This window comes from Cupressus sempervirens, chromosome 5, assembly GCF_028749045.1.
Source record: "Cupressus sempervirens isolate cs-2001-9-10 chromosome 5, ASM2874904v1, whole genome shotgun sequence".
In the NCBI taxonomy this organism is placed as follows: Eukaryota; Viridiplantae; Streptophyta; class Pinopsida; order Cupressales; family Cupressaceae; genus Cupressus; species Cupressus sempervirens.
The window spans coordinates 370,819,098-370,891,186 of NC_143122.1; the positions used below are offsets into that span (position 1 = coordinate 370,819,098).

A 72,089-nucleotide genomic window follows, 5' to 3' on the forward strand; every position below is an offset into this window, starting at 1 on the left:
AGCTAGTTACTTGGTGGTTTTTCCCATATTGGGTCTTCACATTAAATCTTGTGTCTCATGTTCATGTTATTTTATGATACATGTTAATCACTGTGAATGTTTAAAAATCAGTAATAAGCTAACATACACTGCATCTACTGAGTTGCAACATTTTTCTATATGTTTACGAGTGATAGCAGTAACTAGTTTTATAAGACATCTAAGAGATTTGTGGATTTGTTTTTGTAGTAACTGATTCACCCCCCTTCTCAGTTACTCCATCTATATTTCCAACACAAACACTCGCACACATGTAGACCACAAACCCACCCACATGCATGCATGTGTAATCTTTCATGCAAACATGCACACACCCCACCCACACACATGTACACCATGCATTCACCCACATACATGCACATGTGTACGCACCCACATCCCACATGTATGTACACACCATGCACTCACCCACATACATGCAGATGCGTACACACCCACATCCCACATGTGTGTACACACCCATCCACACCCACAAATGTATAAACAAACTTGCCCACATACACATGGAAACACATGCCATAGGTAGACAAAACATACCCACACCATGAGTATGCACACTCACACATGACACAACAAACATACCATGCATCCACAACACACTCCGCACATACACACGTCCACAACACAATGGAAGGTAAATGCTAAATAACTAAGAATTCATTTTGTTAATGGTAGATTACTTTGTGTACTCAACATATCACGTTCATAAATATCATTTAACTATTTACAAAACACACACACACACACACACACACACACACACACACACACACACACACACACACACGAGCGCACACGCACACACACAATCTAAAGGAAAGTCAAAAAAATATATTCACACACAATCTACACAAATATGTACAAGTACACAAAACTACATCAAAAAAAAATTCACACACAATTTTAAACATACTTCACACTAAGTACAACCACACACAAATTGAAACTATTTCAAATAAATTACTTTGTGTACTCAACATATCACTTTCATATATATCATTTAACTATTAATAAAACACGTGTGTGCGCGCACACATAATCTAAAGGAAATTTTTAAAATATATTTGCACACACAATATACACAAATATGTATGAGTACACAAACCTACATCCACTACATTCTCTGTAAATTAAATTCAAGCACACAAAAATATATTCAAAACCAAAAATCATGTTTCTATACATAAATTGAATATCAAAAAAAAATTCACACAAAATTTTAAACATACTGCACACTAAGTACAACCAAACACAAATTGCAACTATTTCAAACATAATAATATGCAAACACACATAAAATGAATTTGTTGAAGCCAAAAAATGGTAAAGTACAAACATACTGCACATAAAGTCCATTCAAACATTGACAAATTTAAACACATGTGACCTGAAATGAACATCAAATTTGGTTCAAAAACACACCTCAAAGCTGGTTCAAACACACAACACCACAAAAATTTAACCTTCATATATAACTAATGAGCGCAATTACACATTTACTTTGATCCACACAAAGTGAAGTTCAAAGTAAATGCGTAATTGCATTCGTTAATTATATTTGAATCTTTTTTACACAAGTTTAATAGAAAGCTCAAATCAAAATTCTCTCATTTAGTCCACACATGATTGAATGAAATGCATGTTCTCCACACACATAAATTTAAACTTCACATACAATTAAAGAATGTAATTACACATTTGCTTTGGTCTACACAAAGTGAAGATTATTGAATCTTTCTTTTATACACAAGTTTAATAGAAAGCGAATATCAAAATTCTCTCATACAATCTACACAAAATTGAACAAAAAGCGCACACGCACGCACACACACACGCGCACACACACACACACACGTACACATGTGCTCATGCGTGCGTGCACGCGCACACACATACACAATGCCAATTTTGTGAAAAAAAACATCAAATACAACCACACTGTAACTCCCCGCTCGGGAACCCAAGAGAAATAAACCTAACATGTTACAATGTTTACTGAACTATTTTTTTTTTTGAAGTTTAAACAACATCAAGATAACATTAATGCGGAAGCAACATGAACATACACATCAAATACACATAATCAATTACAGATATAGTTTTAATTCCTCAAGAGTTCCTTTACGTTGAGTCACATTTAAAGATTTTAAATTAATTAGTTTAAGTTCCAAGTACAATGTCTCAAGATCATAAAGAAATAACTGATACAAGATCGCATAAACAGATGCATAAGTATAACTAATACAATGAAAGTACATCCAATTAATAACATCCACTGCACATGTCGCAGGGTATGTGAAAATAGACACAATACATCAGAATACATGATAACATATATACATCATCTGAAAAGAAGTCTCTAAGATAAGAAATAAGAATGATAAAGGTACATCTTCTGCAACGAACATCCAACAGCTGGCAATGTGAGGGGAACCCAAATGGTAAGAAGGCACTACCTCCCGACCGCGTGGTTACCTAGTCAGGCTTCCACTCCCACCGTGCAAGGAAGATAATGAATGATCCACATACGGCTAACAAACATAAAACATTCCTAGGCAAGGTACCCCTAATAGCCAAAACTACCTCAAAGGTAACACATACTACTCAAGAAGATAAAATAATCCAAAAGTAAGAACACTCAAACCAATACCAACACCACATAACCAAACATCATACACGAACCAAGTATAAACCAAATACCAAGATCATAAGATAAAAGTCAACGAAAGATAATCATCTTAAGTCAAAAGCCACACGTCAAAAGTACAACATCATGAATCACCAATCATCATCAATGAAAGTAAATAACCATAATAAACACATCCGACAATAGATACACCACCAACAATAAGTACACCACCAGAGATACACAAAATCTACAGAGGAGACTTAGGCTACATACTAGGGAGTGTCATCACATGGCTACTTGAGTTACCCTGGACTAATCTCTAAATAGACCCTGGACCCTCAAGCGTTGAGTTACCCTAGACTGGTTACTCTAAACCCCGGACCCTCAACATCACACATATGGAAACTAGAAAGCCCTCTCAAGAAGACGAGGCACTCATCTCATTCCCATCCTCAGTCTATACAAGCACTCAAGGCATGGGTGGAACAAATATCTCTAACTTATCTTTTTAATGTGTTTTCCCCCCAAACATTTCTCATTACTAGATTATCACTTATTACACAACTTGCATTAGGTTACCTTGGTACTTACCACTTTGGGTCCCGGACCCCTATGCAAGCCACTCCCAAGTCACGTACCTAGACAACCTCTACACACACACAATGCCAAATTTATGAAAGAAAACATCAAGTACAACCCCACACACACGCACACACAAAGCCAGATTTATGAAAACAAACATCAAGTACAACCACACACATAAACTAAATGTCAAAAATGTACGATTGCACAAACCCACATCAACTACACACTTTATAAATTAAATTCTAAAGTTTATTTAAACACAGAGAGTGCACACACACCTAAAAATGGCCACATGCATGATATCAAAGAATATTCAAAACCAAAAACCATGCTTCTATGCATAAATTAAATATCAAACATAATTCACACATAATTTCGAACATACTTCATGCTAAGTTCAACCACACACAAAATGAAACTATTTCAAATGTAATAATATACAAACACACATAAAATGAATTTGTTGAAGTCAAAAAATGCTAAACTACAAATATACTACACATGAAGTCCATTCAAACATTGACAAAGTTAAAGCACATGTGTGACCTGAAATTAATATCAAATTTTGTTCAAACACACACAACACAAAGTGAATGCTAAAAGCTGGTTCAAACTCACAGCACCACAAAAATTTAACCTTCATATACAATTAATGAATGCAATTACACATTTGCATTCATCCACACAAAGTGAAGATTCTTGAATCTTTTTTTATACACAAGTTTAATAGAAAGCACAAATCAAAATTCTCTCATACAGTCCATACATGATTGAAGGAAATGCTTATTTCAAATACATGGCTAGGCATGTGCACCACACACACACACACAATATGTTCCTAATAAACATAGTTTAAATATGAGAACTACAAAGTACAAATACAAAAGGTAAGAATACGAGTGAATTTTTTAAAACATAAGACAAACATGAGAATTTCAAACATGTTGAATTATGAACTCAAATAATTTGTTTGTTTTACATCTAATTTGTTCAAACACACTTCAAATAAATACAAAACAAATTGTTAATGTTTAAATATTGAAATAATTGAACATGAAAGCTCAAAGATATTTCAAACAATATTGTTTCCCTTCACACATATTTTATTCAAGCATACACTTTACATTCATCTGATTTAAAAATTTAAAAAAATGCAATAAAAAATATTTTTTTAAAAATACGTAAACACTACACTGATCATTCTCTCCAGCCTTAGAGGAGGGGGCAAATTCAACCCCTCCCAACTTTTCTAAATTAAACATATATATTCATGTATCCATTTACACATAAGTTGACTAAATTCAACAAATGATACAAAACTAGTTCAACAGTAATATTAAAATCTACTATATTGACTCCAATACCTAATAATTGATAAGCTCTTAACATTACTCTGCAGTCCAAACATCACTCCACGGACATGAGAAAGGTATACTATTTATGAACATTTTAACCAGAATGCTATCTACCTATAGCACACACTGAACGTTTTAACCAGATCTCCGATTTTGCACACTTGATCAAAGTGTGTCTCATTTCCTGAAATCATAGAGAAAGTTTATTGAGTTATGAATTATTATATAAAAATGACTTGCACCTAATTTTATTACAACTACAAATGGGTGTTTGGTAACCTTGCAAACACCAATAAGGTGAAATCTTGTGCTGGGAAAGTGTCATGTCCCCTATTCAAATAATTAAAAATAAATAAACTTTGTTAAGGCAGGCAAGCTCCAAAAAGGTGAAATTTCGGAAAAAGAGTCTAATCTTTGGAAACCAATGGACTAATAAATAAAAATTATTATTAAATTATATTTTATTAACCCCTCTTGGACGTGAGTTAGGGTTATGCCCTCTTTAAAAGGGGTTTGGAGGCATTTTGGGCTCATTCTACATCTTGATTCTTGCTAATTTTCTTGTTGTTCTTCAGAGGCTGCCAAACCTGTGGAGAAGGAGACCCAAGAACGAGAGTTTGCAAGTTTCCAGTAAGCCTAAGGACGGTATTTTGAATCCATTTCATGTGCATGCTCATACAGAGTTTGCCTTTGTGCTGAATAGTGCCGATTTGGATGTTTTCGGGGTTGTTTTTGGTTTGAGTTTGGGTTTTCAGCTGAGTGTTTCATATCAGTTTGGTTTGCTGCTGTATTTCAGACTTTATGATGTTAAAATAGAGCTGAATATATGTATTGGGTCGTGATTAAACTTCTGAGATAGTTTATGAGTGTTTTGTGGTGTTTCCGAGCATTTTTGTGTTAATTTCGAGAGCCCGGTTGAGCATAGTTTTGCCCTACATTTGTGAGTTGTTGTGTAAAGGCTATACAAATCTGGAAATGTCATTTTGTAGGCTATTATGCTGCTGAAATTTTGTAAAAATGTCTATTTTCAGATTTATTAATAATTTGTGAAGTTGTGAAGTTTTTGGCACTAATTTGGACATACCCGATTTGGGTTTTATTGAAAAATTGGCAGATCTTTGTAATATTGGTTGTTTGATTTTAAAAGTTCTGATTTGAGGCTGGAAATATCATTAAAAAATCAGTAAAGGGACATTACAGTGGTATCAGAGCCGTGATCTTGCCAGCCTGAGGGTTTGTAGAAGTTGCATGTCAGTTTTAACAACTACCCAGATCTTGCATGTCAAGTTTTGATAACTACCCAGATCTTGCATGTCATATTTTATGATTGCATGCAACTAAGTGAAAGAGAAAAAAGATATTTGCAGTGAGAAAAGAATAAATAAATTTTGATCAAACCCTCAGTTGAAAGCAAAAGTACAAAATCCAAGGAAGAAAAAGGTATGGCTGATCCAGATGAGATGGCAAAGAAATTCTTCCAAGACATCCAAAATACTCAGAAGCAAACAGTGGATGGTTTGGCAGAAACTAGAGAGGCTTTGCGAATATTGACGGAAAAATTACAAGGAATTGCATCTATTAATGAGAAAGGGAGCACTTCAGAGGAGCCAAAAAATGGGAGATTCACACCATCTAAATCAACCAAATCTATTTTCTTGCCTACAGATGAGCCACCAGTACCAAATCCAGCCATTAATCCAGTGGAAGAGGTTATAGGTAATTTGATTACATTAAGAGCTACTTACAATGGCTTAGATGATGACTTTCATAGTTCAGTTCCTTTTAGAGAATATGTGGATATGATGAACGCTTTGATGCCCAAGAAAGAGAACAGGAGGGAGCATGACACAAGGGGAAGAGAGCTCAAAAATAAAATAAGAAATTTTACAGCACCTACTTTTGATGGAACAAATAAAATTTCAGCTAGAGCATGGCTACAAAAATTACAAACTTTCTTCACACTTAACCCCATGAAAGAGAGTGATGCTATTCAATTTGCAAGTCTACACTTGGAAGATGCAGCCTATGATTGGTGGTATCATGGAATGACTACTAAAGGTCATGATCAGGTAACTACATTTGAAGATTTCAATCAAAGGGTGATAGATAGATTTGACCTCAAGGATGATGAAGAGTACTTTAAAGAATTGTCAAAGTTGAAGCAAACCAAATCAGTTAATGAGTATATAGAAGAATTTCAAAAAGTGGCTGTTATGGTACCTGATATGAGTGAAAAGAGGATCGTTTATCTTTTTCTTGATGGTTTAGAAGATTCTGCTAAGGGTTTGGTTAAGGCTTTCTCACCCTCAACCTTACAGGAAGCTATCAAAAGAAGCTTGCAACTTGAAACTTGCGTGCCTATGAAATCAATCACTAATCAAAAACCCCCAAATCTTTGGCAACATAAGGGAAATTTTCAGAAAAAGACTTTCCCAACACTACCACCAAAAGATGTGACAAATGTGGCAAAAAAGAAGGTAGATGAAGAGACTAGGAGTGAATTACGAATGAAAAAGCTTTGTTTTACTTGTAGAGAACCATGGGTTCCAGGACACAGATGTTTGGAGAAAGGTCAAGTGCACTATATTGAAGTTGCTTCAGAATCTGATTCAGATGAGCATGAGGAATTTCATGATACTAAGGAGGAGGTAGAAGAAGAGAAAGTAAAAGAAATCAGCAAGGATGGCACTTTAGCAGCATTATCAGTAGTCCCAAGATACCATCCCTTTCGAATTCGAGGGGTACTAGCAGGGCAAAGGCTGACTATTCTTCTTGATAGTGGGGCAACTCACAATTTTATTGATGAGGGATTTGTCATGAAAAGAGGGCTTAAAGCAGAAGATTTTGAGGGATTCAATGTTACTGTAGCTGACGGATTCACTATGCCTTGCACACGGGTGGTGAAACAACTCAAGATGACCTTAGGAGATTATGAGTTATGTGATGACTTCTATGCAGTTGGTATTGGGGAGACAAATCTTGTATTGGGTGTTAAATGGTTGCACTCTATCGGAGGCTATTTCATAAACCATCAAACTATGGAGTTTAAATTTCATTCCAATGGGAAAGAAGTCATATTGAGAGGGTTATCGAATGGAGCACCTAAGGCGGTCTCTGCAAAGAGGATGGAGAGGACTTTTCGAAGAGGACAAGTAACATGGGCAGCAGGAGTCATAATCCAACCAACAAGCTCTCCAAAGAATCAAGGTAATTTCCATTTTGAAATTCAAAATATTCTTGATAAGCATAGTATAGTTTTCAATGATTTGCCTCCAGGATTACCACCAGATAAAGGTTTTGAGCATGTTATAGAGTTAGAACAGGGTGCCAAACCAGTTATAACAACCCCATACCGCCATCCAAGAGGTTATAAGGAAGAAATTGAAAAAACTATTAAAGAACTCCTGGACATGGGATTCATAAGGCCTAGCTCTAGTCCATTTGCATCATCTGTGGTACTTGTCAAGAAAAAGGATGGTACAATGAGAATGTGTATAGACTACAGGGCTCTAAACAAGAAGACCATAAAAAATAGGTATCCCATACCACGCATAGATGAACTCATTGATGAGTTACATGGTGTTGTATACTTCTCAAAAATTGACTTAAGATCAGGCTACCATCAAATCCGAATGAGGAGTGAAGATGTGGAAAAGACTGCTTTCAGATGTCACTATGGGCACTTTGAATTTCTTGTTATGCCATTTGGACTCACTAATGCACCTGCAACATTCCAATCTTGTATGAATAAGGTATTCAGTCAGCATCTTCGAAAATTTGTTTTGGTATTTTTTGATGATATCTTGATATACAGTAAAACATGGGAAGAGCATCTAAAGCACATAGACACTGTTTTGGGAATCTTGAAGCAGAAATCCTTCTATGCTAAGCTATCTAAATGTGAGTTTGGTTTGATAGAGATCCTATATTTGGGACATATTATAAGCTCTAAAGGAGTACAGGTTAATCAACAAAAAATCCAGGCAATTTTGGATTGGCCTCCACCCACTAATCTTACACAATTGAGAGGTTTCTTCGGGTTGTGTAGCTACTATAGGAGATTTGCCAAGGGATTTTCTCAGCTTGCTGCCCCTTTGACTGATTTGACAAAGAAAGGAGCTTTTATTTGGATAGAAGAGGCACAAAAAATATTTGATAAGCTTAAAGAGGTAATGAGTTCATGCCCTGTGCTTGCAATTCCAGATTTCTCTTTACCTTTTGTTGTTGAATGTGATGCTTCGGGAGAAGGTATAGGGGCTGTCCTAACTCAAAGGGGACATCCAATAACATTTGAGAGTCGAAAATTAAATCAATCAGAGAAAGGGTACTCCATCTATGATAAGGAAATGTTGGCAATCATACATGCACTTCATAAGTTTAGACAATATTTGGTATGTGGGAGATTCATTGTAAAGACAGACCATAATAGCCTCAGGTTCTTCTTGAACCAAAGGGATTTGAATGATCGTCAACAAAAATGGGTAAGCAAATTGCAAGCTTATGATTTTGATATTGAATACATGAAAGGAAAGAATAATGTGGTTGTTGATGCTCTCTCAAGAAAGCCCACTTTGTGTTCCTTATCATCTATCTCTGCTGATTGGAAAGTCTCCATAATTTTAGAGTATGCTAAAGATTCATTTGCCACCAAGATTTTGGATAAGTTAGTGGATGATAACAGGTACAAGGTTGTTGATGAATTGATTTATTACAAGAATGGGATCTTATTAGTGCCAGGGTCAAAAACTAAAGAGAGGATATTGAGGGCCTTTCATGACACACCTTTGGCTGGTCACCAGGGATACTTCAAGACATACAGGCAAATTTGAGAGCGGTTTTCATGGAAGGGTATGAAGGAGGATGTCCTTAAACACATTAAGGAATGTATGGTATGCCAACAAAGCAAGAGTGAGCAAAATTTTCCTGCAGGGTTGTTGCAGCCACTTCCTATTCCCGAACAAAAATGGGAAAGTATTTCCATGGATTTCATCACTGGGTTGCCCAAGGTTCAAGGTAAGGATTGCATATATATGGTGGTAGATAGACTAACTAAGTATGCACATTTCTTTCCTATCACATCTGATTTCAAGGCATCACAAGTGGCCGAATTGTTCTTCAAGAAAATTTTTAGATTACATGGTTTGCCTAGAAACATTGTTAGTGACCGGGACAGTAGATTCCTCAGCTCTTTTTAGAAGGAGCTCTTTCATTTAGCAGGAACTGAACTCACTCCCAGTACTAGCTATCACCCTCAAATAGATGGACAAACATAGATAGTTAATAAATGGATAGAAGAATATTTGAGGAACTATGTTTCAAATCAACAACATGCTTGGGTGAAATGGTTACACCTAGGGGAGTATTGTTACAATACATCTCATCACATGTCTATTGGTATGCCTCATTTTCGTGCTCTTTATGGTTATGATGCCCTTTCTTTTGTTGATCTAATACTTTCTGATAGCAGAGTACCCGCAGCAAGTGATTTCATCAAGCAAAGCCAAGACATAATAAGGTCCCTCAAGGATAATCTACAACATGCACAAAACCAAAAAAAGATATATGCTGACAGGAAAAGGATTGAAAGATCTTTTGAGGTGGGAGATTTGGTATTTGTTAGGTTGCAGCCATATAAGCAAAGCACCTTGAAGAAAAGTGGGGCAGAGAAACTCAAGCCAAGGTTCTATGGGCCTTATAAAATCATCAAGAAGGTAGGAGAGGTAGCTTATGAATTGGAGCTCCCACCAAACAGCAAAATACATAATATTTTTCATGTATCTTGCTTAAAGAAGGTTCTAGGCCAGCAAACCATAGTATCTACAGAATTACCACCTCTTGATAATGAAGGGAAATTAGTTTTGATACCATAAGAGATTTTGGATACAAGAGAGAAAAGGTTGAGAAATAGGAGCATCATAGAGCACTTGGTCAAATGGAAAGGATTACCACTAGAGGATGCAACTTGGGAAGGAGCACATATTCTTGAGAATTCCAACCTTCATTGCTTGAGGACAAGCAATATTTGGGAGGGGAGGACTTGTCATGTCCCCTATTCAAATAATTGAAAAAAAATAAACTTTGTTAAGGCAGGTAGGCTCCAAAAAGGTGAAATTTCGAAAAAAGGGGCTAATCTTTGGAAACCAATGGACTAATAAATAAAAATTATTATTAAATTATATTTTATTAACCCCTCTTGGACGTGAGTTAGGGTTATGCCCTCTTTAAAAGGGGTTTGGAAGCATTTTGGGCTCATTCTACATCTTGATTCTTGCTAATTTTTTTGTTGTTCTTCAGAGGCTGTCAAACCTGTGGAGAAGGAGACCCAAGAACGGGAGTTTGTAGGTTTCCAATAAAGCTAAGGACGGGAGTTTGAAGTCATTCCATGTGCATGCTCATACAGAGTTTGTCTTTGTGCTGAATAGTGCCGATTTGGGTGTTTTCAGGGTTGTTTTTGGTTTGAGTTTGGGTTTTCAGCTGAGTGTTTCATATCAGTTTGGTTTGCTGTTGTATTTCAGACTTTATGATGTTAAAATAGAGCTGAATATATGTATTGGGTCGTGATTAAACTTCTGAGATAGTTTATGAGTGTTTTGTGGTGTTTCCGGGCATTTTTGTGTTAATTTCGGGAGCCCGGTTGAGCATAGTTTTGCCCTACATTTGTGAGCTGTTGTGTAAAGGCTATACAAATCTGGAAATGTCATTTTGTAGGCTGTTATGCTGCTGAAATTTCTGTAAAAATGTCCATTTTCAGATTTATTAATAATTTGTGAAGTTGTGAAGTTTTTGGCACTAATTTGGACATACCCGATTTGGGTTTTATTGGGAAATTGGCAGATCTTTGTAATATTGGTTGTTTGATTTTAAAAGTTCTGATTTGAGGCTGAAAATATCATAAAAAAATCAGTAAAGAGACATTACAGAAAGCCAAGGGAAATGCAGGTGATCAACAATGGCACAAACGCCGTAGACTGTATAGCACTACTTCTACGAGTCTCATTGAAGGTGGGGATTAACTCTTATAAATAAGACGCAAGAATTGAACATAAGAAACAATAAACATAACCTAGCTATGTGAAAACTATAAACAATGACCTAGCTATATGGAAACTATAAATATTACCCACAAGGAAATGACACTTGAAAGACATCAGATTCTGATTTATGTATACCTACCCAATTGGTTAACTGAAATAACAGAGCGTTTACTACTCCCATTAATTTTGAATTGTAGCTCGCAGCTGGTAAAAATTTGAGGAGCTAAAATACTGATTTGAACAGGAAATTGCTTAAGTGTCTTGTGTAAAGAATAACTAATTCATTGTAGAACAGCTCTATTTAAGACCACATTTTTTGTGAATGCAAAGAAGTTGGTTGGACTAAAAGTAGGGATTGATGAAAAAGTAAAGACTATAATTGTAGGAGATAAAGAGACCATTTAATCTGTAAAAAATAACCATGTTTGGTAGTCGTAGTTTTTCAGGTTACTGCCAAGTGAAACACCAATTTTTTGCTTTGCAGAACATTAGTAGTACCACAGAGGAATCGATTTTTCCATTACTATCCATCATTGGTTCCATACTAATAGACCACAAATGCTTTCACCATATGGAGTACATGTGCCTTTACCATCAGGCCTCCTCAAGAAGTACATAATTTGAAACTTCAGCATGAAGTTATTGAAAATAATCTCATATACATATTCTCAGTGCATTCTGAGTGATTTTAATTTGAAGAACTTGTAAAACATCTTCTTGAATAAGTACACAACTAAGTAGTAAAGAAGAGAGGTATAATCCTTTGCTTCCAATGTCAGATATACTTGAATGGCCTGGCCTTTGATTTCAGGCGGTAAAACTAAATATTAGCAACTAGGGAATGTAGTATACTACTTGTAATGTGCACCAAGCAGACAGAATCTTACAGTTATTTACTTTCTACTTGCATGGTATGTATTCTGAGATAAGTACAAATGTCTTCCTTTTAAATTTTCTTCTCCAATTTTGCAGTAACTTTGAAGAGGTGGTTTAACATGTGATATACAAGAAAACTTATCAAGTTCTTGAGCAAATAGAAAAGGGCACTTACTGTTTATTGGACTTCAGATTATCTTTGTCATTTTCCCATAATCATCCTTATCTTTAATACTGCAACAGTAAAAACAAAAGTATAAGATAAGATAAAAACTTCAGTAAAAAAAAATTAAAGATTGAATTCAAATCAAAATTTCTTGAAAAACATTGTATGCCGTTACACAGATTGCTTGGATATTGAAAAGTGGTAAGTAAAAAATTTGACATAAAACCAATATTGGGGATTTAAGTTTTCTAGTATATATGTACAAAAACAAATTGCAGTATTACAAATTGTAAAGATTGAACACAGGATTTACTAGTAAATGGTAAAAATAATACCAAAAAAGGTTGAGATATCAATACCCACGCTACAAGTTGTGTTGTTCGACCCTAAACAACTACCATCATAATATCACAAAAATCAATTGTATATTCTAAAGTCAAACAAACAAATGACTTGCTTTTGTTCCATTGATATTAAGTTATTACCTTAAATGTCTTCATCTATTTTTATGATGTGCTTTATCACCTCTCTCATATGCACGTTAGAACCAAAAGTCATGATCCCTGCACCTGGTACACAATTGCTAAAATATGTATGTCTTCCATAATGAGAAATCAATCATAAATTTAATGATTGCAATCATTCATAGAACTATCACTCCCGATTTGTCTACACCTTCAACTATACGGTTGGTCACTATTGAACGTACGTTTGTATGATTAAAGAGTCCTAGCTAATGAAAACTTCCTTCACAATAATTGGAGCCTCGTATACGTCAACAAGCCTCAATATGATCCCCATACTATGCATTACATGTGACAGTAGAAGCAATTTGTCTACTACTGTAATTTATAATGGGAATAGGAATATGAAATGGTTTCAAGTTTTTCAATATCCTGGGTAATAAATGACATCCAAACGTAAAAGGGGGCATGAAATTCCAAATAAGCAGAGTGAGTTTTGTTGGAAAAATTGAGCTGAAGAACTGGATTATATAAAACTTCTTTCATCTCAGTATTGTGAATGCACTTGCCATAGCTTGAAATATATAGCAAGGTCTAAAATATTCGAATGCGTGCAAAAGTCTTGTATTCATAATTTTATCATTCAACCTAGCTGTACAATGATTTATTGTAGATATCTCTTATCCAAAATATTACATTTTTCTCCCTCTAAGGATTGTCACTTACTGACCAAAAAAAAAAAAAATTAAAAAAAAAAAAAAAAGACTTCAACTCCTATATTCAAACTCAATGATTTTCTACTTTATCCATCCTGGTTCTCCACCTTGTTTCACATAATCTCCTATATTGGATGCCTTGCCAAGTAACTGGAGTCCTCCAATGAGGCCTATGGCAATTACGCATATAAAAGAGATTTTCCTCTTTCCATTCAATCAGATAAAATGATAAAGAAAATAATTCTGGTTTGGATCTTAAATATTTTTATTTCACAATTTCAACTATAATTCAACAAAAAATTGCCAATTTCTACATTCCAGGTACAGTTCTACTCTATGTTACCCTAGGTTTCCGGGATGGGGGGACGTGGGGACAGGGAAATGGGTTTTCGGGATGGATTTTTTTTTCTCGGAACAGGGGACGGCAGGGGACGGCAGTTGGAACAGCTATATAAAAAGTATAAAATATACAGGGAAATTTTAAATATTCATATAAAAACATGGATAACGCATGCTTATATAAATTATAGAACCTTAACATATAATGTTTGTGTTAAATAATTTAACTTTAGAGTTCACATGAGAGTGGAAATCAAACAAATTATCAAAACTGAAACATTAATTTTATAGGACAGCCAAGGGAAAGGTTTCCAGAAGTTTCCGAGTTTTCAGGACGGGGGGATGTGGGGACGCCGGAAACACATTGCTGGGTAACATAGGTTCTACTGCTGCCAACAATAAGGCATATTCTCCTATGCGTCAAACTATTTAAAATTTGAAACAATTTGCAGTTGTGGGTAATACTTAAAGGCATTTCTTTACAACTTAATCATGCCAAGAATGATTCTATCAACCAATCTATTTTTACATCAAGCTACTTCAAATTCATTGTTGTCATGCCCAAAATTTACTGACAAGAATAACACAACAATTTTTATTTTTTTATTTTTGCTTCCTAAGGAATACCTCAACGTTCAATATAACAATACCAATATCTTTCCAACAATTCTTCATGGACTTATACTTGATGGTGCTATATCCATAACATTACATAAGTATGAGAGGCTATCTCTACATAAGATAGTGATACGTCAAATTTTATAATATAATTAAATACCGGATATATCCTATGATATTCTTTTTCTTGCATACACATACCTACCTAAACAGTATTTTATCATTAATATACTCTAACCAAAATGTTAACTTAGTGATTATGCATTATTGACTAGCTTGCTAAAATTATTTATTAATTATAATAATCTTTTTAAAAATTTAATAACTAATCCAAATGACACTAACATATCACTCTTAAATAATATAATCCTACTTAAGATACACTTACTCACAAATCATCACCGCATAATCTTTTTAAGACATTAATATTGCCCCCCTATACATTAATAAAATTTACACTGAAAAAGACACACTTTGCCCAAATGATTAAATAATTTAAATAAATTAAAAGAACAACTATAACTACCTATCTAAAAACACACTCCCCTTCCAAGGTGACATCAACCAACTTGCCCTAGCGGTCTTACCGAGGTGGGACGACCTTCAATGCTATGGAAGATGCAGGCGCCAAGATGGGAAGGTTTAGTTTGGATCTGCACTTCTTCTTGACCCGAAAGCTCACTAATGATTTACTGGAAAGGAGATATCTTGTGTGGAGACCCTGACACATGATAGGGTGATGGGATGCTGAAAATGCGCCCACATCTCCTCCTCTAGCGAAAATTTTAGACAATAATAATCTATCTTTTCTCAAAACCAAGGCATATTCATAAGGGCAAGACAACTCTAATACCAAGGTGTCATGATGCTGACTTGGGTCATGTTTCAACACACAATTTACTCCTTCCCTCATTCCAAGCGGATTCTAACTTGCAAATCTCGAGTCATTACATCCTGCACTTTTCAAACCAAACTAAAACGGATCTTATCATTTCCCAAGAGATGGCATCTAAGAGGATAGTGGGGTCATCTTTTTGGCAAACATGTTTGACTTCCTTAGCCTCAAAGGATAATAGGTGCCAAACTTAGCCCTTGCAGCATGGTATAAAAGTTATGTTTTATTTTTCTTTCAAGGTAGGTAACGAATTTATGGGGGGTCTATCCTATGTCAGTGGGGACATCCTGCATCACGTGTCTTCCAAGGCTTAGAGATGGGTTGTTGACGCCAGGGTGGTGGTGGGGAACCCCACATCCTCCAAGTCTTATCATAGTTTCACTTTTAAACATTCTCTCATCTGTAGATAATCGCTAGGTAATGAGGGGTAGAGGTAGGGTAGGAGTCATGTGAGTTCCCTTATTTCAAGACCAAATCGCATGTATGAACCTATGCAATCTTAGTTTATAAATTTTATTTTATTAAAATGTCTCTCTTTCCAATACAGGAGTAAGTACGGACAGCTTTGGGCTAAGGGAAAAAAAAAAACATTATAATATATATTCTTTTGAAGATTTGTGCTTTATGGTATGGGGTCGATTTGGACAAGGGAGGAAAATATAACATTTAAAATTTTCTACTTCCCTTCTACTCGTGTGGTCTGATCCTTGCATGGGTCAGTGTGTTAGTTTCTTTTTAAGTACTTATAAATTCGTGACTTGTCTTCACAAGTTTGAGTCACGAAATGTTTATGAACTATATTTTCAAGCAGTTGATGCTAGCCTATTATCTTTTATAACCATTATTATTTTATTGTCTTATCTAAATGAAGAGATGCTAAGGAATATTCTACTGAATATTATATTAGTCTGTAATAGGCAGGGGTTTTATTTTTTTTTCATACTCATACAATTTCTAGAGAAGTAAAATGCACACTTCCAGATTTAACTTATTGTTCACCCATATTTGCATCTTAGTTATTATTATTATTATTATTTGTTTTGACTCTTACTCAAGGTTTGGTGACATGGAAACTAAGCATAGCATTGAGTATTAGTGCTAATACCAATAGATGATTAAGGCATTGAATATAATTCTCCATTGAATTATATCAATATCCATTGTGTTTTATAACTTGAGAGTCAAATCTACTATCTTTTGCATGATCTACCATAAGTGAATGCATCTTACAACTATTATTCAAAATATAATTATGATTGTTTCTAAACATGAAACTCTCTCATATATGACTGAGAAGATAATCAAGTATTCTCATTGAAACTAAGAACATAAAGATAGAGTCTTATAATGCAAATAGTTAGCAGAACCTTCAAATTACTTTCGTTTCTCCCATGAACTCATACCCCACAGTAGTATACACAAAATGGAGATTTTTTTTTATAGCCCAATACAAAACAAAACAAAAGAAACTATACTTTTACAAACACAATATATGATGCCAAAATAATATCTCCTACTAGCTCTTCCATAACTCATGAAGCTTCAACTGATCATTTCTTAACAAGTAAGATACATATACAACATTTTCAATTATTTTCTCTACATATACATTAGATAGTAATGATACAATCCCCTTTCATCACAAAGAGACAACATGAGACCTTTCGAAATCATATGAAACATGATCATTGAAAGACATGAACACTGATCATCATGATCATTGAGAACATGGACAAGCTAGTGAATCCTCCTTCACGATTGGGGGGCACAATATCAAGTTTTCTCATCCAAACATCAATCTGCAAGATCGTCAAGCCATTTCCATTGCTCCCTTGGGCACAAATCTGCAAATGCATCACAAGGAAAACAACAAGGACCATGGGTGCTTTCCACCCAACCATAGGCCTCCAAAGAGACCACCCCCGCGCTAGGGGAACAAGGCTCAAATCGGGTTCCAGACATACATCACAAAATTTTGCATGAAGACACAACACAAAACACAATCAACACCCTCCCATGGCTTGCACAATGATTCACCATTGGAATCATAAAACATTGGGTGAAGGTGGGCTCTTCAAGGAGGAGAAATTCATAAATATCATATTGCCAATACATTTTGCCTCTCAAGGCCACCACAACATAAACAACATATTACCACTGCATTGCCTCTCAACGCCTTCAAAACAACCATCTTCTCCTCATCCACCAAACCTCCTTGTACCTCCCAAACAACAAGATTCATGGCCATGAAGGAGCCCATGCTCCATAATAACAACCTCATCATGAGGTAAAAACTAAATTTTCTTTCTCACCTGCAATGTCAAGCCCAACTTATGCCCTTCACCCAAGGCTTCTCTGCCCTCCCAAGGGTGAGTGAAGCCTTCACACCCATAATCACAATCGACACTCACATTCAAACAAGAACAACAACAAAACAAATGATGAACAACAAAACAAAACCAAGAAAGGATCTCCAAAAGCACAAAACACATTCACTTTCCATTCCAACAAAAACAAAACCAAGAAGGTGAACCAAGAAATTTACAAGAACATCACACATTCTCACATTGTCACAATACATGATCAATGCTCATAATACAACAAGAACACCACACTTTCACACAATACCCAAAAATCCATATCACAAGATTTACAATGCAAATGCATACTCTATTAATGAACTCTCACACTTGCAAATTTGTTTAACCATGCTAAAAGCAAGAATGAGAAAGAAACAAGTTTTGAGACACCAACCTTGGTCCATGCTATGGTAAGGATAGTTGTAGTAGAGCTCCCTTAATCTCCCTCCAAAACCTAACAGTCTCTAAAATTAGAGAGTGGGTAGACACCCCACTAGTTTGGCCAAGACCCTCTAATAAAGCCTTCTCACTAACTTATTTTAGCAAAAACACTAAGCCACTACTTCTTACAAACTTGTCTCCTCCAACTTTTCTATTTTTGACTAAGTGGGAACATGGATATGACAACTCCAAATTCGAATTGATGGAAGAATGCATGGGTAAAGGGGCTCCCTAGGCTATCTAGGCACTCACATGATCAAAAATAGGTCCCTAACATGATGTACTATCATATGGGTAACTTATTTTCACCTAAAAGACACTTAGGGACCATCTAATGACCCCTAAAAACCCTAGCCAAGTCCAAATTCGAATTTCCTTTGATTGAAACTCCTCATGGCATTTTTTTTCTATGTGAGGTTAACTTGGGTACAACATTGGGGTTAGGTTTAGGTTAGGTTACTTCTTGTCAATCCTTGAATGACATGGCATCTCTACATGGACAACACAAGTGTCAAATGACACACACAAAACAACACATTACATTAAAAGTGACTTAACTCCAATAATGCATGAACTAAGCTATTATACACATATAAATTTACATATACAAAATAAAACACATTACAATGAGGTTTGAATCTTTTCCATTGATTCAACCTTGGCTATGTCATGTTTGTAGTAGTTTGAGCCTTAATTCCCCTTTAAACCCATGGTCAAATTCCTGCACACTAAATTCAAGCATCAGTAGTCCAAGAAAATCATGTAAACAATAAGTACCTAAGTGAAATAATCTTTATCTCATTCAACATTAGACTTGCATATATTTCATCATCTCAAATTAACTTTCCCTTTCTTAATCATTTCAAATATAACCTTCAAAATATTAAAATATCAAACTTACATATCACATTCGACATTTGAGTTCCATACTTCATTCTTTTTAATTAAATTACTTTTTCTAATAATTTCCATGTAAAATGCTCAAAATACTATAACATCAAACTTTACTTATCATAACATGGTCAATTTAATATTATGAATAGCTTCATAGTCTATTTTTATCATTGTGACAAGATGTTGAATCCACAACTATTGAATTCCTAGGTATGCGGGTTAGGTCTCAATGCATAACAAAATTTATTTATTTTTTAACTCTAATTTCCACTTAAACATTACATTCTTACATTACAAGCATTTCTACCATTCAATTTCTATTAAAGAAATGCCAATAGCTTAAAACATGAATAGAATCATTAAATGCATCCATTAGGTCATAATATGTAGAAGTAATTGCGGATCATCAAAATGCAGATAACATAACCCTACAGTCTTAGAAGTGTATCAATACATAGGATTAAAAATCACCGTAATACAATTATCTCATTGGTACTATGACGGATTGGGTGAGGCCTCACAATTGTCATACGTGATTCTATATGATCAAGTTGATTATAGATCTCGTCAATAACAATCTATGGAGGTCCTTGAAGTAACTTAAACAAAGGTTATTCATGTAAAAAACTTTTCAGACAAAGAATCAATGGATTTTTGGCATGGAAAGAAACTTTTCCAAGGTACAGAGCATTAGAATATTTTCTCACAAAAGAATGAATCTATAATATAATCCTATTGAAAATTCTGTTATGAGAACTGCACAGCATCTGTTATTTAAAGTTTGTCCCTAAGCTTGATTGTAAAGGACATTTAAACTTCATAATAAAATAGCTACAACAATCAAGGTTCTATATTTACAAATTGGTCTGTTGCCCACAGTAAAAAAAACTCTATAGAAGATTTGATAAAACTAATATATCCTGCCAGAGATTTTCAGATCTAGCACATGCAGTCTTTTCTTTGGCTATATTTTGAACACCCCCAAAATCAAAATAACAATTCAAACCACATAAATTGTGAAAATAAACCACCAAAATTTACTTCTAAATAATTCCTGTGACGTCAACCCCAAATCAAAATGGCAATAAGGTGTGGTGAAACTAAATAATGCCCATGAGATATATATACCCAAACCTTGAATCAAGATGGCTGAACAACGAAAAGCAAAAGTCAACTTGTTAAAAAAAGAATGAAAAGTTAAAAAATCTATGATGAATATTCCCCGACCCAAAGTAACATGGTTTAATAGGTCATAGACAATAATTAAAACTAAAGTAAGGTGTAGGGAATCTGAATAACCCTTGTGATGTATACAGTTGGATTGTATGTTCAGCTAACTGTTACCCAGATAAAATTGTTAGGATAAACCACGGACAGAAATAAAAAATACATGCAAATATAACCAATAACAGAAAAATAATAGAACACACAGAAATGAACACAAGGCACCAAGATTTAACGTGGTTCACCCAATCCCTAGGCTACGTCCACCAAACAGCAAGTTCGATCTTATTACAATCCAGTGATTACAACCTGATTACAATCCGTAATCCCTTACAGCTCAATACCGCCGCAAGAACTAATTTCGTATCACCACACATAAAAAATACCCAACCCTAAGCCCTTTTTATACAAGTATTAAACCGCTTTAGGGTTATAACATGTCGGCCATATGTCGGCCATAATATGTCGGCTACCATGTCGGCTACTTCCCCTCTTCAGCTTCAATTGGTCTTTTAGACTAAATGTGAATAAAAGAACAGCAGAGTCCAGGGTGGTTTGATCCAGTGGGAGCCCCATGCGGTAGTTGTATTGCTACAGGATCAGTCTCTAAGTGGGAGATTGTTGTTTAGTGTGGAGCCTGATCAGTCTCCAAGTGGGAGATTGTTAGATTGTGGTGACTGATCAGGAAAGTACTGTACATACTTCATAAATACTGTACATTTAGTCTAAAAGACCAATTGAAGCTGAAGAGGAGTTCAACTTCTCCCTTTTGACAACTTTTGTCAACATATCTGCTGGATTTTCATTGGTATGTATCTTCTCCAGCTTTAACTGTCCATCCTCCAAAACTGACCGAATGAAATGGTACCGCAACTGTATGTGTTTGGTCTTAGAATGCAGAGCTGAATTCTTAGCAAGATGAATGGCACTCTAACTATCTGTGAACAAATAATTATCTTTCTGAGGATGTCCCAATTCTTCCAAGAAGAACTGAAGCCATATCATCTCTTTGGCTGCCTCTATAGCAGCAACATACTCTGCCTCTGTAGTGGAGAGAGCATTAATCTTATGTAGCCTAGAAACCCAGCTCACGGCTGCCCCACCAACAGTAAAGACATAACCTGTAGTACTCTGCCTGGTATCAATATCCCCAGCCAAATCTGAGTCAACATAGCCCTGTAAATCAGTAGTAGAGCCCCCAAAGTGTAAACACTTATTGGATGTTCCTCTCAAATATCTGAGAATCCACTTGACAGCATTCCAATGCTCAAAATCTGGATGACTCATATACCTGCTAACGACTCCCACTGCATGTGCAATATCTGGCCTAGTGCATACCATAGCATACATCAAACTTCCTACAGCTGAAGCATAGGGTACCTTGGAGATCTTATCCTCCTCTTCCTATGTCTTGGGACACATCTCCTTAGTCAATTTCAAATGACCAGGTAAAGGTGTGCTGACAGCTTTAGCATTCTCCATAGAGAAACGTTGCAACACCTTCTCAACATAATCAGCTTGAGATAGCATCAATGTTCTATTTTTCCTATCTCTGCAAATCTTCATACCAAGGATTTGTTTTGCTGCCCCCAAATCCTTCATAGAAAATGCATGTGCTAACTGGCATTTTAGCCCCTTAATATGATGCATGTTAGACCCAGCTATAAGCATATCATCAACATATAGACATAAAATAATGTAGCTATCATCATCCAACCTCTTAAAATAAACACAGTAATCTGAATGACACCTGTTATATCCATGCTCATGCATAAAACTGTCAAATTTCAGATACCATTGCCGAGGTGCTTGCTTCAGGCCATATAAACTTTTCTTCAATTTGCACACTAAGTTCTCCTTACCTTTGACCTCAAAACCCTGTGGCTGAGCCATATATATTTCTTCATCCAAATCACCATGAAGAAAGGCTGTTTTAACATCCATCTGCTCTAAATGCAAATCTTCAGTAGCCACAAGACTTAAAACAGTACGAATAGAAGTCATTTTAACAACAGAAGAAAATATCTCATCAAAATCAATTCCCTTTTTCTGTGCAAATCCTTTTACAACTAACCTGGCCTTAAATCTTTTCTTACCTCCTTCCTCTTCTTTCAACCTGTAAACCCATTTATTCTGTAAAGCCTTTTTACCTGCAGGCAACTTGCACAAATCTCATGTCTTATTTTTCAGCAAAGAGTCCATTTCATCATTCATTGCAGACTCCCACTGAATCTTAGTATCCACCTGCACAGCTTCATCATAACTTTCAGGTTCACCAGCATCAGTAAGTAAAATAGAATACAAAGAGGGAGAAAACCTTTGTGGAGGTCTAATTGGCCTTGTTGACCGTCTAACATTCACTGGTGTGTGTGGTATTTGTTGTTGCAGTTGTTGCACATCATGAGGAATGGCTGGAACATCAGCTTTTGGAGTATCATCCAGCACTACATAATCATCTTCTTTCTTCTCATGTTGCTGCAACAAATCTTTGTACAACACTTTTTCATTGAATATGACATCCCGGCTTCTTATAATTTTATGATTTTCAAAATCCCAAAGCCTATAGCCAAATTCATTAATGTCATATCCAACAAAGACACATTTCTTTGATTTCGCGTCTAGCTTGGTTCTATTTTCAAAGTCTATATGAGCAAAAGCTTCACAACCGAAGGTCTTGAGAAAAGAATAACTCACCTTCTTACCAGTCCATGCTTCCTCTGGAATACCACAACCCAAAGGAGTAGAGGGACCTCTATTAATCAAATATACTGCAGTATTGATAGCCTCCGCCCACATGTGTAAGGGCAACCCAGCATGCAACCTCATGCTCCTTGCGCGCTCCATTATAGTCCTGTTCATGCGTTCAGCCACTCCATTTTTCTGTGGAGTCCTTGGAACAGTTTTTTGTCTATGAATACCATTAGTGGAGCAATAATCTTCAAATTCATGACTGCAATACTCACCACCATTATCAGATCTGAGACATTTTAATTTCTTACCAGTCTCATTTTCAACCAAGCATTTCCATTTTTTAAAAGTTTGAAATACATCAGATTTCTATCTAAGGAAATAAACCCATACTTTTCTAGTTGCGTCATCAATAAATGTAACATAATAATGAGAGCCACCAAGGGAAGATACCTGAGTCGGTCCCCATACATCTGTATGCACAAGCTCTAATTTCTCCTTTTTGTTTTCCTTCCCTGTCTTTACAAAACTCACTCTCTTTTGTTTTCCATACACACAACTTTCATAGAAATCCATATTCACACATTTTAGACCTGGTAAAACTTTCCTTGAATGAAGTACTTTCATACCTTTCTCACTCATGTGCCCAAGTCTATTGTGCCACAGCGCTGTATCAGAATCTACAGCAGCTATTTGTTCTCCCTGCTCAACTGCAGTAATTGTTCCTGAATATTCATTTTTCTCTGAAACAATCAAAGTAGAAGGAACAATATGACATATACAAAGATATAAGGTGCCTACTTTCACACCTTTTGCTACTACAAGGGAACCTTTTGAAACTTTCCAATTTTTATCATTAAAAGTAATTACACAACCCTCATCATCGAGTTGCCCTACTGAAATTAAATTCCTACTCAGCTTTGGAACATGTCTTACCTCATGTAGTAGCCAATGATTCCCATTCTGCAACTTAATCTTAATTTTTCCCTTTCCAACAATCTGACAGGGTTCATTATCCCCCAAATAAACAAGCCCAAAATCCCCTTGGACATAATCAATGAAATAACCTCTATAAGGTGTAGCATGAAAAGAAGCACCAGAATCTAAAACCCATGAATCATCAACACTCTCTAAAGACAGAAGCAAAGCATCCTCTTCGGATTTATTACTTACCACATTTGCCTCTTTGTCTCCATCTGATTTATCTCCTTCATTTTTCTTTCGAGTCCAACAATCTTTCTTTTTGTGCCCTGGTTTCCCACAGTACCAGCAATCATTTGGTCCTCTCGATTGAGACCTCCTCCCCTTTGACTTTCCTCTTGATTTCCCACGATTTCCAGAGTTACTTCCTCTTTCAGTCGTTCTGCCCCTGCTTTGTGCATTTAAAGCACTTCTTGATGTAGATCCACCTGAGAATTTTCTACGAGTTTCCTCACTTAAAATAACACCGATCACATCATCATATTTTAGGGTACTAGATCCAGGAACAGAATTACTCACCGCCATTACCAAGCCATTCCAGCTTTCAGGCAAAGAACACAAAATCAAGAGAGCCCTAATTTCTTCATCAAAATTGATACCCACAAAAGATAATTGACTAGTAATAGTATTAAACTCATTTAAATGATCTACAACAGATCCACCTTCTGTCATTTTCATATTAAATAAACGCTTCATGAGAAATACCTTATTTGAAGCGGAGGGCTTTTCATACAGTGTCGCTAGGGTTTTCATCAAATCTTCTGTCGTCTTTGCTTTTGTAATATTAAATGCCACCGATGGTGCCAAGCATAACCGAATGCTTCCGAGTGCCTTTCTGTCCAAAAGATCCCATTCAGCCTCTGACATAGTTCCCTGATTCTTGGCTTTTCCTTCCAACGGCTTCCATAAATCCTTCTGATATAAATAGTCTTCCATTTGCATCTTCCATAACTGGAAGTTCTGCCCATTAAACCTATCAACCCTCAGCTTACCATCATCTGCCATTGCTCCCACTCAACCGTGAGACTCCCACTTAACCGTGAGACTTTCCTGCAGAGGATAACTGAGAAACAACTAGGCTCTGATACCACTTGTTAGGATAAACCACAGACAGAAATAAAAAATACATGCAAATATAACCAATAACAGAAAAATAATAGAACACACAGAAATGAACACAAGGCACCAAGATTTAACGTGGTTCACCCAATCCCTGGGCTACGTCCACCAAACAGCAAGTCCGATCTTATTACAATCCAGTGATTACAACTTGATTACAATCCGTAATCCCTTACAGCTCAATACCGCCGCAAGAACTAATTTCGTATCACCACACATAAAAAATACCCAACCCTAAGCCCTTTTTATACAAGTATTAAACCGCTTTAGGGTTATAACATGTCGGCCATATGTCGGCCATAATATGTCGGCTACCATGTCGGCTACTTCCAAAAAAAAAAATTTGCCTCGAACCCCACTATTTATGAAGTATGTACAGTACTTTCCTGATCAGTCACCACAATCTAACAAAAATGTGGACACTTCAAGCCAAAATTCAACTAACTATTATTGACTTGAGTTTTGCAATCCATCAAAATTGACATCCTAGTTGAGATTTGAAAAGACTTTACATATCATATGCAGACATGGAAAGCTAAAGCTAAGTTGTATATGGTAGTGAGAGGTTTAAAATCCAAATTCACACAAAAATCATTTAATTTAAAGTGAATTTAAAACATTCGGTGAAGAAAGATTCATATGGACTTTTGGGTGTGAGAATGATACAGGTTCTGTAGACATGAGATTGTGAGTTATATTTAAATGCAATCTCAAGTCTTAATTTTTCTTAATATTAAATTATAAGACTACAGATTGATCTATATGCACTGTTAGACTGTATAAAGTGACTAATTTCTAATAAATTTAAATACGGTGACCAGATTAACCACTGTATTATACAGTTTTATGGGTAGAAGAATTAATTTGATTAAGGTAAATAAAACATTAGATTTTAGTCTTTTAGATTTTTCAAATTCTAATCTGAGAGCATAATTAAATAAATGAAAGGCTGACAACATAAACATTAATAATCAGTTTAAAATTCAAATCAGTTTAAAATTCAAGTGTGTGTACCTGCTATATTTGTTGGTGCTTGTGTAGTTCTGCTTCCATCCTCCTCCTCCTTGTCGTCACTGCTACCATAAAATTCATCATCCAGAAATAAAGACATTCAAAATAGAAATAAAACTTTTTCAAAACAATCCACACATTAAAAAACAAGAACAGAAAAATATCAAGCATATTAACATAAAAAACACAAACAAAACAGAAAAAGAGGAGGCATGGCCATGCCCAAAAAAATCAATAAAACAACATCGAGAAAAGATAACCAGAAAAGCCATAGAGTGATGAAGAAAAGACCAAAAAAATAAAATGTGATGTAAACAGAACTTTCTAAACATGCCATCAAAAAATTAAGGACATGAAAATTCAGCAATATGATCAGGAGATAAGGTGTCCTCTCTCCACACCAACCCAACTCCGTTATCTAAATCCCTCTCTAAGAAGGCTGCCCTTTGCTTTCCCTTAACAAACCACTCCATCCTCCTTCAATGTCTTTGCTAATGGCTCTAATGAGGCAGGATACGTAAAAATCTTTCCCCAGTTGCATCCCTTTTGAACCCCAAAATCCCTATAAATTCCCCCCTCTCATCCAAAGAGGCAGGGGAGGGGATTCCTCCACACGCATTCTCTTCCCCTTCCACAAACCCCTTCAAACACTTCCTCTCCATTCTGATCAGTGACATGGGTTCTGAATTTAATCAACCAACCATCTCTACAACTTTGAATACAGAGCTCCAAAACTGTTTTGGGCTATTCTCAATCGTGAGACAAACTACTAGGGTTTCCTCAATGCTAAGAAAAACTCTGAAAATGTTCACTGTGTGAATTCGAGGGTGATTTGCGCATATTTATAATAGATGATTTAATGGTACTCTACTTTTTTCCTATCAACGGTACCCTATCTGCTTTTTTACAGCTACGAGAGAGTTTGTTATGTGGTCCTCTTGCCTGCTGGATTTGAACCCTAGACGTCTTGACGATAATCAAATATTCGTTGAATATAATGCTCAATATTGCAGATTTGATTTTGGGTTATCTTTTAAAGTGAACATGCAAACATATTTTTATGGGAAGAATTGACAAGTAAACTAAGTTTAATTTAGAAACATATAATTGTTCATGTATTTAGTTAAACTATTTGTGTATGCTTTTAAGTTTAGGATGTTTTTTTAAGTTTAGCAAGTGTGATGAGAGGAAAATTTGGATTTTTAAATTGAGTTATGATATATTAGTTTAATTAAATAATTAAAAGTATTTAATTAATTCAAAAGAAAGTAAGGTAAATATTTCTTGTAAGTCGTCGATAGCTTTCAATTTCTACATTTTGCCTCTCTTTGAGACAATAGAATTTGATTGTTGTTTCAAAGCAAAATTTAAGTCACATCCTACTCAGTAAGGGATATGGTGTCTCCCGAAAGAATTTAATGAAATTTTTGAAATTTGAGCTTGATTTGTTCACAATGTGATTCTATATGCTTGACTATAAAATCAATGACCATTTATCAAATCTATGGGGTTTAGAAGATAAAACGTACAACAAGCAGTTTAAAAAGGTGCATGGAGAATCCCCCTTAGGTCAAATTTCAAATATAAATACCACTTTTAGGGATTCAAATTCTCATTTTTGTTTGTTTTAGTTTTGATTAATTCAAGAGGAGGCAACACTAGGAGCAAAGTAGTGAACATATGGTTATGGTTGGCATTCTAGAGAGCATGATCATTGAGCTTATCATGTGTAGATCTACATATGACATGTAGATGCAGATCCCTCATTAAGTAGGCCTTTCCTTATTTTTGGTATTTTAATATTTTTAGGTGGATTTAGTGCTCAAAGATGAGTGCAATAGTTGTGCATAATGTTGCAACACAATTGCTATCAAATTATCACAACTACAGGGGAATTAATATAGTCGATTGTATTTCAACATGATTACTAAGTTTGGTGACACATTTTCCTTAAAATGATGAAGTTGCATAAATGTGAAATGCAATTGCAAATTGATTGTAGGTGCATCAACTAGGTGTGCAAAACAATTATTATTGCACATCATTTGCCATATAAGCAATTATTGTTGCACATTAGTTACCATATTAGCATTATAACTAACAAATGACATAGAATATTGACTTTTGGAACAAATTTCATGTGATTTAGTAAGTTAATCTTTAAGGGAACATAATCATTAATCATATGCTTTGTGTAATATAGCTTAGCTTGCATCAATTTTACAATCAAGAGAGTGATGCACCTTGTTTAGCATTATCACATCTTTTGAATATTAAGATATGAGACATATTGCATACATTATTAGGGTTATACTCTTATGTTAATGTCCTAAAGTTGGGAGAATATATATATATATATATATATATATATATATATATATATATATATATGATTATTACATAAACCCTAATGGATGTATGCAGAAATCTATCATAACCATGAAGATGCTTCAACGTACTTGAAATCAAGGAAGTTGATGCTGGAATAGAGTCAAGGATTCCTCACAAATGCATAGATCTATGAATCTCACTCCTACTAGATCTAGAATGTTGACATGTTAGATAATTATTTGACATGAAGGAGAGAGAATATAAATGAATGGAAGGATGTTCTTGCTTGATCAAGGAATTTGTCAACTTCACCATAGAGAGAGAGAGAGAGAGAGAGAGAGAGAGAGAGAGAGAGAGAGAGAGAGAGAGAGAGAGAGAGAGAGAGAGATCCATAACAAATATAAGATAGCCATCATAACCTAGTAAATTGTTGCCTTACTATGGATAATGAAAAGAGAAAGCACCACAAAAGATGCATTTAAAGTCTACCAAGTTGTGTTATGCTAGTCAACCCATTAAAGATAAACCATCCTTAAGGAAAATATTGTATTTGTTAAGGGACCCAAAATGGATGATCATGCCTAAGAAAATAATTGGACCTCCAAAGAGATCGAGTAAAGGAAGATCATCCCTTAAGGAAAGCATCATCTTTATTAAGGGATATAGAAAATAAAGATCAATCATTAAGGAAATAATTTCCTCCATTAAGGTTTCTAATAAAAACAATAAACATGGAGAAAGCATTGTATCCTTGACCATCTACAAGAGAGATATTTTATTTGAACTGCTTTGTATGTTTGTGTGAAATGTGGAAAAAAGATCAAACTATGTATGGTCCCACATTAAAGTGATTGAAAATGCCTTATTGGGGATGAATATAGATTTAATAGATCATACATGCATCTAGAAGAAATGTTTCCACTGTGAGATGCCCCCACAAAAGAAAATAACAAGAGAAATTAACACATGAGGAAGGAAAAATAAGGGATTGACTATATCAAGAATCAACATGATCACAAAGATGATACTATTGTCATCTCCTCGAGGAAGTACAGTTATAGAAAATAATGTGTAAGAGTCACATAAAAGAGTCTATTTTGTTTGTAATCACGAAGACCAAAAAGAATAGGTATCTGCCATTTTGCACCATACCCAATCAGACAATAAAAATCCATATTTACAAATAATGACACATGCATGACATAACATGTGTATAGGTTAAATTAGATAAAATAGAGGAATGTCATGACAGATTGATTGGTTTATCACCATGTTCCAATAGACCAATAAGGATCATCTAAATGAATTTAAATAAAACATTTAACAAGAATCACATAAGAAGGGAATCACATTACAATAGGAAAACACAAAGAATCCACCATAGCAGAGGAGATAGTCCAACATATTGCACGTCTCCCCATCTTAGGTTATAGTGTTTGATGTAGGTGGGGAATGTACAAGAGAAACAAAATCCAACATGGTAGATGGATCAAAAATATCTAATTCAAAATAAGGACCATGTTGTGAAGTTGGGTTACTTTGTTCATCACGAGGACTAAGAGATAATTTTCTAGAAACATAACTAGTAAATTATGATCAACATCAATAAGCTCATACATGTCACTAGAATCTCTAGAATTAATATCTTTGTTAATTACATTAGGAACATCATAACATCATCATCAATAGTATATTATTTATCCAAATTAATTAAACAGAATCCAAAATATGAATTGAGTTATCGTATTTGTTCAATTTTATCTTTCTCAATTTGATTTCCTCCTTTGGGTCAAGTATAGGATATCAAAGTGAATCAAAGTTTTTGTAAAGGTTGTATGTGAAGAAAGGTTTTGGAAGCATATTTATAGGCTCTAGCATGATGTTTATGGTACAAATCATGAGTGAAATGGTTATGTTTGGTTTTTATAGAGATTTGGTTTGGTTTAAGATCAATCAACATTAGGGTCTTTTCTTATTTAAGAGGAAGAGTGGAAAAAAACATGCTACATTGAGAGATGACATCAACAAAACATTTGTAATATATGAGAGGCATAATAGAAGCATATATAGGAGGTCCAAAAGGTGTAGGGTCCAATTCTAGCATAAGGGGATGATACATCCTTGAGATTGATAAGTTTACAAATCTAATAGATTTTATATTTCTAATATGATCAAAATAGATTGACTTTGTGATATTTAGTTGGTTGATGCATAGAAGGCCAAAATAATTCAAGGTTAAAAGACTCTTGAGGTACTGAAGGATCATAGAGATAATGATTAATAATGATGATTTCTCATTTATGGGGAAACTTCAAACACTTATAAATAGGAGATACCATGATTTTTATGGAAATAATTCAAGGAAGACCAAATATAACTTGAAACTAATTGGAATTTGGGATGGCATAAAATGTGACATTTAAAGTTTTACCACCAAATTTCATAGGAAATGTAATATAGAGAAATGGGTAGGGTAAACAATTTAGAATTATGACATAAAATTTATCATAGAAATTACATTGTCATTGCCTAGTGTAAGTTTTTGTTCATGTGTCACCTTCACCATACAATTAGGGTAGATAAAGACACCACAACAAAATAGATCATCAAAATTTACACCAATGTAAAAGGACCAACAAGTTATTTAATTGTCTTACTTGATCAAATTTCATGCAAAAATCAAGTTTAATTTTGGGCCCAGGGTTAGATTCATATTGATTAATTAATTTCCCAACATTGGTGGCTTAAAAACACTTATTATAATATTCAATAACATGGTAGAAGAAGTTTTTGATTAAGTAAAATAGGCTTAAAAAGGGCCCTAAAACCCCAAACATAGATAAAATAGTCAACAGTAAAATGTTAAACATTATCGAGAGCCAGAAAGCAAAAGAAAAGACATCTCCCTAAAAAAGAAATACATAGGAAAAAGCTAGGGAGAGACACTAAAAAGCCAAGGCAGCCCACAAAAGGCCAGGGGGCTTTAGACAATGTCTCTAAGCATCTCGACAGCATTGATCTCGAGCTCAGACAACTTGCTAGCTGCCTCTTTCATCTCTGAAGGCTCCTGATTAGGGGTCGAAGTATCTTTTTTCCTGGTGCTAGATTTGGTTTGTTTCCTAGGTCCTTCATCCTATCCTTAAGGCTAATATCTAGATCCTACTTCCTGCATATATTTTGGTCATCCACATAGTGAATGAACTTCTTGATATTCTCATTGTCCTTAAGAATGTTAATGTTCTGCTCAACTATGCCTTGCATAGTCTTGTCCATCTCAAGGGTTTTGGTATTCACTACATCCACTCTTTTATCCATACTCTGCTCATCCTCACTGACCCTATTCTTAAGGCTATATGTCTCTCTTTCTAGAGTGCTCAGTTTGTGTTTGAGGTCAAGGATTTCATGGTATATCCACTTAGTGGTTCGGTAGCTATCCATTACACTATTTTACTATTGTTCAGAACATCCATATCTAGATTCCCCCTGGCTATGTCACTAAGGATAACCAAGGCTAGATCAATAAGCTCCTCCACCTAGATTTTTCCCTCTTCATTTTCTCTAACCTGGGTTCTAATAATTTCCCTTTTGATACCCAAATTGGCTGAGGCATGGTTAAAGTTCCTCCATACCACCTTCTTGTCCTTTTTTGTAACCGAGCATCTATAGGTGGTAGTGCCCACTTCATCGTAGCCATGTTCTGGTTCCAACTCTGGCCTGTCAATGGGATCCTCCTCCACCTTCTCACTTTCCTCCCCCTATCTATCCTTGTTGTCATCCGAACTTTTCCTTTTGTGCTTTCCAATCCCCGTAGCCTCCTTCTCTCTATTGGATGACACTTTGATAGTTATTTTTCTTTTGCCCTTCCTTTGCTCCTTGCCTTCCACCTCCGTAATATTCTCCTCGGCCTTTGTGCTTTCACCTCCCATATCCATCCCTTCATCCTATTCATTGTAACCCCTATCCAAAGAGGTGTCATTATCCTTTGTGGGCTTAGGGAGCACTTTCTTCTCCTTGCTATTAGTAGTGAGAGTTTTTTCCCTAAACTCTTCTATGGGATCTCAGAGTCCTCAGAGTTTATGTACATTTCAAGACTTTCCTCCATTTCCAAAGGTGAGTAAATCTCCTTAGACTCCTTAGAGTCCCCTTTAATTTTCTTGCCCTCTCTCCTATCTTTCACATGTTTACTTGTAGTCCTAGCTTTGAAATATTCATAGATTAATAGTAGCAACCCCTCATGGACTATTGGGTTCCTTGTTTTCTTTTCTTGATACTCATTTATATTCTCATTCATGGAAGAATAGAGGTAAAAGGGAATAGATATTTTTACCCCGTACCTGAAATGGTTGAGCAACACAAAATGGTATGTGCAAATGTGATCGAACTTGGTGTTGAGGGTGATGTATTTGATGATGGCCTGAGGCACAAATCTCCACAGAGGCTTGATTGATCTCGGGAGGTAGTGGGTGCCTTTCTTGACCAGCTCCTACTTCTCCTCTTGATTTTTTGTGAACTCTATGACTGCCTACCCAAAAAAAATTTGGTCTTTGTAGAATTTCTTGCCAATATAAGGGATGTTGATGACATGGGAGATGATTTCTTCTATGACCGAGAACTCCACCTCATCAATTTCAACTATGCCCTCGTTTTAGTTTTTGACCATGCTTTTGGTAACCAAGGGCTTCCATTCGTGAAGGTGCTCAATATAGCTTGTGATTTCACCTTTCTTCAGGATGTTCCAAACCTTAGTTCTTATCTTCCACTTCTGTTCCTCATCCTCTAGCTCCCTTCTATGACATTCCCCCACCATGATGTTCTCCTTACCTTTGTCTCTATAACCAAAAGCCTTCTAAACCAGCAAGTTTTTGGCTTTCCTCATTTTCTTGCCACTTTTATCCTCCTTAAGAATTTTTTTCCCTTTCATAGTACTTGACATAGGTTGATAGATTTTGTAGATATGGAAAGTATGAGAGATATTGTACTTCCACACCTTAACTCTATGTATTCCCCATAAAATATTGATTACCATATTAAGTTCACACATGTTAGTACTGGTCTCAGCCTGTAGACAACTTACTTTCATTATGGTATTTAATTATTCTCAATATGCCCAGGATAAGACCCCTCTCAATGAATTCATTAACTTATGATGGGATGTCATTTCCATCCATCCACTTGGGCACCTCATTATGCTTAACACCCCAATTTTCCAACCTATCTGCTATAGTGTTGGCCTCATGGTACTCGTGTGCCACATAGGTTTTTTCAAAAGTCTAGAGGTCTTGGATGCATTCCCCAATGATATTGGCCATCATCCACATTGGCTTATTTCTACCATTGAGGTAATCAATAATATTTTTAGAGTCTCCTTCCCGCAAAAGAAAATTAACTCCCATTTCCTTAACTAACTTAATAGTCTGATGAGCCACAATGGCCTCAACATAGTGATTTGTTTGGCTCACAATGGGGTCTATGAAGGCCACAATACCATTTCCATGCTCATTTTTTATGATGCCTCCCACCCCAGCTCTTCCTAGGTTTCCTTCAGTAGCCCCATCAAAATTGACCTTGAACCAACCCTAAGGTGAGAGAGACCAATTGCATCCCTCTCTTTTATCTCGGACCTTAAATTAAGAGTGGGGATGGGACCCTTAAAATTAGTGAAATTTTCCAATAGAGCATTAAAACATTTGTGGAAAACCACCTTTACATTCAACTCCTTGTCCTTGAAGATATAGTTATTCCTCTCCTTCCACACTCCCCAACAAACATGGGGTAAGGCCCAAAGCCATAAAGTCTTGGAGTCCTTAACATCCAACCTAGATTTCCATTGAACAAAGAGCTCTAGTATTTTGGAGGAGAAACACCAGGAAAATTTGAAAAAAGATAGGAGAAGAGACTAGATAGATAAAATGAAAGGGCAATGTAAGAACAAATGATCAACACTCTCATTGTTATTTTTACATAAAATACACCTATTAGGCATCATGTTACCTCTTTTGGTGAGGTTTTCCATAGTGAGGATGCGGTTTTGGAGAAGGGTCCAACAAAAGAAGAAGTTGATCTTTGAAATAAGGCTAGGGAGCCGGGCTTTAGCCCAGACTAGGGTCTAGTCCTATAAATGTAGAGACCCATAACTAGAAGCCACAGAATAAAGATGATTCAATGTTCCCCCCAAACAATCGCATCTTGATTGTGAGATAAAGGAATATGTTTGACCAAGTCCATCAGTGACTTCAATTCCTCGGAAACCTCAGATAGGTCAATCCACCTATTGTGGAATCTATAGTCACTCACCCTACTCCCATATCTTTCAATGCAAACATTGGCCCATCTATTGAAATCCTCATTATAAAAGAGAGGATGAGAGCTAAGCCAATCATCTAGCCAAAAGTTGATATCTTCACTATTGTCCATAGACCACTTGGCTTTGCTAAAAGCTAAGTTCTTAGATCACATCAAATCATTCTAGATAAAGGAGCCATGGGGGTGAATCCCTCTATTAATGAACTGTTTAAGATTAAGATTGTTAGCATATTTAGATGATAAAATATCTCTCCATTCACTAATGTTGTTGAACATTCTCCAAATCTATTTAGCTTGAAGGACAATTTTAAACTATTTCAACTTGTGGATCCTCAAACCACCATGCTTCTTAGATTTGCAAATAGAGTCCCAAGCCACCAACAGGTATTTATTGTTGTAATCAAGCCCTTACCACATGAAGTTCTTTTGAATTGCTTCAAGGTGGATAGCCACCTTAGAAGGAATAGAAAAAAGGCTAAGGGCATAAGTGGGTAAGTTCTGAAGAATAGATTTAATCAAAATAACTTTGCCCGCTGGGCTCAAAGTAATGCCTTTCCATCTAGCAAGCTTCCTTTTGAATCTATCCACAAGATTGTCCCAGAAGGATTCAGGAGGCTTAAGCCCCAAGGGAAGCCCTAAATAAGTAGATGGGAGCTTACCAGCCTCACACCCCAAAATATCAGCAATCTTCTTCTCCCTTCTAGCTGGGGTATTGAAGAAAAAGACCAAGCTTTTGTCCCAATTAATAAGTTGGCCAGAGGCCCTAGAATAAGTGTCTAGGATTTTTTTTATAGATCTAGCTTCCTTCACAAAGGATTCACCCCCCATAATAGTATCATCAACAAACTGTTGGTGAGTAAAAATAGAAGGGCCAAAGGAAGGTTTTAGACCCACCAGATCCCCTCTCCTCCTGCTATAGTGAATGAGCCTATCAAGGCCTTTAGCCAGAATGATGAAGAGGATGGGGGATAAAGGATCTCCCTGGCAGAGACTCTTGGAGGGTTTTAAAAAATTAGAGGGGGCACCATTCACAAGGACAAAAAATGTAGTAGAAACCAGTTGGGAGAACAACTTCCTCACTTTAGAGTTGAAACCAAATGCATCAAGAATACTATCCAGAAACCCCTAGTCCACCCTATCATAAGCCTTAGAGAGATCCATCTTGAGAAGAAAACCCTCCTATTTCCCCGCTTCCAAAGTATGGATAACCTCATGGACTTCCATAATGGAATCCAAAATTTGTCTACTAGGAACAAAGCCTAACTGTTGAGGAGAAATAATAGTCAGCAAGAAGTTGATAAGCCTATTGGCAAGAACTTTCGCAAAATCTTATAAACGGAATTGCATAAAATGATGGGCCTTAAAGAACCAAAGTTATCCATCTCAACAAGCTTAGGAATGAGAACCAGAAAGGTGGCATTAACTTCTTTCAAAAGGTCTCTAGCACTGAAGAATTCTTGGATAGCTCAAACAATATCATCATGAATGAAGTCCTAGTACTATTGAAAGAAGAAGGTGGGGAAGCCATTAGGGCTAGAGGCCTTCTTAACCAAGAGATCAACAACAACATTTTTTATTTCCTCATACTTGGGGATGGCCAATAGGTCCCAATTCTGATCATTACCAATGATTTTAGGGATGGAGTTGATAACCTCATTTTGATCCTCCATAACCAAGTTGAGGTCTTTAGAGAGCATCATAAAGAAATACCTAATGACCTCCTCAACAATCAAATTATCATCTTTAAAAGTCTCATTCCCCTTTTTAATCTCACTAATTCTGTTGGCTGCCTGGTGTTTCATAGTTGACAAGTGGAAGAATCTTGAGTTTTTGTCACCTTCCTTAAGCCAGACAACTCTAGACCTTTGCCTCCAAAACATCTCCTCTTTCCCAACAATGTTGTGAAGCTTAGTTAGGATTTATTTCTTAGCATTGAGAGAGGTATCATCATATCCCCAGGTTTGGATACCATTCTAAACCTCTGCCAAGTTTGCCAAAATCTTTTCTTTGTCCTAGAATATGTTTCCAAAGTCAGATTTGTTCCACTTATGAATCTCAGATTTAATATATCTAAGCTTCTTAGCAACCTTATACATCGCAATCCCATCCACCTCAATATCCCACCAATGTTTAATTTTGTTTTGTAAACTAGGATGTGATGTCCACATTTTCTCAAATCTGAAGGGAAATGCCTTCTTCCTATTGATTTTTTCTAGGGTAAGGGAGATTGGGGAATGGTCTAAACCAAGCTGCACAAGAGCAAAAATCTTACATGGAAGTTTCCTAGCCAATCCAAAGAAATGAGAGCTTTGTCTAATCTAACTTGAATGAAAGCCTAACCAATTCTCTTGTTGGACTAAGTGAACTTGCAACCTCCAAGGTCCACATCAAGAAGAGCTAAATCTCTAATCAAATGAGCAAAGTGTTGTTTTCTTTCAACATCAATCAGAAGCCCTCCTAACTTATCCAAAGCTAGGAGAGGAGTATTAAAATCTTCCATAACAGTACATTTGGTATCACCTAAGTTAAAAGCCAAATCCCAAATTTTTCCCCAAAAAATCCTTCTACTATTTTGGGTGTTGGGAGCATAAAGATTCAACAAAACCCACCTAGTCTGATCTAGAGGGTTCAAAAAGTTCATAAGAAAAATGTTACCTTAATTATAGAGGATGGTAGCTTCCAACAAGTCCTTCTAAATAGTGAGAAGAGCTCCCAAAGCACTGTTTGAGTCCGTGGCATAATTTCTCATTCTTTTACCAAAAGAAATAATCTCTATCTTATCCTTTTTCATTTTGGTTTCCTGGATTAAAAAAACATCTGGCCTATGGTCCCTTACCATATTCCTAACTATCTCCTATTTGTGGATTCCATTGAGTCCATGAATGTTCCAGGAAATGATCTTCATGCTTTGATTGAGGAGCATGATTCCTAGATGGTTCTTTGCATCCCATCCATAATATTCCTTCTTGTTTCTTCCTTTTTGAGTTGGTTCTTGTTCTTCCTTCCTAAGTTGTTGGATTTGTTTCCAATATCATCTTTCACCTTGCTCTTAGTGGTAGCTGGAGAGGCTTGTGAAGGATCACGACTATTCTTCTTTCTATGCTTGACTATAGTCTTGGGAGCCTCATATTCCTCCTTGTAGTTATCAAAGAGAGCTTCCAATCTGGCAAGGTGCCCCGAGGTCATGGCCAAAAGTCTTTCAAGGATTTAGTTCGTAGTCTTATGGGATACCCTATTGATTGGGTTGGTGTTGGATTCTTGGGAAAGAGGAGGATCTGGCAGCTCTCCACCAGATCCTACCAAGGAATCTGAGACAAAAGATAAATCTTGCTCCATCTTTTTTGTATTCAAAGCCTCATTCAGAACATGGCAGAAGAAGTTAAATACTAGGTAGAGTTAATGATATTGCTCAAATGAGACAACAAAGGATTGGTACATAGTTTTTATTTTTAATTAGGAAGTGGTATAGATTTATTTCATTGATCATTAATACGCTAAATAGATAGAATATCAGAGTTAACAAGGTCTTGAAATATAGATTTCAAATAGAAACATTTCTTAGTATCACAAATAGGTTCATTATGGAACTGATAAAAATATTTGTGGTCAAGGGATTTGGGAAAAGGTTTGTATGTTTCAATAGACTTAACAAGATGAAGATTCAACTCTTCAACATTAATCAACATCAACATCACTTTATAAATTGATTCAGAATGCTATATAAAATTGTGAGCATGTCTAAAAACATATAACAAAGGAGCCAAAGCTTTGGATAATTTTACCACATTATTGTCAACATTGTCGTTTGGTTTATTTATCTTTGATGAAATTATTAGGTGGTGAAGGGTGCTCCCCTTAATACCATAAACACATAACATAAACAAAGAAACAACTCCAACTTGAAAGAATAAAATATGGCCTTCTTATTATTGCTGCAAATGTGAAATTATAGAATTCAGGATTACAATATGCTAACCTTCATGGGCATCTTCATTATAGTAATTTGCACAAGACAAAGTTGTGAACTATCACCTAGAGTTGTCCTAGACAATGTTTGAGAATTTCTTAAATATGCAATTTTATGTCATCCAAGAAGGTTCTAGATACTCAAACTTGATACCTAGGGCCAACATATCCAAATAATACATATAGAGTAGGCCAAATACATTTTTGACATTTATTTTGGAAGTTTTGGTTAACCCAACTTTGGAAGGTCATAACTCTCAAGTTGTTGCTCTAATTGGCTATTATAACCACTTTTTGGAAACCTCAGCTTCTGATCTACAAGATTGAATCAATGAAAGTGCCCATCTATCGAGTTTTAGGGACTCATTCAAGCACATTTATGCCTCCAACGGTGAGCTTAAAGTTTATATACCAAAATTGCAAACCAAAAATCCATAATAAATCCATGAATACACATGACATGGCGCTAAGCCTCAACTAGTAGGTTGATATATAAAAGATGAATATCCACCTCTGAAATTATAATATTCTAAACTTGCATGACTGACTTACTAAGTAGCAAACCTCTATTGACAACAACCCTGCATTAAGACAATCCTTAGTCAAACAACTAAATTGAAATCTTTTTGGTTGATTCAAGGATGCTCTTACACCCAGGATGCTCCTATATCATTAGGTTTTTGAAACTTGTAGTAATAGGAGGAAACATCACTTTTATCAACTGGAGCTATTTGAGTGGTGCTCTCAAATTAACTCTTTTAAAACTTATAATTATGAAGCATTACATGCAATTGAGTAAAGTAAAAATTCAAAAGGTAGAATCTTATCTCTAATGTCTTTTTATAAATTAGAAATGAAAATGTGATGCAGGGTGCTCCCGTTAATACCACAAATACATAAGAGAACTAGAGAAACAACAATGAATTAAAGGAATAATATATAGTCTTCTTATTATCTCCATAAGTGTGGAATTATAGAAATTAGAAATATAGTATGCACACCCACATGGGCACCTTCCTTACAATATTATACTAGAAAAATTTGTGAATTGCCACCTATAACTACCCTAGACAACCTACATACCTTCTTTATATAGGATTTTCCATTGTGTTGTCTAGTGTGGAGTCTAATTAGTCCCCAAGTGGGAGATTGTTAGTTTGTAGTGATTGATCAAGGAAGTATTGTACGTACTTCATAAACTCTTTGGGGCTTCGAGCATCACCCCAAAAAAAAATTTGGGCCCTATTTTATTGGGATTTTGGGCCAACATGTAATTATTAATTATAACCCTAAAGTGGTAAAAATACTTGTATAAAAGGGCTTAGGTTTAGGGATTGTTTCAATGTGGTGATGTGAAAATTAGTTCTTGTAGTGGTATTGAGCTGTAAGGGATTACGGATTGTAATCAGGTTGTAATCACTAGATCATAATAATGTTGGACTTGCTATTTGGTGGACGTAGCCCAGGGTTTGGGAGAACCATGTTAAATCTTGGTGTCTTGTGATCTTTTATGTGTGATCTATTATTTTCTAATATTGTTTATATTTGCATGAAATTGTTATTTCTATTTGAGGTTTAATCCGAACACATTGCCTGATGAGGTTCTAGATACTTAACACTAAATCTTGAGGTAGACCAACCTCAAATTATATTATTTTATTACACTTTATTACATATAATCAACTCAAGACATCATAAATTAAATTTTTATATAGGCCAAATTTTGGAGACCACAACTTAAAAACTGTTGACATGTTTGACTATTATAACCCCTTTCTAGAAATGACACTTATTGTTCTATAATAGTTAATCATGCAAGTGACCATCAAGGAAGGTTTGACATAATTTTGGAGTCATTTAGGCATTTATCACCGAGCATAAAGTTTTTATACAAAAATATTATATTGAAAATATGTAATAACTTCACTAATACATATGATATGGAAATGAAACTCATCTGACATGCTGAAATATATAAGATGAACCTCCACTTATGAAATCAGAACATTCTAAGCTCACACAACCAACTTACTAAAAATAAAAAGCTTTCACAAATAACAACTCTCCACTAAAATAAACCCTATAGAAACACAAAAATCAAAATAGAAATATTTTTTAGTGATGCAAGATTTCCCTTACACCTAGGATGTTTTTGCGTCAAATACCTAGGGTAATTTGAGAAGTGACCCTATTACATCTCAAGTGTTCAAAGGAAAACCATGATGACCAACCTCCTCCCTTGCCAACTATTGGTTTCTGATTTAACAAATTGAAAATACGAAGAAACTACAAATAAAATAACACCTAAGGTTTAGCTATTTCCCATATTGAGTACATTCTATTTGAGCTTGGACCAACTAATAAGCACTTATGCTTTCTACACTTTAGGCTCTACTAAACCAAGGTGGGTCAAACTAAGAGTTTAGTAATTTTTTTAATCTTATTTTTCTTTCAAAATCTTTACAAAAGATTTGGTTTATAGTCTTTTAACAATTGCAACCTACTTACAAATTTAAGTTAGCCAACAATAAATTTAACAAACTATTGCAACAAGTGATGACCAACTTTACATTACATTTAACTCATAACTTTAACAATTTTACTTTTGAAATTTTGAATCAATACAAAATTGAAATTGATTTGCTTGGTTTCTTAATTAATGACTAGTGCCTTAGACATTGTCACATAGTCATATCCGACATTACTAATATATCTATTTAATTTCCTTACAACTAAATGCATCAAGTGTGGACCTCCAAATATTCTACTCACAATATCCCTCCTATAACTTAAATGAACTTGTCATTTCAATGAAGCATTTATTTAATTCTTTGAATTAACAAACAACAATGAGATGAAATAAAATTCATATAAACTACATTCAAATAAATGAAACTTTCTCATTTACCATCAAAATCAAAAAAGCATAATGATGGAGACAAAATTTTGAGACACAAACACTCTAAAAATTCCTTTGTATTAAACTCTTTGAGAATCATACATATGTATGATCAAAGAACTTATGACAATAATAACAGGTATTTTATTTACTTGAGAATTCTAAAGAAAAAAAGCTTTAAAAGTTTAAAACTAAACCAAAGTACTAGATCAACTCAGAATGATAATACTCATCACATAAACATAATTTAGAACCTTCTTCCCAATCTTGGAAATCCTTTTATAGAATAAGGATTGCAACAAGCTTCAGATTAGGAATACATGTGTCATTTGATGACTCAAAAATAAATTATAGAGAAGTCAACTACTAATTTTACAAATATTCTTTGTAGCTGAAAGATATGGAAAGTAGCTCAAAATTTGATAGATGGCATCTTAATTTTTAGGCACATTCTTAGTTTGTAGCATAGGTGTATCCATAGCAAGCCAATGCAAAAGTAAGATGCCCTGGTGTGATTCCCATTCTTCCTCTATTTATCCTTCATATGTTCTTTTCAATTGTCCTCTAACTACTTCCTCTGGACAGAGCCTTGATCTCCCTGATTGCCTCCCACACATAAATCTCTCTCTTTTTTGGCTAGTTAGTTCCTCTATTTTTTGATTGTGTTGTAAATTTATCCATATCCACTTAAATTTTGAACAAAGAATCAATCAAATCATAGAAAAAATTATCATCAACATCCCCATCAAATATGGTTGTGACCCTTTCCAATGTTAGAATGTGATCAAATGAGGTTGATCACTCTTTCCAATCCTTTAACTTATTTCGATCATCAATAGTGGGCAGAATAAAAATACCAATGCCTTCATTAATTATCTTCACTTTAACTTGAATCACTGGTGACTTGGCCATAAAGAAACCAATCAATTCTCTCACTATTTCTAAGGATTCTTCTATTGTGAAGATTTTGTTAGGAAATTTTGGCTTCTTAGCCATCAAAATAATTAATCTATCAAAGAAAGGAATATATGTGCCCAATTGATTAAAGATAGGGGAGAGCCATGTCAGAGCTTCTTTACACACATATTCTACACTTTGCAAGGAGATAAAAATACTGTGAACATGATGGGATACTCTCTTCAACACCTCTATCCTATGACATAACATCCCTTTCAGAGAATCCACCTTCAACTAATTGTTTTGATTTGGAGCTTCAATCTCCACCATGACAACTGCTTGTTTAGTTCTAACAACTTTTTCTTTTGTTATGGTAGCAATTTTTTCACTGGCTCTTCTTGACTCATTATTCCTCATCTTACTTCTATTCTCTTCCATTTCCTTGATTTTTTATTTCAAAGTGGCATTTTCATTTTCTAATCCTTGTATTGTTTCCTCTAGCTCTTTCACTCTCTGTTCCAACACATAACTCTTCTTGAGCTTCTCCTCATATAATTTCCTGGTATCAATATAATCTCTAAAAGTTTGGGCAAGTTGGTCTTCAATTTGTCTCACTTTAGCTTCATTAATGAAAGAAAATTTCTTCAAAGCACTTGAGATCTCACTACCAATGGTGGAATCCAATGTCCATATGATGGCACTATCCTAAGTTCTATCTTGCACATCCATTAATCTAGGCCTATTTGTTTCAGGAGAAAAGCTCCATATAGCTAAGGTCTTTCTATCTATGTTGAAACATGATCCTCTTTGCAAACCTTGTGCTCCAAAGGCCTCATAAGAGATTTCCTTATCCTGCCTTCTAATTTGGTTAACTACAAAGGATGTTCACAAATCCCTCCACGTCAATAGTTGTTCAATTTTAGTGCCCAAACTTGAAGTGTGATCGATTTAATCTAGAGTTTTGGTCATTTAAATTTTTTGATAAAGTTAAAGCAAATGTTCAAAGACCAAGTGAGTGAGTTAGATTGTGGAACATTTAACATCTTTTTCAAGTAGACCCATCCCCATAAATGGCGTTGAGATTGCAACCAATGGTTGAATTGATGGGTGATTAGAAAAGAGGCGAGTCCAAGGAAATACTCAAATTGATTTTTGAAAATTTGTATTTAACTTTAAAAAGTTTCTTAAATGTCCAAAAATCAAACTTTGCCTAAATTGCATGTGGAAAAGAGATTTGTTTTGTTCAATTTTAAAAGCTCCAAATGAAGTGTTTGATATTGCAATGGTTAATTGATCCTTGGCATTCAAGATTAGATTTTTTGTTTTAATCATGCATTCAAGGAAATTTTGGTTTTAATCCATGGCATTCAAGAGTGTGTTTAGCAACATGCTTTCAAAGACAAATGATTAAACATTCAAGTTTTTTCCTTTGAGCATTCAAGATTGAAATTTTGTGTGTTGTTTTAAGAACTTTGAAGTGCTTTGTTTTAACCTTAGATCATTCAAGATTGTTTTGGACTCAAAAGTGAAAATGACTCTTTGGACTTTGGTTTTCATTCAAGAGTTTGTGTTCTAGTTTGCATATTTTAAGCCCAAAAATGATATTCCTAGATTGTTTTGATGCATGAAAAACCTAAGAAACATTCAAGATTTTTCAACAAGACATTTGTTTGGAACAAATAACAAAGCTTTTAGGACAATTTTTGGCAACCATTTAGGACTCTTAGTTTTCATGAGATTTTTAAAAGAACTTTAAAATATTTGCAAATGAGGTTCATTTTATCCTTGATTGATGCTTTGAGTTTGATTTAGATTTTAGTGTGCACTTAGTGTTGATTTTGAACCTTTTGAAATGGAAACTTGAAGTTCTTTTTAAATTCTCAAAAATGAAGTGTTCCTAACTTTGCATGAATGCATCTAAAATCTTGATGTTGCAAGGATGCAAATGATTGAATTGGTTTAGTTTCACTTGTTAAAAGGCTATTTTTTTTTTGCAAATTTTTAGTTTTTAATGGATTTAAGTATGATTTAGGGGTTCATTTTAAGCACTAAAAAGAAATGTGTATGATTTTGCTTCCTTCAAAAAAAATGGCCAAGATCTCCCACAAGAAGAAGAAGAAGAAGTAGATGGAATATGAAGAATATGGACAAGAAGAGGAAGAAGAATTTCAAGTGTTTTGTCCACCTATAAGCTTGAAAAATCTGCAAACACTATGAGATAGATTATGAGTTCCTTTGTCTTTTTCATGCTCATGTGGACCTACAAAACCAATTTATAAAATCCTACCAATCACAAAAACAAACAAAATTAGCCAAAATTAGCAAATGACATACAAAACTTGACTAAAAAAGCTAATGAAGATGACCGATGCAGGGTCCCACCGGGCATGCCAAAATGTATATGAGCAATGTTAGTATGCTAATAGAAACCAAATTTAAATAAAGCTTCTACAAACTAAACAAAATTCATAAACTTCAAGATAGACTAAGATGAACTCTCAATTGAGAATATGAGCCATTAATGGACTCTCTCAATGAGAAGCTCTCTTGTTGAGTGGCTTTATCTAAATAGATAGGATGTATGCTCAAGCTTATGCTTCAAAAAGGGCTTCAAATGGAGTTGGAATTTGGGTGTGAGTGTATGGTTTTGATGTAAAATGGCTTCTTAAAATGGCATTATGACTTTACTTCATGGATTGTGTTGTTTTGCAAAGGGGAAGGATCCAATTTATAGGCAAGAGGCTTGAGGGATTGAGGGCTAAGATGCAAGGATGGGAAAAAGCTCATGGAGGGCTCAGATTGAATGAGAAGAGAGCACATGGATTGTGCTTCCTTACAGCCAATCAGGGAGTGACACGTGTCAAAGGGTGAGAGGATGGAGGAAAGGGGAAGGATGAGTCAACAAAGGAGGCTCAAGGGATAAAATCTTCATAAAGACCCTCATAATGGCTTGTAAGAGCAATAAAAGGGCTTGGAAGAGTCATTTATGGCCTAGTGGGCTTCATAAAGTTTTATGGTTGAGATATTTTGAGGGAGATGAGAGCAATTTTGACTTGGGCTTGATTAGGAGGGTTCTAAGCTTGCTTAGGCTTGTGCAAATGATTAGAGGATGGATTAGGATGGTTTAGGATTAGCTTAGGGATAGGCAAGTGGATGGCATTTAACGAGGGTGGGTGAAGGAGGAGATATTTGTTAACTTTGGCTTGGGTTAGTAAGTCTTAACCCAATTTTAGGGAATGTGACAAGGTTAGGAGGGGATTAGGATTGGGTTTAAAGACATCTTCTAGAAGAGTCTAGAGTTTGGATGAGGATAAAGACTTTCTAGAATAGTCTAGAATTTCCTAGGATGAGGATGAAGACTTTCTAGAAGAGTCTAGAACTTCTCAAGATGAGGATAAATTAGATTTTTAGGAAATAAATAAAGTTTTATTTATTTCAAGGGTTTGGGTTGAGGAGATATTTATTAAAACTTTTTTAATAAACATGAGGATTAATATTTAATTTTAATTAAATATTTTGAGTTGGGATTAGGGGTAGGAAATGATGGGATTAGCCTATAATCAAAATTAAAGAAGGATTAGAAGATTTTGGAAGAGGTTAGTGGTCTTAAGGAAATTGGCCAAGTTTTGGGCAAAAAAAAAATTTTAATTTTTTTTTGGGTTTTTTGGTCAATTTATTAATTAAATAATTAATAAAGAAGGAAATAATGTTTAAATAAGATTTAAACATTTTTGGGAGGGATTCCTTAATTAAATATTTTTAATTAAGATAAAGAGATTTAATGGCATAAAAATAAATAAATAAATTAAATAATTAATTAATTAATAAATGATGATGTCATCAGGAATTTTTCAGAAAATAAAAATACTTTATTTTCTAAAGGTTTTTAGGTGTCTACATTTTGCCCCTCTTTGATGTGATGCCGCAAGTGGCATGGCATCAAAGATAAGAAAATAAGATGCCCAAGGCTAGAGCAGAAGAGGAGAGAATGGACTGTGAGATGCCCCCTCAAGAAGGTGGCAGGGAGAGAAAGCGAGGCTCGATGGCTTCTTGAAAAGTACAAGAATCTCAGATGAGCAAGGAAACTCAGATTGGCAAAGAGAAGGGGCTGAATTAGCTCAAACTCTCACTATGAGAGAATGATAAAGGAGAATCAGATGCACAAGAGGAAGCAAGCTTAAGACTTTAGGGAAGGTGGAGGATGAAGGAGCAGAGCACTATAAAAAGGAATCCAGGATAGGGAGATGGATGAGGGGATTATAAAGCTGATGCAATAGGATTTCAAAGAGTCAAATTGGCGAAAGATGAGTTTCGGAGATCCCTAGGACTAGGATTGTGGATCTCAAAAGATGAGGCTTGGTGGATTGATTTGGATTGGTAGATCCCTAAGACTAGGATTGTGGATCCCTAAAGCTAAAGGTGAGGAGTGATTCAAAGAGATACTGATGCATAAGCTGGGGTAGGAGAGACGAATGCTGGATATGGATGGGGGATAATGGAGATGAAGGAAAACCATTGAAGCTTTTTGAGCGGGGGGATACTTCAAAGAGAAGTACCACCATGTAGTTGAGCGCTAGATTTGCTATAGGATTGTTGGTTAATTGCCAAGGTTACCAAGAACATCAAGGCCTTTTCACCAACTGTCTAGAGGACTGACGGACTGACTCAAAACAAACACGCAAGGATTGCCCCAGCATCACACATGAATCTCGAAAGAATCAAAGTGGAACCGACACTGGGTAACCCACAAGCAGAAAAGAAAAACAAACAAAAGACTTGATCAAGACCTTATGCCCAGATTGCCCCATTTGCAGTATACCATGATATGGAAGATCGTGGCAACTTTGAGGAGGGAACAAAAAGATTGTTTGGAAAAGATACTTCAAGACCCAAAAGGGAAGATTCCAAATCAAAAGAAAGTGAAAATCCAAAAGAGAAACATTTTCCAACGAGATGCATAGGACGAGGTACTAACAGACCAAGATCATACATGAGGAAAGCTATATCCTACAAGGATCTATCAGAGAGCACCTAAGCTGGTGGATTTGGATGAGTGATGCATCTGGCAAGCTGAACTAAGAAAGATAACACTTTGGTGACAAGAAATCTAGCTAAAGGATGCATTGGAATAGCTAACCAAGATGTGCGATGGGTGCAAGATGCTGATCAAGGATGAACTGACACGAACGTTGGATAGATACAATGGTACTAAGCTAAAGAGGATGTACAAGCTGATGGACCAAGATATGTTACAAATGTACAAGTTTGTTCATGTTTTGGTTTTTGTGAGATGGAAATGTTTGTGAAGGATGGGATGTCTATAATAGGTGATAGGTGGATACGTAGATGGTTTACGAAAAGCTTAAGTGAAAATGGGATTTTGTGTGTGCACGTGATAGTATACAAGCTAGGATACAAGATTATTTACAGGCTGGAATATGGTACAAACTTTGGACAAGATTCAGATATACAAGGTATGGTACAAGATTTACAAGGTATAATACAAGCTTTGGTACAAGATTTTACAAGCTGAGGTACAAGATTTTACAAGCTGTACTGGAGGTATTTACAAGCTCCATTAGATTTTGAATATTTGGTTGGAACACCAAAGGAACAAGTAGGTGTTTTATGGGATGGTGGGTGAATGGATGAGGTATAGGATAGTGATAGATAATGGATTAGTCTTAGTACACAAGGCGCCTGAATTACCAGGTTTTCACCAAGGTACCTATCCAAGGCGCTTGAATTGCCAAGTTTTCACCATTGGACGCTTATTTCTCTTTACTATTTTTTTTTTGTATTTTTCAAAAGCTGGGTATACCAAGGATCTTCAAGCATAGAACTTCTTGAGATGAATGATGTTAGTAGGATCATTCAAGAGTTCTCCTTCCAGTGTAGATAGCTGATAGGCTCCGGAGCCAAAGGAAGTAGTGACAACATAAGGACCAAGCCATGTAGGTTCAAACTTGCCTTTTTTTTCTCGATCTTCTTGGACTTTCATGTTTTCTTTGAGGACCATGTCACCTGGCTGAAAGTGTTGTGGAAGAACCTTCTTGTTGAAATTCCTTTTGAGACGAGTTTGATAGACTGTGAGATGATCATAGGCTTGTTGTCACTTCTCGTCTAAGAGATCTAGCTGGGTGAGCCAAGCTACTCTGTATTCTTCATTTGATATTTGCCCTTGCAAAGATATGCGCAAGGAGGGAAGTTCAACCTCTATAGGTAGTACCGCTTCGGCACCATAGACTAGGGAGTATGGAGTTGTGCCTATGGATGTATGGAAGGAAGTTCGATAGGCCCATAGGGCTGGATTTATTTGTAGGTGCCAATCACGGTCGGAATCATTGACAACTTTCTTTAAGATTTTGAGGAGGGTTTTGTTAGTTGCCTCTGCCTAGCCATTACCTTATGAGAAATATGGGCTAGAAAAGTGGTGATGGATGCGGAGGGAAGTGCATAATTCTTCCATGTTGAGATTTTCAAAGTTACCTCTGTGGTCGGTGAAGATGGTGGATGGGATGCCGAAGTGGCAAACAATGTGGTACAAGATGAACTTGGAGACCTGAACTCCTATAGCTGAGACTAGGGGGATTGCTTCCATCCATTTAGTGAAATAGTCTGTAGCTGTTATTATCCATTTATGTCTATCAGATGAGAGGGGTGTGATAGTTTCAACTAGATCAAGGCCCCAACAAGCGAAAGGCCAAGGTGGTGCAATAGGCTGTAGATCCTGTGCTGGAGTGTGCACAAGATTTGCATGCTGCTGACATGGGAGACACTTTCTGACAAAGTCACATGAGTCTTCTTCAATGGTAGGCCAATAGTAGCCTTCTCTAAGGATTTGTCATGCTAGGACAATACCACTCATGTGGGCACCGCAAAGTCCAAAGTGTACTTCCTTTAACACCATCGCAACCTCATTTTGGTCTAAACATCAAGAGAGAGTATCATGATAACCCGACGATATAGGGTATTGGCTATGATAACATAGCGAGATGATTTTTGGATGAGGTTCTGGCGTTGGGTACGTGTGAGGTGAGGGGATATGATACCATCGTTAAGGTAAGCATGAATCTCATGGTACCAAGGGGATTGGGGACCAACCAAGATACAAACACGGTTTGAATCCTCATTCGTATAGGCGGGTGTGAGGAGCTGCTCCACTAAAAATTCATACTGTGTAGCTGCTTGGGGAATTTCCAAGAGCGAGCCTATAGTAGCCATAGCATCTGCTGCTTTGTTCTGTATTCGAGGCACTTGTGTAAACTAAAGCCTTGTAAAATGCTAAGTTAGCTGATCAACTAGCTCTTTGTAGGGTAATAGCTTTTCATCTTTGGTTTGATATTCATTTAGGGCTTGCTTGATGATGAGCTGAGAATTGCCAAAGATTTGTAGCTCAGCAATGTTCCATTCTGTAGCTATCTTTAATCCTGCTATGAGGGCCTCATATTCAGCTATATTGTTGGTGCTAGGGAATTGTAGCTTGAAGGCTTTTGGAATGTAATCTCCTTGAGGTGTGACTAACAATATTCCTACCCCTGATCCATGAGATGTGTATGAGCCATCAAAATAAAGTTTCCATGGGGGTTGTTCTTCAATTAGACAGATATGCTCATCTGGAAATTCTGTGATCAACGGATAAGCATCTATTAGAGGTGCATCAGCTAGGTGATTTGCTATAGCTTGCCAATTGATTTCCTTTCTGTCCACATACTGGATGTCAAATTCGCTAAGGAGCATAACCCATTTGGCCAAATGGCCTGTAAGTGCTGTTCTGGAGAGCATATACTTGAGAGGGTCAATCTTGGAGACTAGTTGGATGGTATGACTTAGCATGTAATGGCAAAGCTTTTGAGTTGAGAAAATAACTGCCAAACAAGCTTTTTCCATAGGAGTGTAATTGAGTTCATAACCAACTAGGGTTCTACTGATGTAGTAGATGGCTCTTTCTCTACTGTAGTCATCGAGCTGTGCTAGAAGTGCCCCTAGAGCACTAGGTGTTGCTGATATGTACAAAATTAGGGGACGACCAGGAACTGGTGGAACCAAGATAGAGGGATTGATGAGATACTGCTTGAGATGGTTGAAGCTGCGCTAACATAAAGGATCCCACTTGAAGTTCTCATCCTTCTTTAGTAAATGTGAAAATGGTGTACACTTATCTGCAAGCTGGGAGATGAAGCGCCGAACAGATTGAAGCTTTTCTTGAAGAGAACGAAGCTGTTGTAGTGTCTAGGGAGGAGGCATGTCTAAGATAGCCTTGACCTTCTTGGGGTCAATCTCTATACCTCGTTTAGAAACTATAAAGCCTAGAAGCTTGCCAGATGTGACCCCAAAGACAAATTTCTTGGGATTCAACATGAGATGATATTTGGCTAACCTATCAAAGACTTTCTCTAGGTCAACAAGATGATCCATGAAGGTATGAGACTTGACCAAGATATCATCCACATAATCCTCCAAAATGCTATGGATGAGATCATGAAAAATGGCTGTCATAGCTCTTTGATAGGTAGCCTCGACATTCTTTAGGTCAAAAGGCATCATGTTGTAGCAAAAGGTTCCCCAAGGGGTAGTGAATACTATCTTATGTTGATCCTCTTCTGTAATCTTGATTTGATTATACCCAAAAAATCCATCCATGAGGGACAAAATTTCATGTCTAGCTGTAAGATCTACAATCATATCTATGTTAGGCAATGAAAAATCATCTTTTGGACAAGCTTTGTTAAGATCTCTGAAATTAGTGTAGATTTTGATGTCACTAGAAGGCTTAGTGACAGGGACCATGTTGGGGATCCACTCTAAATAGTCAATAGGTCGGATAACCTTAGCAACTAACATTCTTTCTAACTCAGCTTTGACCAGTAATGCCACCTTGGGGTGCATTTTTCTAAGCTTTTGTCTAACGGGCTTGATTTGTGGATTGACTGCAAGATGATGAACTACAAGCTTTGGATCAAGCCTTGGCATGTCCTAATATGACCATGCAAATCGGCCAATGTTCTCTCTTAAGACCTTAAAGAGGAGATCAGCTTGGTCTTGTGATAGGGATGCAACAATGTGAACAAGCCTAGGGATCTCTGAAGAACTGATGTTGACTTCCCTAGTATCCTCAATTAGAATAGAAGATATCTCTGGTCGATTATCTTGAGGAGGTAATGCTAAATCCTCATGTTCTGCTTGTGGCTCTGGATGTTCTTGCTAAGGGGTTCTCTTCATTGCCTTAGCTAGTCTCAGATTCACCTTAGTTCCAGTTTTGGGTGTATCAAAACTAGGTTGGGGATTTTCTCCAAAATAACCCTTGGGATCTAGCTTGTAGATATAGGCAGAATCTGGCTTTTTTTTCTTGTGAGGTGTTTTAGCTCCCATGAATATCATAAGCGCTTCCTCTGATGTGAACTCATCAATGTGTATGATGCTTGGTTGGTCCCAATCTATGAGTTGTGGATGGGTGAGTGGAAGGTCAATGAGGTGGATGGATAGTTCTAGGAGAACAGAGTCTCTGAGGAAGATTTGGTCTAGGATATCGTCGTAGGCTCTCTTTTCAACTTCCTTAGGAATGTCTTTGATTTCAAGGTCGCAGTGAATGTTCAAAAAAGTGTGACCATTCGTATTGGTGCCCTCAGTTGTGGGTATGCCAAAGCCAAGACCTGACTTCGATTCCCACTTGTGTGCATTGATGGGGCACTGCATGCCTCTTTCTTTTGGTCCTAGACCACCACCTTGATAGTTCCATTTGTCAATAATGAGCTTATGTTCTTGGGGATACTTTTGGCTGAAGTGATCAAGGTGTGCCTGATTCCTTTAAGGTGCCTCCTTATGTAACCAATTTTTGATATCTGGAGTGAGCTCCTCATGAAGAGGGATTTTTGAGGATACAAAGGTTGTTGGGCCAAACTGTTTGTATCGAGGAGGTGGAATCTCCTTAGCTTTGTGATATGTCGGTCATCCATGTGCATGTGGATCAAGTGGGAGTGCCCTGACAACAAATTCATCCGACAGACTATACTCTCCACAGCCCTTGTTATTGATCTTCACAGTAGACAGGGTAGAGGCGAGGATGGTTTTTGGGTCATTACAAGTGTGGGATGAGCTGGCGATGGATGTGTCGATATCAATTCCAAGGCAATGGTTTGTATATGAAGCTTCAACCGCATTGTAGTAAGCAAAGGGTTCTGGATCGGCATGGATGGTTACCTCAGTGCCTTGATGCAAAAATTTGACGCACTGATGGTAAGTGGATGGAACGGCTTTCATGGCATGAATCCATGGGCGACCGAGGAGGATGTTGAATGGTAGGTTTAGATCAATAACATGGCAGAGTGTTTCTTGGATGGCTGGCCCAACCTTGATTGGCAGCAAAATAGTTCCTTCTGTGGTTCTTTCCAAGTTGTCATAAGCTTTGATGGTGATAACCTCACTGATGATATCTGCCTCAGTATACCTAGCTTGTTTTATGAATTTTAGGGTGCAAATATTCAAGGCTGGTCCATTATCTATCAGTACTCTTTTCATGGCAAAATTGGATACCATGATGGCTATGCAAAGTGGAAGGGTGTGATCTGGCTTGACCACGGGTATGTCAGTGGGTTTGAACGATAGGGCACATGAGGATGAAAGGTGTCCAACAAGATTATGAAAATTAGTAGCATTGATATCAGAAGGGACACGGGATTATATGAGAGCACTGTCAAGGATGTTCTTGTACACAGGACTAGTGCGAAGAAGGTCTAAAATGGAGATTTGGGCTGGCATGTTCCCAAGGTGTTCCAAGATATTGCACTGGCTTTTTGATGGAGCTGATGGTGCTGGTGAAACGGGTGGGCCTGCGATGTTAAATCGGGCTCTTTGAGTGGTGACTGCACAATCATTGTTTGGTCCTTGGATATTGATAACATTGACAGAAGGCTCTTTCTCAGATATACAACCTATAAGGCTACCATAGTCTATATAGGTTGAAGTGTGGTCATTGTTCTTCCCATGCTGTTGGTTTGGCTAACGGTTGTTGGTGTTGTTGTTGTTGGTTTGGATAGCTGCTTTTCCAGGATTTTGATTGTTGTGAGGAGGAAAAGAATTTTGATAGATCTGTAAGCCTACATTGGGAGAGGTTTGGGCACCAACAGTGATTTCCTTCCGATCAATGAGGTCCTGCACATAGTCTTTCAGTTTCATGCATCTGAGGGTAGTGTGACCTTTTACCTTATGAAATTTGTAGTACTCATTGTCTTTGTACCATGCAGCTTTGGATTGGCTTGGGTCAATTTGCTAGGTAGGAGGAAATCTGATGAGGTTTTCCTTGACTAATTTCTCAAAAATGACATCCAATGGCTCACCAAGGGGTGTATAGTTTCTAGGTGTAGGTTGGAATCTGGGCTTTTGTCCTGCAACTACATTGTTGGCATTAGCTTGATTGCTAGACCCTTGAAAGTTTGGTCTTGGATTATGGTTTTCATAGCTGTGGTTATTCTGCTGTTGGTAGTTGATAGCTTGCTGATTGTTTGGTTGATAGGGTGGGTTGGACTGGTTGTGAGAAGGACCAACAATATTCACATGTCTAGTGTGAGTGACGCCATCTGTTGCAACATGCTTGTTTTTGTTCCAATACCTATACTTGTCATTGGAATGTGATTGATTTTGGTTGGCTTCCTTGTAAATCTTGACCACACCATCTTTAATGAGTCCTTGCTCAAGGATCATTCCTTTCTCTTTGATATCTTTGTAGGTCTACAAACAGTTCATGGTCATGTGGTGAGCCAAGCTAGGATGGGCATTATCAATAAACATTTTCACCAAATGGCGCTCTGGCAAGGTGCAAGATATGCGGGTGGTAAGGGTTTGCCATCTTTGCAGATATTCGAGAAGGCTTTCTCCACCTTTTTTCTTGGTGTGGACAAGATCAACTACCGATAGATCTGTTTCAACAAGATGGGCATATTGGGCTACAAATGCCTTAGATAATTCAGCAAAATTTTTAATTGTGCCATAGGGGATTCTATAAAACCATTCAAGAGTTGGTCTGGCCAAGCTTTTGAGAAAGAGACACAAGAGGAAGATGTCATCGTATGCCACTTCTTGGCAGTGCATGTAAAATTTTTTGATATGTGTGATAAGGTCTCTTTTTCCTCTAAATTTGTCAAATTTGGGTGTCTCAAAATGCTTGGGGAATGGTGTCATGGTAATGGCTCTGTCAAATAAGTAAGGGCACACATTCTCAAACTTGAAATTTTTTGGATCATTTCCCTCTTGGATGTTCTTCAAAGCTGTTTTCATGGCTTCCCATTTTGAATTAATGGGTGATGGCTGGGGTGCCCCCAATGTAGGAGTGCCTTGAGGTAGGTATGCACTAGATGGGGCCACTGAATATGGATGGCTGTGAGGGATTTGCTGATAGGGATTGTACATTGTTTGGGTAGTTGCATGGTGGATGACAGTTTGCTGAGGGGGAGGTGGTGCATAGTGTTGCATGTGTTGCGAGGCTTGCTGTTGATATGGGATTTGAGATTGGGATTGAGGAACATAAGCTGGCTGTGGGATAAATGAATTGCTTTGTGGAGGTAAGATATAAGATGGTTGTGAAGCTTGGGGAAAGGATCAGGGGGCTTGTGGGGTTTGACCAAGGTATGTGGGCTGCGCCCCCATTTGGGATGGTACCTGCAAATAATTGGTGGTTGGCCGGATTGGTGGGTTACCTCCTAGAAGTGGCATAGAAAAGTAGTTGGTAATAGGAGGTAATGGATTAGTTGGTGGTGGAGGTGGTGGGAATTGAAAGCTATGAAATGGAATTGATGGGGTTTGATAGCTTGGTGGTTGGATTTGGAAGCTTGGTAGAGTGGTGGCGGGAGCTTGGGTCACTTGAGAGCTGGGCAAAACATTGGTAGTAGCTTGTGGGGTTTGATAGCTTTGTGGAGTGAGGGTAGTAGCTTTTGGATTTGTGGCTGATGGCACTGAGCTCCCAAGACCTAATGGAAATGATGGGATTGTGCTTTGGGCTGTGGTGAACAAGCTGGGGGTGATGAAAGGTTGATTACTTGGCTCCATGGGCGACATCCCTGTTGTATATTGTTGAGGTTGGCCAAAGATGCTAGCACTGATTTGGGAGATGGGTGGATTTGGAAGGCTGGGTTGTGGAGCAGCAGCAGCAATAGTGAAGGGCGTGAATGGTGAGGTGTTTTGGGTAAAGGGGGTTTGGAGCGGAGAGGTATGAACCAAGGAAGGAGTGGTGGCTGGGTTGGCTTGCGGCATGGAGATTTCAACTTGGATGGATGATGGTATGTTTGGGTCTGTTGGATCGTATGGATTGGTTGGAGGCTCTTCTTTTGGCATATATTGAGGATAATTTGGATCATAAGAGCCTATGGGTGGTGGCAGCTGCCTAAACAACAGGTGAGATGGATCTGATAATGGAGGGGGTCTTCCAAAGTCAAAGGTTCCTACATTGTCCCTTCAAAAATTAGCCATGATTGTCTCTTTGTTCTTGTCTATAATGGCGTTTACCAATACTGTATTTCCTGGTTGGTTCATGAAAGCTTTAATGTTAGTAGATGATGGCATAGCTTTCTCTAGGTTGAAGGATGGCTGAGTGCTCAAGGGGGGTGAGGTTGTTTGATCCAAATGATAGGGCTCCATTGTTTCTTTCTTCTTGGCTAAGCAAGTGACGGGTGGCATGAAAAATGCTCCTAGGGATGAGATGCAACAAATGCTGGTGGATGCAAAAGGGAGGAAGGTTTTTCTATGCAAATGATTTCCTAGGTTGAGGCAAAGATATATGACAAAACCTAAGGAGGATTGGGTTGGGGATTCTAACTTCAAAGATATGTTGCCAAAGCACAAAAGATCTGCTTTCCTATGTGTAAGCTTGGTGGTGATTGTGTCAACTTAAGGATAGACTGATGATCCTTTAGGAAGAACACGAGATTGACCACTTGTGGATCCCAACCTTTAGCTCAAGGTGATGAGGGATAACAAGTGGCAAAGCTAGATTACCCTATACAAAGCTTTGTCAAAGGGATAACCTCGGTGAGATTGGTGGTTTTGAAAGATTTTAGGATGGCAAACTTTTAGCAAGGTGACAACAATTTTGAAGGCTTGGATGTGAAGATTTTGGATCGCTGGCTAGATGGTTTGGTCCTAAATGAGATGGATGAGCTAATAATGCTTAAGGGGATAACCTAAGATGGCTGACTTTTCTACAAAGATGACTCTAAGGTGAAGCTTATCCAAGAAGGTGTGGAGAAACAAGGGTGTCTAATCATAGAAATCATGCCTAGTTGGTAAGGCATAAGCAGGATCAATTCCTAGATGTTGGCTAAATTTGATGGTGCGCTCTAACCAGGCCTCTTGAAGTGCTTCGTCGGTAGCTTTATCCTTTTCTTTGTGGAGTTTGGCAATTTGAGGACTTGTTGTTAGTTCCTTTCTCTTGGCTGAAAGTTCTTGGTATGCCTAAGATGGTTTGAGTTTAACTTTGTGGAACTTCTGTTTGGGTTTGGGTTGCTCTGACATCAATTCTTGAATCTTCTTGGCTTTGAGAGACCTCGGTTATTTTGCTTCAACTTGTTCAACTTCTAGAATAGGTAGTGACTATGCTAAGTGTACCCTAAGCTAGGATTGACCAAGTTTTCCAAACATTCATTCAACAAATAAAAAAGCAAGCAATAGATAGGAACAACCAGATAGAAGTTTTTGATTCTCAGAATGTGATACTTGCCCTGAGGAGTGTGTATGTTTTACAAATGTTTCAATCAGTCACTTCAAACACATTAACACTCTTGATGGTTGTCTACAAGGCTGACAGTTGGTTTAGCTAGGGAGTCATTGATATACCCAAAGGTACGTGAGGCTCAAATCCGTAGATGAAACCAACAAGATGTCGCACAGCCGAGAGGAGCGGTAACCCACTTCTCCTCTTTCACTTCTCAAGGGTATAAATTTCTTTGAGGCTTAGCCCGAGTGACAAAAATCTTGATTCCAAGAGAGGTGTCTTTCGATTCACCTCCCGATTTTTATACTCCGCCAGAACGCTGGAGTTGAGGTCGTCCAAGGGGTGATGAAATCCCCAAGCAGGCCTCCTAAAAAGAAACAAGGTTTTGGATCCTAATCTTATGCACCCAAGATGGCCTTGAAAGACAACAAAGGGGAGAGAAGACTTGGATGACCTTGGGCTAAAAAAAAAACACGCTTGTTCTTTTACCAACTGACTCTTATGTGTGCTAATCTAGACTTTGCAAGCACTCATGTCTAAGAGACAATGTTCAATTCCAACTTGAAGTGCCAACAAAAGTAAATCGATCGAAGAATGCAAACAAGAAGAAGAGTTAGGGTCAACAAAAGCAAACTCGCACACCCGGAGGCCCTCCACGTCAAGTATCGATTAATTTCCTTTAAAGCATTCAAGAGTTGGTGTGATTTTGTTTTAAGCCCAAAGCAAAGATGTGTGAGACTCGATTTGTCAAGCGCATGCCCGGAGGCCCTCCACGTCAATAGTTGTTCAATTTTAGTGACCAAACTTGAAGTGTGATCGATTTAATCTAGAGTTTTGGTCATTTAAATTTTTTTATAAAGTTAAAGGAAACGTTCAAAGACCAAGTGAGTGAGTTAGATTGTGGAACATTTAACACCTTTTTCAAGTAGACCCATCCCCATAAATGGTGCTGAGATTGCAACCAATGGTTGAATTGATGGGTGATTAGAAAAGAGGCGAGTCCAAGGAAATACTCAAATTGATTTTTGAAAATTTGTATTTAACTTAACAAAGTTTCTTAAATGTCCAAAAATCAAACTTTGCCTAAATTGCATGTGGAAAAGAGATTTGTTTTGTTCAATTTTAAAAGCTCCAAATGAAGTGTTTGATATTGCAATGGTTAATTGATCCTTGGCATTCAAGATTAGATTTTTTGTTTTAATCATGCATTCAAGAAAAATTTGATTTTAATCCATGGCATTCAAGAGTGTGTTTAGCAACATGCTTTCAAAGACAACTGATTAAACATTCAAGTTTTTTCCTTTGAGCATTCAAGATTGAGATTTTGTGTGTTGTTTTAAGAATTTTGAAGTGCTTTGTTTTAACCTTAGATCATTCAAGATTGTTTTGGACTCAAAAGTGAAAATGAATCTTTGGACTTTAGTTTTCATTCAAGATTTTGTGTTCTAGTTTGCATATTTTAAGCCCAAAAATGATATTCCTAGATTGTTTTGATGCATGAAAACCTAAGAAACATTCAAGATCTTGCAACAAGACATTTGTTTGGAACAAACAACAAAGCTTTTAGGACAATTTTTGGCAACCATTTAGGACTCTTAGTTTTCATGAGATTTTTAAAAGAACTTTAAAATATTTGCAAATGAGGTTCATTTTATCCTTGATCAATGCTTTGAGTTTGATTTAGATTTTAGTGTGCACTTAGTGTTGATTTTGAACTTTTTGAAATGGAAACTTGAAGTTCTTTTTAAATTCCCAAAAATGAAGTGTTCCTAACTTTGCATGAATGCATCTAAAACCTTAATGTTGCAAAGATGCAAATGATTGAATTGGTTTAGTTTCACTTGTTAAAAGGCTTTTTTTTTTGGCAAATTTTTAGTTTTTAATGGATTTAAGTATGATTTAGGGGTTCATTTTAAGCACTAACAAGAAATGTGTATGATTTTGCTTCCTTCAAAAAAAAAGGCCAAGATCTCCCACAAGAAGAAGAAGAAGAAGTAGATGGAATAAGAAGAATATAGACAAGAAGAGGAAGAAGAATTTCAAGTGCTTTGTCCACCTATAAGCTTGAAAAATCTGCAAACACTATGAGATAGATTATGAGTTCTTTTGTCTTTTTCATGCTCATGTGGACCTACAAAACCAATTTATACAATCCTACCAATCACAAAAAAAAACAAAATTAGCCAAAATTAGCAAATGACATACAAAACTTGACTAAAAAAGCTAATGAAGATGACCCATGCGGGGTCCCACCGGGCGTGCCAAAATGTATATGAGCAATGTTAGTATGCTAATAGAAACCAAATTTAAATAAAGCTTCTACAAACTAAACAAAATTCATAAACTTCAAGATAGACTAAGATGAACTCTCAATTGAGAATATGAGCCATTAATGGACTCTCTCAATGAGAAGCTCTCTTGTTGAGTGGCTTTATCTAAATAGATAGGATGTATGCTCAAGCTTATGCTTCAAAAAGGGCTTCAAATGGAGTTGGAATTTGGGTGTGAGTGTATGATTTTGATGTAAAATGGCTTCTTAAAATGGCATTATGACTTTACTTCATGGATTGTGTTGTTTTGCAAAGGGGAAGGATCCAATTTATAGGCAAGAGGCTTGAGGGATTGAGGGCTAAGATGCAAGGATGGGAAAAAGCTCATGGAGGGCTCAGATTGCATGAGAAAAGAGCACATGGATTGTGCTTCCTTACAGCCAATCAGGGAGTGACACATGTCACAGGGTGAGAGGATGGAGGAAAGGGGAAGGATGAGTCAACAAAGGAGGCTCAAGGGATAAAATCTTCATAAAGACCCTCATAATGGCTTGTAAGAGCAATAAAAGGGTTTGGAAGAGTCATTTATGGCCTAGTAGGCTTCATAAATTTTTATGGTTGAGATATTTTGAGGGAGATAAGAGCAATTTTGACTTGGGCTTGATTAGGAGGGTTTTAAGCTTGCTTAGGCTTGTGCAAATGATTAGAGGATGGATTAGGATGGTTTAGGCTTAGCTTAGGGATAGGCAAGTGGATGGCATTTAACGAGGGTGGGTGAAGGAGGAGATATTTGTTAACTTTGGCTTGGGTTAGTAAGTCTTAACCCATTTTTAGAGAATGTGACAAGGTTAGGAGGGGATTAGGATTAGGTTTAAAGACATCTTCTAGAAGAGTCTAGACTTTGGATGAGGATAAAGACTTTCTAGAATAGTCTAGAATTTCCTAGTATGAGGATGAAGACTTTCTAGAAGAGTCTAGAACTTCTTAGGATGAGGATAAATTAGATTTTTAGGAAATAAATAAAGTTTTATTTATTTCAAGGGTTTGGGTTGAGGAGATATTTATTAAAACTTTTTTAATAAACATGAGGATTAATATTTAATTTTAATTAAATATTTTGAGTTGGGATTAGGGGTAGGAAATGATGGGATTAGCCTATAATCAAAATTAAAGAAGGATTAGAAGATTTTGGAAGAGGTTAGTGGTCTTATGGAAATTGGCCAAGTTTTGGGTAAAAAATAATTTTTTTATTTATTTTGGATTTTTTGGTCAATTTATTAATTAAATAATTAATAAATAAGGAAATAATGTTTAAATAAGATTTAAACATTTTTGGAAGGGATTCCTTAATTAAATATTTTTAATTAAGATAAAGGGATTTAATGGCATAAAAATAAATAAATAAATTAAATAATTAATTAATTAATAAATGATGATGTCATCAAAATTTTTTCAGAAAATAAAAATACTTTATTTTCTAAAGGTTTTTAGGTGTCTACAGTCACTACCTTTGTAAACATATCTAATGGATTTTCATCTATATGTATCTTGTCCAACTTAAACTATCCATCATCCAAAATTGACCAAATGAAATGGTACCACAACTGAATGTATTTTTTCTTTGAATGTAGAGCTGAATTCTTTGCAAGATGAATGGCACTCTGACTATCTATAAACAAGTAATTCTCCTTCTAATGGTGTCCCAATTCTTCCAAGAAGAACTGAAGCCATATCATCTCCTTAGCTTTCTCTATAGTAGCAACATACTTTGCCTCCGTAGTGGATAAAACATTAACCTTCTATAACCTAGAAACTTAGCTCACGGCTACACCACCAACAATAAATACATAACCTATAGTACTCTACCTGGTATCAATATTGCCTACCAAATCTAAGTCAACATAGCCCTTTAAATAAGTAGTAGAGCCCCCAAAGTGTAAACACTTACTATATGTTCCTCTCAAATTTCTAAGAATCCATTTAACTACATCCCAATGCTCAAGCCATGGATGATTCATATACTTGCTAACAACTCCCACTACATGTGCAATATTTGGCCTAGTACATACCATAGCATACATCAAGCTTCCTACATCTGAAGCATAAGGTACTTTAGAGATTTTGTCCTCCTTGTAGACACCTAAAAATCCTTTAGAAAATAAATTATTTTTATTTTCTAAAAAAAATTTCCTCATGACATCATCATTTATTAATTAATTAATTATTTAATTAATTTATTTATTTTTATGCCATTAAATCCCTTTATCTTAATTTAAAATATTTAATTAAGGAATCCCTCCCAAAAATGTTTAAATCTTATTTAAACATTATTTCCTTATTTATTAATTATTTAATGAATAAATTGACCAAAAAGCTCAAAATAATTTTTTTTTTTTTTTTTTTTTTTGTCGAAAACTTGGCCAATTTCCTTAAGACCACTAACCTCTTCCAGAATCTTCTAATCCTTCTTTAATTTTGATTAAAGGCTAATCCCATCATTTCCTAACCCTAATCCCAACTCAAAATATTTAATTAAGATTAAATATTAATTCTCATGTTTATTAAAAATATTTTAATAAATATCTCCTCAACCCAAACCCTTGAAATAAATAAAACTTTATTTATTTCCTAAAAACCTTATTTATCCTCATCCTAGGAAGTTCTAGACTCTTCTAAGAAAGTCTTCATCCTCATCCAAAGCCTAGACTCTTCTAGAAGATGTCAATCCTTATCTTTGATTTCTTAATCCTAATCCCCCCTCTAACCTTGTCACATTCCCTAAACAAGGTTAGCCAACTCCTAAGCTAATCCTAATCCCTCTTCTAATCATGTGCACAACTTAAGCAAGGGTTAAGACTTGCTAAGCCAAGCCAAAGTCAACAATCTCATTCTCCCTTCACCCTCCAACATTTATGACCCAAGCCAAAGTCAACAATCTCATCCTCCTCCCAACCATCTCTATTTATGACCCAACCATCTCTATTTGACCCAACCATCTCTATTTATGACTCAACCTCCCTCATTACTCCTTTGACCAACCCTTATCCTATCCTCTCACATCCAATCATCCTGTGACATGTGTCACTTCATAATTGGCTTCAAACAAGCATAATCCTTGTGCTCCCCTTTGAGTGCATCCTAGCCCTCCCTCACCATCTTGCCATCCTTGCATCTTGACTGTCCATCCCTCTACCCCTTGGCCTATAAATAGAAGCCTCTCCCTTTACAAACATCATCCACTTCCATGCTAATGTTAGGATGCTATTTTGAGAGCTTAAGGACTATCAAAATACCATCATAATGGAAAAATCCATCCACAAATCCACTTTGATCCATATTTTTTTCATTGAAGCTTAAGCAATATTATTGAGCACACATCTCTATCCAACAATGCATCTACATCAAAGGACGCATCTACAAAATCAAGGAGGCTTTTGGAGTGATATTCCTCTTAGTTTGCACTATCTTACACCTTCTTTTGTCTAATCTTATATGTGAATATAGTTTTAGTTTGTGAATTTTTTCCTTATTGTTAATGTTCTTTGCACACTAAATCTTGTTCTACACTCCTCTTCTTGTGTCTTGGGACACATCTCCTTATTCAACTTCAAATGACTAGGTAAAGGTGTGCTGATAGCTTTAGCATTCTTCATAGGGAAACATTGCAACACCTTCTCAATATAATCAACCTGAGATAATGTCAGTTTCTCATTCTTCATATCTCTGTAAATCTTCATATGAAGGATTTTTTTTATTGCCTCCAAATTCTTCGTAGAAAATTCATTTGCTAACTAGCATTTCAACCCCTTAATATGATCCATGTTAGACCTAGCTACAAGCATATCATCAACATATAAACATAAAATAATGTAGCTATCATCATCCAACCTCTTAAAATAAATATAGTGATCTGAATGACACCTTCTATATCCATCTCATGCATAAAACTATCAAATTTCAAATAGCATTGCCGAGGTGCTTCCTTCAGGCCATATAAACTTTTCTTCAATTTGTAGACTAAGTTCTCCTTACCTTTGACCTCAAATCCCTGTGGCTGAACCATATATCTCTTCATCCAAATCACCATGAAGGAAGGCTATTTAAACATGAAGCTACTCCAAATGCAAATCTTCCGTAGCCACAATACTTAAAATGGTGCGAATAGAAGTCATTTTAACAACAAGAGAGAATATCACATCAAAATTGATGCCTTTTTTCTATGCAAATCCATTTACAACTAACCTAGCTTTAAATCTTTTCTTACCTCCATCCTCTTCTTTCAACTTGTAAACCCACTTATTTTGTAAATCCTTTTTATCTGAAGGCAACTTGCATAAATCTCATGTCTTATTTTTCAACAAAGAGTCTATTTCTTCTTTCATTGCAGACTTCAATTGAATCTTTGTATCCACCTACATAGCTTCATCATAACATTTAGGCTCACCAACATAAGTAAGTAAAACATAATACAAGGAAGGAGAAAATCATTTTGGAGGTCTACTCATCTTTGTTGACCATCTAACATTCACTAGGGTCTGTGGTATTTGTTGTTGCAATTTTTGCACATCATGAAGAATTGTTGGAACATCAGCTTTTGGAGTATCATCCAACACTACATAATCAATTTCTTTGTTTTCATGTTATTGTAATAGATCTTTGTACAACACTTTCTCATTGAATATGACATCTCTTCTTCTTATAATTTTATAATTTTCAAAATCCCAAAGCCTATAACCAAATTCATTAATGCCATATCCAACAAATACACATTTCTTTGACTTCGCTTCTAGCTTGATTCTATTTTCAAAATTTATATGAGAAAATGCTTCACAACCAAAGGTTTTGAGAAAAAAATAACTCACCTTTTTACCAGTCCATGCTTCCTCTAGAATACCACAACCCAAAGGAGTAGAGAGACCTTTATTAATCAAATAAAAAATAGTATTAAGAGCCTCCACCCACATGTTTAAGAGCAACACTACATCCAACCTCATGCTTCTTGCATGCTCCATTATAGTCATGTTCATGTGTTTAACCACTCTATTTTCCTGTGGAGTCCTTGGAATAGTTTTCTATTTATGAATTCCATTAGTAGAGCAATAAATCTTCAAATTCATGATTATAATATTCACCACCATTATCAGATTTAAGACATTTTAATTTCTTTCTAGTCTCATTTTCAACCAAGCATTTCCATTTCTTAAAAGTTTGAAATATATTACATTTCTGTTAAGAAAATAAACTCATACTTTTCTAGTTGCATCATCAATAAATGTAACATAATAATGAGAGGAACCAAGGGAAAATATCTGAGTTGGTCCCCATACATCTATATGCACAAGCTCTAATTTCTCACTTTTATTTTCCTTCTTAGTCTTCAAAAAAATCACTCTCTTTTATTTTCCATACACACAACTTTCACAAAAATCTATATTGACACATTTTAGACTTGTAAGACATTCTCTTAATGAAGTAATTTCATACCTTTCTCACTCATGTGCCCAAGTCTATTATGCCACAACATTGTATCAGAATCTATAGCAGCTATTTGTTCTCCTTGCTCAATTGCAATAATTGTTCTTGAACATTCATTTTTCACTAAAACAATCAAAGTAGAAGGAATATTATGACTTGTACAAAGATATAAAGTTCCTACTTTCACACTTTTTTCTACTACAAGGGAACTTTTTGAAACCTTCCAATTTTTATCATTAAATGTATCTACACAACCCTAATCACCAAGTTTCCTTACTAAAATTAAATTCCTACTTAGCCTTGGAACATTCTTACCTCATGTCGTAGCCAATGATTCCCATTCTGCAACTTAATCTTAACATTTTCCTTTTCAACAATCTAATAGGGTTCATTATCCTCTAAATAAAAAAGTCCAAAATCCCCTTAGACATAATCAATGAAATAACCTCTATGAGGTGTAGCATGAAATGAAGCACCAAAATGTAAAACCCATGAATCATCAACACTTTCTAAAGATAGAAGTAAAGCATCCTCTTCAAATTTTTTACTTACCTCATTTACCTCCTTGTTCCCTTTTGGTTTATCTCCTTCATTGTTCTTTCGAGTCCAACAATCTTTCTTCTTATGCCCTAATTTTCCACAGTACTAGCAATCTCTCGTTCTTTTGGATTGAGACCTCTTCCCCTTTGACTTTCTTCTTGGTTTCCCATGATTTCCAAAATTATTTCCTCTCTCAGTCATTATGCCTCTACTTTGTGCGTCCAAAGAACTTCCTAATGTAGATCCACCTAAGGTTTTCATACAAGTTTCCTCACTCAAAATAACATCAATCACATCATTATATTTTATGGTTCTAGATCTAGAAACAAAATTACTCACAACCATTACCACGCCATTCCAGCTTTTAGGCAAAGAACACAAAATCAAGAGAGCCCTAATTCCTTCATCAAAATTGATACCCATAGAAGATAATTGACTAATAATAGTATAAAACTCATTTAAATGATCCACAATAGATACACCTTCTATAACTTACATATTAAATAAATGTTTCATGAGAAATACCTTGTTTGAAGTGGAGGGCTTTTCATACAGTTTCGCTAGGGTTTGCATCAACTCTTCTATTGTCTTCACTTTTGTTATATTAAATGCCACTAATGGTGCTAGGCATAATCAAATGCTTCCAAGTTCCTTTCTATAAAAAAGATCCCAGTCATTATTTGTCCGAGATCCCTGATTCTTGATTTTTCCTTCCAACAACTTTTGCAAATCCTTCTGATAAAGATAGTCCTCCATTTGCATTTTCCATAACTAAAAGTTCTACCCATGAAACTTATCAACCCTTAGCTTACCCTCATCTACCATCAAAATGGCAAGAGTCTGGCTAAAAAAAAGTGATGACCATCTAGCTCTGATACCACTTGTGAGGATTCAAACAAAAAAATAGTTACATACAAATATAAACAATACCAAAAAAGAGTAGACCACATAAAAGAGAACACAAGACACCAAGATTTAATGTGGTTCACCCAATCCCTAGACTACATCCACCAACAACAAGTCCAATATATTATTATCTAGTGATTACAATTTGTAATCCCTTACAACTCAATATTGCTGCAAGAAACTTCAATATCTCCATTCATCATGAAATCCCTAACCCTAAGCCTTTTTATATAAGCTTTTGCCACTTAAAAAATTAGGACTAGAATAATAGAAAAATAGTAGCTGACACCTTTTACAATATGAGGGCATTTTTGGCTTTAGGGGCACTGCCCCCCAAAACACCTACGGGGGCATTGCCCCTTGACCCCATGTAATGGGCACCCTAGAAATGCCCAACTAAACCAATTTTTGAAAGAGATTGTAATGTCTTTGCATAGATTTAAACCACATAACATGAAAAAAAACAAAGGAATTCATGTAAACTGAAAATTGAACTATGGCTGAAATAATGTTAGTTCTCAAACTAATAAAATTAAATGCATAGCAACTCACTAATTACTCCAGTATCATCAAATACATAACAAACTGTTCAAGTCACTAATTACACCCAATTTGCTTGTGGTTGGAAATGCATTCAAGTTGCTTGTTAATGAGTTGATAGAAATGAATTCCAAAGGCCAAACCCTAAGGGAATGATGTCTAGAATTTCACAAGAGAGGATGAACGTCCTCTAATGCCAAGAATAGAACTGTACATCCAAGTTCCTATCAAATGCAATCCACCATCATCCAATGCTACACAATGAAGCTCCCACCTCTATTTATACTTTTCCTTCACCCTTCTAAAAGGAAATAAAATATTAATTAATTGCATTTATTAGAAGCTTCCACCTTCTAATAATTAATGCATTCTCTAGAAACTCCTCCCTTGCAATACAATAATTAATTGTGCTTCTAGAAAAATAAATTACTAGAGGCTTCCCCCTTTCTAATAATTAATTAAATTAATTAAATATAAAGTCACCTTTTAATTTTTAATTTATTTAATAACTTTATAAGAAATTAATTTAATCAATTTACCTTATTTCCCCACTTAGCCTTTGGAGAATGTGAAGGATAAGAACTCCATTTAGTTGCTAAAAAGATGGGGAAATTGCAGTCCACCCTCCTTGAAAGTTCTTGTCCTCAAGCAATCTTAGTCCTATTTGCTATAGCACCTACTCACTCTCCCAAGTAGCATCTTCCTCTAATAGATATCTCCATTTGACTAAATATTCCTTTAATCAACCTGTTTCACAAAGTCCTTTTCCTAGTATCTAGAATAGCTTCAAGAATCAATACGAGCTTTTCGTCCTCATCCACTGGTGGCAATTCTATAGAAGGCAAAAATATTTGATCGATGGCTTTCTTAAGCCTTGACACATGAAACACATTATGAACCCGACTGCCCTTTGGAAGCTCAATCTCATAAGAAATCTCACCCACCTTGTGAATCACTCTGTAGGGGTCATAAAACCTAGGCCTCAACTTCTTTGCTCTACTCTTCTTAAGTGATGACTATCTGTAAACCAAGAAGTTGTGCTCTATCCAGTGCTAGTCAGCATACAATTTTTGCTAATTTTGGGCTTGTTGTATATTCTCCTTGAGCACCCTCAAAATATCCTGACTATCCTACAAGAAGTGTTTTTCTTTGGGCACTCTACTATCCCCCAAAACTAGATCCATGAAACTAGGTGCTTCATAACCATACATTGCCATGAATGGAGTCATCTTGATGGACATATGATAATTGGTGTTATAACAGTACTCTCTCATATGTAACCATTTGACCCAAGCCCTCTATTGTGTAGTCACATAGTTCCTCAGACTTCTTTCCATCCATTTATTCACAATCTCTGTCTATCCATCTATCTATGGATGATAACTAGTGCTAGGTGTAAGATATGTACCACACAACCTAAATAATTCCTGCCAAAAAGTACTCATAAATTCACTATCCAAATCATTGATAATAAAACTAGGTAGTCCATGTAACCTGAATATCTCTTTGAAAAAAAGATCAGCCACCTGTGCAGCTGCGTAACTGGATGGAATAGCAAAGAAGTGAGCAAACTTCATCAGCCAATCAACTATCACATAGATGCAATCTTTCCCCTATACTCATGGTAACCTAGTGATGAAGTCCATAGAAATAATTTTCCATTTCCTATCTAGAATGGGCAAAGGTTGTAACAACCCTACAAGATATGTGTGTTCTCCCTTATTCTATTAACAATTGCACACTCCTTGACATGCTTTTGAACATCATCTTTGAGCCCTTTCCATGTGAACTGCTCATAAATCTACTTGTAGTTCTTAAAGACCCCTGGATGTCTATATGTAGGTGCATAGTGAAATTCCTTCAATATTACCTCACTAAACTATGATGAAGGAATCAAATATATCCTCCTCTAGAACTTAATCAATTCGTCCATCACCATGTAACGATCATCCTGTATGGTGCTTGTAATCACTTCAAAAGCCCGTGTCCCTCATATACTCTGTTGTAATCTTATTTCTCCAATCTCCTATAATCTCAACTAGAGCACAAATATGAGGTCTCCTAGATAAAGCATTTGCTACCACATTCTTCTTACCTTTGAAAAATTCAATGTCAAAGTCATAAACCTATAACTTCGTAATCCACTTATGTTGTCTATCATTCAAATCATGTTGGCTCATGAAGTATTTGATGTTGTTATGATCAATTTTGATAACAAACTTTCCCACAACTAGGTAGGGCTAAAACTTAGCAAATGCATGCATAATAACCAACATCTTTCGATCATAGATGGAATAGCTCCTCTCCACTCTATGGAGCTTCCTGCTCTCAAAAACTATGGGATGCTTCTCCTACATCAAGACTACCCCAATCCCATCTCCTAATGCATCACAATGAAACTCAACTGGCTTTGGGAAATCTGGTAGAGCTAGTACTAGACATGATGACATTACCTTCTTGAAATGATTGAAGCTTCTATGAGCTACCTCTGTCCATGTAAAGGACCCTTTGTTGGTAAGGTCTATCAAGGGTGCAATGATCTATGAAAATCCCTTAAGAAATCTCCTATAAAACCCATAGAGACCAAGGAACCCCTTAAGCTATGTAAGATTCATATGAGTAGGCCAATCAACAATAGCCCTAATCTTTTCAGGATCTACCCAAACTCCATCTACGCAAGATATAGTAACTCAGTCATCCCAAACTCGCACTTAGACTCCTTGGCATATAGTGACTCTTTCTTCAAAGTGCAAAATACCAGCTTAAGATGTTGTAAATGCTCCTCCCAAGTCTTACTGAAGACTAAACTATCATCAAAGAAAATCAAGACAAATCTCCTAAGATGCTCCCTGAATACCTGATTTGTGCAACTTTGGAATGTAGCAGGGGCATTGGTTAGCCCAAATGGCATAACTAAAAACTCAAAGTGACCATAGTGACATCAAAAAAATTTCTTCTCAATGTCTTCCTCCCTCATCCTAATTTGATGATACCCTAACCATAGATCAATCTTTGTAAAAAAGCATGCACCATGTAACTCATCAATTAGCTCATCTATTAGTGGGATGGGATATCTGTTCTTAATAGTCTTTTTATTTAAAGACCTATAATTGATGCACATGCATATTGTTCCATCCTTCTTCTTTACCAACACTACTACTAAAGTAAAGGGGCTCTTACTAGGCCTGATATGCCCCATCTCCAACAACTCCTTAATTTCCTTCTCTATCCCATCCTTGTGTTTCTTAGGATGACAATAGGGAGTAATCATAATTGGTTTGGCTCCCTCCTCAAGCTCAATAACATGCTCTATCCCTTTTTCAAGAGGAACCCCATGCAAAATCTCACCAAATACCTTAGTGTGCCTGTCTAGTATCTCTTGGATATCTGGTGGATGACTCTTCACCTATGGCTCTCGTGAAGCTAACATAGTCAAACATTTTGCTACCCACTCTATATCATTATGCCAAAAAAGTATTTGCATTCTCCTTAGGGAAACTACTCTGTAACTCCCATTTGAAGGTCCTCTAAGTACAATAGTTCTCCCCTCATGCTGAAACCTCATCTCCAATTTTTCTAGGTTAAGTGTGAACTCAACTAGCGAGGCCATCTATGTCATATTGAGGATGACATCATAGTTTCTCATGTCTACCACATTGAACTCGTCCTCCAATTCATAGCCATCTTCAAACTTGATGTGAAGATTATATATCTTCCAAGTGCATAATAATTTTTCACCATTAGCTACCATGACTCTAAACTTAACATGCTCCTCACTCTATAGACCTCTCTTGGCTACCAATTGTGCATCTATGAAATTATGTGTAGCCCTAGTGTCAATGAGTGAGATCAATTTCTACCCTTGGATAGTACCCCTGACCTTAAGTGTGATTTCCTTCTGAGCCCCCATTAATCATGCTAATGACTTCTCATCCTTAGGAATGCTATTCTCCTCTGTAGTGTTATCCTCGTCTGAATCAGATTGCTGATCCTCCCTCTCTGACTATGACTCCTCTGCTGAGAAATACTACATTTGATTTGCCTTAGCCTTGAGAGGACACTTATGAGATAAATCCCAAGGCTCTGTGTAATGAAAATATAGCTCCTTCTTTCTCAAATCATTCAGGGTATCATTATCCAACTTATCTCTTTTTGGCTGAGCGTCCTTGTGAAAATATTTTTTGTTCTTCTCCTTATCCTTTTTCATATAAGAATCCCTTTGCTGAAATCTGATCCTAGAAGAAGGTGTTATGTCAAAAGCCTTTTTAGTGGCCTCCTGTAACATAGCTAGGTCATGCCTCTTGACCCAACCTCCCAAGGGATCTAAGAGCCTATCCATAAACAACACTACTATTCTCCTCTCTAAAATATCTATGACAAACACAACTAACCTCTAAAATTCATTAATACATGTCTCAACTGATCCCCATTACTTGAGTTGTGCCAACTCCTTAAACTGTAATTCAAGATCCTTAGCATCAAATCTCTCTATGAGTTTCTCAATGAACTCCTTATAAGATGTGATCTGATTATGTCCCAAGGTTAGCATGTTATGGTGATACCACTCATGCACCAGTCCATGAAGTGAATAGCCACATACTGTATAGCCTCCTCCTTAGGCATAGGATTTAGTTGCAAGTATGTATCTATATTTTGCACCCAGGTTTGTGCGATCATCTTCCCTAAAGCATCATAATAAGGTAAAGAAAGTTTCCCAATTTTCTTTCTTAGCTCAAGGTTATGACTTCTTCCTCATGATCTAGGCATGTGTCTCATCCTCAAGTTCATATAATCTCTGAGGGAAACATCCACCTAAAACTTTGGTCC

General features: G+C 36.2%; 1 long non-coding RNA gene across 2 annotated transcripts; it reads right to left on the reverse strand.

Moving 5' to 3' along the window:
- Positions 1 to 4,405: 4,405 nt before the first annotated feature.
- LOC149556291 (uncharacterized) lies at positions 4,406 to 27,449 on the reverse strand. 2 transcript variants are annotated; one of them, XR_016364657.1, is made up of 4 exons: positions 26,438 to 27,449; positions 13,170 to 13,253; positions 12,694 to 12,752; positions 4,406 to 4,792 (listed from the first exon to the last, which is right to left on the reverse strand). It is a non-coding gene; the product is annotated as an uncharacterized LOC149556291 (long non-coding RNA). The 2 variants fall into 2 exon arrangements; XR_016364658.1 differs by lacking the exon at positions 13,170 to 13,253.
- Positions 27,450 to 72,089: the final 44,640 nt, after the last annotated feature.